This window comes from Pinus tabuliformis, chromosome X, assembly GCF_031772625.1.
Source record: "Pinus tabuliformis cultivar Carrire ecotype Pingquan chromosome X, CPIR1, whole genome shotgun sequence".
In the NCBI taxonomy this organism is placed as follows: domain Eukaryota; kingdom Viridiplantae; phylum Streptophyta; class Pinopsida; order Pinales; family Pinaceae; genus Pinus; species Pinus tabuliformis.
In genome coordinates, this window is record NC_142308.1 from 1,231,539,621 (window position 1) to 1,231,611,709 (window position 72,089).

The 72,089-nt window shown below is 37.9% G+C and overlaps 1 protein-coding gene across 3 annotated transcripts; it reads right to left on the minus strand.

Annotated features, from left to right (window-relative positions):
* Positions 1-23,173: 23,173 nt before the first annotated feature.
* LOC149144393 (rho GDP-dissociation inhibitor 1-like) lies at positions 23,174-58,508 on the minus strand. Of its 3 annotated transcripts, none has more exons than XM_089448932.1 (6): positions 58,269-58,508; positions 57,871-58,013; positions 24,305-24,371; positions 23,723-23,941; positions 23,432-23,556; positions 23,174-23,242 (listed from the first exon to the last, which is right to left on the minus strand). In XM_089448932.1, the coding sequence occupies exons 1-6, from the start codon at positions 58,270-58,272 to the stop codon at positions 23,174-23,176; spliced, it is 627 nt and encodes a 208-aa protein (XP_089305058.1). In that variant the 5' UTR covers positions 58,273-58,508. The 3 variants fall into 3 exon arrangements, with proteins under 3 accessions (XP_089305058.1, XP_089305057.1, XP_089305056.1); XM_089448931.1 differs by having other exon boundaries at positions 57,871-58,056; XM_089448930.1 differs by lacking the exon at positions 58,269-58,508 and having other exon boundaries at positions 57,871-58,253.
* Positions 58,509-72,089: the final 13,581 nt, after the last annotated feature.

Genomic DNA, 72,089 nt, shown 5'->3' on the forward strand with positions numbered 1-72,089 from the left:
CACAGATAAGCTTAAGATTACACTGAATTTGAGGTAAGCTTCAGTTGCTTCCTTAGGCCGAGATCTAAGGCAAAGATAGTCAAAGATATGCTTCAAATTGTGCTCCAAAAAGACCTGCAATTTCCTTTACTCAAGAACAAATATATAAACCAAAAATAGTACTCCTTTAATTCATCTTCAGGTTCATGAGTTATGAACCTATATCTACTTCCTCGGTCCTGAAAAATGCTTCTCTCTTCTTGACCAAACTTTTGTTACTATCTTCCACGAGCTCAATTCCAAAAAGAGGTTGAATAACCTCTTTTTATATATGTCAAACAAAACCGACTTATAAACGAACATGTCCATTTAAGGAGACGATTCGTGACTCGTATTTTTGTTGAAGCCAACTTGGAGAATGCCAAAGAGTAATGCAACACAATTTGATCATCATTTCTGGATTTGCTCAAGGTTCTCGGCCTTTTTGCCCAATCAATGCATTGGAACATTTTCCCATATATAACTTCCAACAAAATCGATCCTAAAAGATTATAATGTAATTGTAATGTAATTTCAACACTGATCTTAAAGGTTAGTTCAACTTCATATGGTGTCAATGATGGTGGGATGTTACAAATGTTGTGGAGTCTATGGTTACTTCTATCTTCAAGCTTGAGATCTTTTGTGTTTGCAATGCTCTATTCTCAAGAATCAATTGAATGACACACCCTTGAATTATTTCGTACAAAACTTTGTTCAAGGATTCAAATTCAATTGCTCCTTATTGTTTGGTATGATAGCCATAGGTAACATCCCACCAAACCTCTTAAGCAAAGTTAACCACAGTAATCCACATGACTACCTTTGAAAGAAATGAAGTAGCAGTGGAAAGGAAGCCTGAGCAAGCATTCTTCTGCACTTTGTTCTTAATCATAGCATAGTTGACTATTTGCTTTGCCATCAATGACAATATATCAACAGTAAATGTTATTAGAACAATAGCCCATACATTGTAAAAGTTTGCAACAATGATTAAGGTAAGGTTTGCACAAGTCGAACTTTTTATTTCTTTATTTATAGCTAAACATTAAGATGTTTATCGCTTATTGTTGAGTGTATGCAAAATTTGTAAGACCCTAACTTTGAATGGTTTTGGGTACTTCTGTAACATGATCATCTTGGCGACCATTAATTGGCATTGATGGACTTGACAAAATGTTGATGGCTAGGAGAGTCTATTTTGGAGTGTATTGACACATAGACAAGGCGCACCACAAACATATCAGGTGCCCTTACTCAAAATGAGTGCATCGCAGACCTTGGTAACATGCACTAGTTGGACGCACCATGACAAGCTTGGAAAGGAACTTGGCAAGAAAAGGCAAAGGAGGTTACCACAAGTAGCCTCATCTACAAGTAGGCATTGTGCATGGCGAACAAGGTTAGCATAGAGAGCTTGAATGACTTGGGTGCTTGGACTACATGTGGACCAAAGGAGTTGGGCAGCCCACACTTGGCATTGCAATGGACGACAAAAGTGCCTTCAAGTGTAACTACCTACAAAGTGCAATCTTAGGATGTACTCGTTGAGCACACATCCACCAGACACGCGTCTGTCGAGCACACATCCATCGGACGCACTTGGGCACATTGTCTGGCACACTTAGGCACATTGTCAGCCACAATTGGGTGGACTCAAATGAACTTGGCCGTAGTCAGGTGAACTCAAACAGACATTGGCACAATCAAGTTAACTCATACAAACTTGGGTCGAGTTGGACAAACTTGGATGTACCAAGATGGAATTGGACAAACTCAAACGAGTTAGGCGAACTTGGGCTAAGTTGGATAAACGTGGAAAGACTTGGGCTGAGTTGGACGAATGAACTGGGTGGCCTTGAGACGACTTGGGCAAACTTTGGCAGATTTGGGTGCATTGCCAATTGCACTCATTGGACATCGATGGTAGCCAAACAAGTCACCAAAGGGAAACAAGTTGACAAACATCACTTCGGTCCACCTTAGAATGAATGAGCTTGAAAGTGTAAAGCAAGTCTCATGTAAAAGGAGGATGCATCAAATGTTCTAAGGCAAGAAGAAGTGATTGCTCATTCACAAGGACTGTAAAGGAGCTTTTCCATTGCTAGGTTCAGGGTAAGGTACAAACAGGGCAATAGCACTAACTGAGTGAAAAGACAAAGGAGATGGGAACTATAAGTGGCAAACCTATAGTTGCCTTAGGGGTAGGATTTTGCAAGTCTATTGGAGAGTAAATAAAAGACTAGTGCCTTAGATAGATTGTTCATCTATAATAAAGTTGTAGGTAGGAAGTTGCGGCTCCCTTATTGTAAACCTATGGCATTCTTCAAATAATAAAGTTTAAGCACCTACCTTAGGTGCTACCTATACATGTTTGTTGTGGATTCTTTATGATTGTTAGATGTTAATGTTTGTTTCTTTGCTTTCCATTGCCTAAGTATAAAAGTAATGTTAGGATGGTTTAAAGGCCGTGATTATTTGAAAAAATTTGAGGTCAAAAATGGGCCTCCTAAGGAATATTATAAAAAATAGTGGAAATAATAAAATAATATTAGATTACATCATCAAATTTTGGAGTAAAAAACAAAAGGAAAAAAAATGCAACTCGTATTTCCAACTTATCTCCCACAATTTTACTAAAATTTCAAGTGGGAGCACTCGTTGAATGGAGAATTTAATTCCTCATCCAAGGAGTACCCATGTTGCATACCTTTGAGGGAGCCTTCTACACAAAAAATGAAAAATACATAATAATAATAAAAAGACGTGATTGCAATCACGTTTTTCATGTATTTCTCATTTTTCGTGTAGCAAAATCCATCGAAAGTATGCAACATGGGTACTCCTTGGATGAGAAATTAAATTTCGCATCCAACGAGTGATCCCGCTCAAATTTTGAGTAAAACTATAGGGAGATAAGTCGAAAATACGAGTTGAAAAAATTATTTTTTTTTATTTTTTAATCTTGTTACTCTTTTACTCCAAAAAAGGTAAATTATCCCCATGGTTGACATCATCTTGAATCCTCTTAGTTATTATAAAGTTGATTTTGGTTGTACATTTTTGTTTCGAGGCCTAATTTAGACCTCAAAATTTCTCTAATGTAGGTGTGTGCCTATTGTTGAATGAACTTGGTTGAGTAGGATTTATTTGCATTTGGTGGATTGTAACTTAAGGAAAAGTTATGGATAGACCTTCAATGAAGAGGGTTATACAAGTTGTAGGATGGTATCAAAGCGTACTCTTCACCAATTTCTAAAAGAAAGGTGGTTTTAGAGCCAAATTTTTGGTTGTCTTCACCACAAGAAGTGATATTAGAGCACTCTTCTTTGGAAGGAACGTGAGGCAAAGCAACATACTTTAAGACAAGTTTTTGGACAATCATAGGAGTGGATTGAAGACTAGAAAGTACAAACTTAGTACCTTGTTGCAATAGGCATTGAGACAATTCACCCACACAAAATGGTGAATTCTCTTGTCATTTCAAGAATGTTGCACATGGTCAGCAAGTTGAACGAAGTATTTGAGACTTGGGTGGGGATTTCAAATGTGCCTAGAGCATCAACACATTTATGGGATGCAACACGAAAAACACAAAGAAAGAGTTATGGAAAACCAAGATGGAAGCCATGGCCATGGACTTGGAATGATATGTTGAGATTTGTAGCTTGGGAGATATTCCAAATCCTAGGTTTGAGGGTTGTGGAGGAGTTGGCACACAAGTGTGGCTTATGGGCATGAAACACAAGCCTGTGGGCTTTGCACCCAAGCATATGGGTGTGAATCCATGAGGAGATTTCTACATGTGATGGATGGAGATGATAGAGGGCATTGAGGCAAACTCAATGCAATGAAAATCATCCAAATCCGAGGTGTAGAAGTCAAGATATTAATTTTTGAAGTTAAGTGTGGGAAAATTGTCTAGAGAAGTCAAGTTGACCTTGACATGAGGTGACCCTTTGTTGGGCTAGACGTTTCCCTAGAAGAAGATATAAATAGAGGGCTTGTGTGAGTCATTTGACATCTAATGGACATCTAATATCATAGATTGCCTCTTAAATAGGGCAGCAGACTTCTGGCCAGATCAGGACGCGAGAGAAGAGGTGAGTTTGGTTGTGTTTATGTCCTTCTTTTGTGGGTTGTTATCTCTATTCAGTGGGTCGTAGGGTAGTGCTTCTACAGCAGCATAGTTGGGGACTGTTGTGAGGGTCGAGAGGCCTAGTGAGGGCTCTCTCACCCAGTCGCATTCTCTAAGAAGCCAACGCAAGAGATCGGGGATACAACACAGGTAAAACAAGGGTATTTCCTTGCGTTTTTGGCAGGTCTCTCCTTGTTGTAAAAGACCATGGGCTATAGAAATCCTTGTGGAGGTCCCCAAGGCCTAAAACAATGCATGAAGAAGGTTGAAGGAGCAGTGAAGGGAGCAACCTAGTGGGACAAGGAATACAATGAGTTTGAGCAGTGGGTTAGGGCTAGTGGTGTGCCCTAACTAGTCTTCTAGAAGCACAGAAATCAAGGCAAGAGGGCGGCAGCAATATGGTTGCAGATGGTCTCTTGATGATGAGTGGGTGCTAGTGGATAAGTGTCCTAGAAGAGGATAGATTGGAGGAGTTTGTTAGCAGCCAAGAGGAAGGGTGATCCTAGTATGAGGATGCCCTAACCAGTGTGCAAATGCTATAGAAAGGATTGGTCACTTGTGGTTTGTTGGAGAGCAGCATGAGAGTGGACCAAGTGTGGACAGTGGATTGGGCACTTAAGGTCTGTTGGAGGGCAACGTGATAGTGCCCAAGTTGGAGCTCATTGTGCACCATCTTGATGGATTAAGGTGGTTGCTAGAGTGGCAGAAGAAGAGCTCAAGGGTCTAATCAACCAAGAGCAGTTTGATTAGCCCTAAAGTTGCATGTGGAGAAGGACATCTACAACAGAAGAAGGGTGGTCCTCCTAGCTCGTGTTCATTGTGGGAGAAGGACATCTTGCAGTGATAGGTGGTATCCCTCCATGCCCTATGTTAGTCTTCATTGGAGCAGCGAAGAAAGACTATAGTGCGCTGAAGTCCCTAAGTAGCTGAGGAGCAGCAGTGAGCAGTTGTAAGTTGTTCACAAACAGAGTTATGAACAACTAAACAGGAGTCTCGATGTGTTGATGCGTTGATGGACGAACGATCAATGAGAGCAAATTGTTGAGCTGAGATTCAGTGGCCAAATGGACTTGCAGCATTAATAGAGGCAGATGTTGCAGATCGAGAGCCAAAGGACCAAGCAGGTACAAGGTACGATCGAGAGAATGTGAGAAAGTGCGCTACATCAGCCAAATGGTCAAAGTATCTTGTTGACGGCAGATTGATTGTCGATGGACTGACACCAAGCCCCAGTGTTGTATCTTTGTATTAGAGGATGTATGAGGGCCACTATCCCTATTACGGGAACCCTAGATTGTTGTATTATTCACTTGGATTAATATAAAGCAGTTGGGTTATTGTACAAAATTGTGTAAAAAGTTGTCTATATTTTGCGCACTAGTAGATTTACTGGTGTTTATATTCCATTGTGCAAAGTAGTTTCGTTGTGATACTTGGTTTGGTAGCGTCAGCGATTTAAGATTCTATCCTAGAAACCAGTATCATGGAAAAACAACATGGTATCAGAGCTACTTTGAAGGGCCAGTGAATCAAAGTGTGCATGGCAAGGCAGCTCAAAGGGAATTGTGGGTGTCTAGATCATGGAGCAAAGGGTTCCACTAAAGACATGGAGATGTGGTCTTGACTGGCTTGGCAGCGAGATTGGTTGGGAGTTCTAGTGGATTTGTGGTGAACCTGGGGAACAACAGTTTGTTGTAGTACATGTTGCTCATCATGGACTTCCTATGACTTGTCATGGATCGTTGGGACAGCTCGAGGATTATTTTGGCATGGATGAGATTGGTTTGATCAAGATTGCTTCATGTGATGGACTACAAATTGGCAGGCTAGTTTCTTCATCAGATCATGATGTTGCATATCCAAGTTGGAGGGATTTACAAGAGTGGTATTTGATCTAGAAGGATGAGTGCTTGCAGGATTGAGCCAGTGGAGAGGTTGTAGGCTCAGAGGGAGTCTAGCCTCAGAGGGAGCAACCTCGTGGAGGTTTGGGAACTTCAGGTTCAAATGTGATGAGGAAGAGGCACTACTGAGATTGCAGGGTTCATTCTACAGAGTATGTTGCAGTGATGGACGCCAGATGGGCTAGTGTCGTCGGTGATATTGATGGATACTTCCTAGTGTTAGAAGTACCTCCCTCGCTAAGAGGGAGTGTTGATATTTGTAGCTTGGGAAGTACTCCAAACCCTAGGTTTGAGGGTTGTGGAGGAGTCGGCACACAAGTGTGGCTTATGGGTCTGAAACCCAAGTCTGTGGGCTTTTCACTCGAGCATATGTGTGTGAATCCATGAGGATGTTTCTACATGTGATGGATAGGGATGACAGAGGATGCCAAGACGAACCAAATGCAATGGAAATCATCCAAATCTGAGGTTTAGAAGTCAAGATATTAATTTTTGAAGTTAAGTGTGGGAAAATTGTCTACAAAAGTCAAGTCGGCCTTGACATGAGGTGACCCTTTTGTTGGGCTAGACGTTTCCCTAGAAGAAAATATAAATAGAGGACTTGTGTGAGTACATTTTACATCCAATGGGCATCTAATATCATAGATTACCTCTTAAATAGGGCAACAGACTCCTGGTCAGATCAGGACACAGGGGCAGAGGTGAGTTTGGGTGTGTTTGGGTGTGTTTTTGTGCTTGTTTTATAGGTTGTTATCTATGTTCAGTGGGTTGTAGGGTAGTGCTGCTATAGCAGCGTAGTTGGGGATTGTTTTGAGGGTTGAGAGGCCTAGTGAGGGCTCTCTCACCCAACCGCATTCTCTAAGAAGCCAACGCAAGAGATCAAGGATACAACGCAGGTACAACAAGGGTATTTCCTTGTGTTTTTAACAGGTCTCTCCTTGGTGTAGCAAATCGTGGGTTGTAGAAATCTTTGTGGAGGTATGAGGGCCATTATCCCTAGTACAAGAGCCCATGATATCAATATATAAAGGTCAATGGCTTTTAAAAGGCTTCATGAGCGATTCCTGCTTTGGATATCACATGAGTTCCAAGATACCCAAATGGCCTGGATTGGAAGTTCATGCATAATATGCCGCAATTTGAGGGTGATCCATCCACAACAGTTGACCACAATGCAAACTTATTAAGCATGCTTTTGAGGTTAATGTGGTTCATCTAGACAACCTCATGGAGTTGTTTATTTCCTTTATTTAATACAACCACCGAGGTTGGCTTGACTCGTGTGAGCTTGAAAACATTTCATCTTTTATCGAGTTAAACAACAAATTAGTGAGCTTGAAAGCATTTCATCTTTTATCGAGATAAACAACAAATTCGTGGAGTATAAGGGACCAAAATTCGAATCTAATGAAGTTGCTTGTGAGAGCCTAGAGGCAACCCTCCAAAGGGAAGGTCTCATTAGTCAAGATGAATAGGTTGGAGATAACCTTGAGGATCTAAGTGATGTGCAAGAAGATGAGTCCTCGTTGGGTCCACATGATGAAAAGGACGATTTTGAGAATATATGTGTTTGGAAGGATGAGTCTATGGAAAGTGAAGTTGAGACTAACCTTACCTTTCTCAAAGACATTATTCTCAATGATTCTCCTTTTGAGAACCTTAAGGAAGGTGATCCCATTAGCCCCTTGGAAGATGACACTGGAGATTACTTCTGCATTGAAAAGGAGAAATGGGAAATTGTTGCTCCTCAATTTGCTTGTGCTCCCTTTCTCTCAAGAATTATTTATGATGACATGTTCATTGATACCCTTGGGAAGGAGAATTATTATTTTCCCTTGCATGAAGAGGGGCAGTTGGAAGTAATCGATTCTCCTTTTAGGGGAGACTCAATATTTGATACTAATATTGATGAAATCGATAAGACTCCCACCTATCCTCCTTATGATTCTATATTCAAATTGCTTTAGCCTTTAGATTATGATTTTGAAGAGGAAACACCTGTTGAATATAATACTCCACTCTCCCCTTTTCCTTTTTCTCTTTTCCATCATCTTAAGTCTTCCACAAGTGATTCCCTTACCCCTTTTCGTAAGATCTCCAGTGACCATGATCCCTTTCCCCATTATGAGTATCGCGTCAAGGAAGAGCCCCTCATTGAATATACTGTATCTCGTTCAACACACCCTCGAGATTATGATCACTCCATAACCTCCCCTCTCCAATGTGACCATCACCTTGAGCAGCCTATTTGTTGCACTCCTTTCCCTCGCCATTGGTTCCCATCTCATCACAACCTTGTGGCATCTACAAAGCACAATATTATGAGCAATGATTGCAATAAGAAGTTCTTAAGGGCCACCATTGTATACTTAGAGGGAAGGCCCCACACTTCTAGATTGACTCATGTTCCTTTTCTTAGGGATTCCTCTTACCTTGCATGGAAACCATATTTTCCCACCTCCCACCAGTGAATGCAAAAGAGCCTTCATAAATGTATGTAAGTTTTCCCACCTATAAATGTATGTTGTGAACTCTTTATGATTATTGGATGTTATTGTTCCTTTATTTGCTTTTATATTGACTAAATATTAAAATATTTGCTAAGTGTTAAAGTATTGTTGGGATATTTTAAAGGTTATGTTCAACGAAATTCATTGATAGTAGGCACACATCCAACCACAAGGTGTAAGATCCCAAATTGTCAAAACTTTCAACAAATCTTCCACACTTTAGTGTTTTGATTAAAGTAAACTTTCAACAAGAACAAAAATATGAACAAGATCTAGAAATGCAACCCTTTATTTATATTATTAGCTAAAGAGAATAACACATGCCCATACAATAAGATTGGAACCCCTGCAAATGGCACGGTTGCTCAACAATGACAAATCTAAGACACTAAACCTCACTTGTGAAACTTGGATGGATCCACCACACAAATGTCATGACGGGGTTTTTGTCCCAGGATCAAAGTGGAACTGGCCATGCCAAGTTCTCGACAAACACAATAAGATAGACAACTCAGGATTATCCAAAGGTCTATCTCCTATCCCCTTTAATAGGCTTGATGGACTCTCTAGAAATCTTATTTTATTATTTTCCCTCGAAAAACAAAGGAAAATACCATGGGTAAATTCTATCCATTTTGACCATATCAAGAAAAGGGAATATTACAAATCCTCTCGCCCAAAGATTGCTTGCCCTCAAGCAATCCACTTCTATCCACAACAAAATCATTTGTACATTAATACTAGGATCCCATACAACCCAATGTGTTATTCCATGCCTCCATGCTAAATGATCTTGAATGTATTCTTCAATACCTGGATCCCAAACAATCCTTCGACCAATCCTTCCCTCAATAGATTCACCTGGATCCCAAACAATCCTCCGCCGAATCTTGCCCCCAATGGATTCTCCTAGATCCCAATGCCACCTAATTCCTCGGACCTATGGGCTATGATACCATCTCAGACCTCCATTACTTCCCATGCTTAAGGGCCCAAGCTATAATATGCCCTTGGCTAAGAGTATCCTCCTAGGAATCATCCCATCAATAGAGTTCCAACTCATAATCTCTCGCCAATCCATCTCGTGGGAAGGATATAATGCATGAATTCCTGCACATGGAATAAGTCTACCATGTTGATGTTGCCTAATGCTCAACTCATGTTGCTCCACCCGATCACCCAACATGATCCATTTGTAGAACTTTTCCCTGCTCTCCCTAATGTATAAAGATGGTTTGGTAGTGTCGCAAGCCCTATCTATGTACTCCTGTAGAGGGTTGCTCTGGAACTCCCAATTGTATTCCTCCTGTTGCCTTGTGAGGGACTTGAGACATTCCTCTACACTAGACAATTTGGTTGCTAACTCAGCACATACCCCTATGAGCTCCTCAATTTTTCTGTTCTCTTGTAAGATAGTGTCTCAGGCTGTCCGAACTCTCTGCTTCAACATCATAAGATCTGTCTTGAAATGTGTGATCTTTCCCCAAAAGTCCTCTACTGGCGATTATGGTGCCCTGTTGAATGTATTTTAATTGTTTTCACCAAATGCCCCACGACCACAGCTTCAACTTGAGCCTTTGACCAACTCTCTGGGAATGGTTCATCCTGCACATTATGTTTATCATGCTCCTCCTCATGATCATGCTCATCATGTCGGTTCACTATTGTTGGCTCCTCACTCAAGTTTTCTTGGCCTCCCACATCTGTGAAGACAATATGTTGTTCATCTTCTCCAATTGTCGAACATAGATGCACTAGTGGACTGCTATCTATACTTGACTGCTCATATTCTTTATGGGCATCCGCCTAGAAACATATGGACTCAGTTGTATAGCATCCTACCTCATCAATACCATTATGTAAAACTTCCTCATGCACTTCCCAATGCTTATTATCCTGGAATTCTCCCTGAATAATATCACATTGCTACTCACCATCCTAAAAATCAATAGACCCAACTATAGAAGACCCCCCATGATCTGAAGGAATCTCCTCTTGTTTTGTCCTTGTTGCCTCCTTCCTATCACCTGGACATGAATGGTTAGGTGCCCAAGATCCCTTGCAGATAAAGCATAGTCCTCTCCTTCTTAGTTCATTCTTGTTGTAGGTTTTACTACCTTTGTTCTTGCTTCCTCCATCAATCATTTTAAGCTCCTTAGTCAACACCCTTCTGAGCAATTTTATGTTTTGCATGACCAACTTCTCCACTAGATCATAGGCAGCTGGTGATACAATTAGTTCCTTCCTCCAAATGGTCAAAAGTTTGGATCTTAGTATCTTGCAAATGTCGACATCTCCTTCTAGGAACAAGGACACAATCTTTTGCATGCTTGTTTTGACACGATCTAGATGAGTTGATGTAATGCTTGTGTAAAATTTCTGGAACAATTGAAAGATTAAGTCATCACATTCCAGATTCAGCATGAATGTGCCAAAGTTAAACTCTGCCATGAGTTCTAAGATTTTGCGCTGCTTCTGAAAGGTAGGAAGCATGATGTTGTTCAACCCCTGAAGGGCTTCTACTATCAGCTGCAATATCTCTCTCATGATATCATTATTGTAAGGCAGTAGTGGCGATGTTAAAGTTATGATCCTGCTGAGACAAGAAGCAACTGTGAGCCTGACCTCTTCACAAGGATGCTCCCAGAGTTTGGGTTGTATTAATGTAAGCATGGATGGCTTGAGAGCCCAACTGAGTTTCTTCCATTTTGGTTGCCCCACCCTAGACAGACATGTGTCTAATTCCTCCAATTTATGAAGGTATATGTCTAACTTTGTTTGTTGCAATTCAAATCCAAGTGTGAAGAGCTTAGCCCCTCTTCCATGTCCTTCCTTCACTTTCCATGGGTGCTTCAGCTACAGAATGACATGGACTCTTTTCAAGAATGGTTTGCTGCTTTGACCATCATTTTGGTCTAAGGAGGTATTGTTGCATAAAGGACCATATATTCTCACTTGTTCATCAAGAAGTTTTTGGGTGTTTTCCAAGGTCTCTTCAAGACAATCCATCATCTCCCATACCAAAGCAAGAAAGGAATACACTAATTCTTCATAGTGAGATTATGTCAATCATGCCTTCGAAAATATTAAGTTTACCTTCAAACAAATTTGGCCAAGAGATGCCAATGAATAAAAACTTGTTGTAGCCACGAATACAATAATCCCCAATGACTTGAATCACATTACATACCTTTACTAATGGCTCCACACATCATCACATAATGACACATAATCCCATTTGGGCATGTGTTTTTGTGGACCAACCAATGATATTTCCACACATTTTCGTGTTATTCTACACACGGAGACCTTTCCAACGGCACAATAAGCGCGTCAATCGGAGTCCGTATGCAAAGGTTATGTCACTCATAAGTTGACCTTCTTGTTTTCACACCTATAGTTTGAGAGGATGCCGCATCAGCCCCCATTATTTATGGAAAAAGGGCTAGCCACGTGTTTGTGATGTAAAAGACTCTAGAAGAGTCTATATTGTAACTCTAGTTAAGAGTTGATGTAGTCAAACTTAACCACTAGTAGGCTATCGGGTTGTGTTATAACTGGGCCACTAGGAGGAAGAGGCATTCCATTCTTTCAAGAGCATTTTGTTCCATAGTTGAGAAAGGATAGCCAGGATAAATAGGAGGTAGAGCACAAAAAGAGAATTTGTGCACTGTAGCAGCCCACAGGCCACAAGCATTACTTCTTTGTACCTGCAGCCATATTTCAAACAAAGAAAGAGAGCAAAGCAGTCTCACCTTCCAGCTGGGTTTTCTCCCAAAAGGGTTTCCCAGAGAGCATATATTGTGTCTTGTGTGTGTGTTTATTTTGTCATTCTCTACTTTTCTACATAATTTCCATTCATATGCATGCACTAATTACAGTTAAATCCACGGATCTTTTAATAAACTATAGTAGTGTAGAATTTTCAAAGTTTTAATATGATATTATTAGATCTGTTGTTACGAACTATCCAATGGAATATCCACGGCAGTTTACGGATCAAGAAATGATGAAGGGATGAAGGAAATCAAGGTAATAAGGGAAATCAAGAGGAATAAAGGGTATTTGGAGTACAAATCAAGATATAAAAGGACACTCTCTTAATGGTTCCTCTTGTATTGTCTTATAAGCATTCTAAATTAGAATTGACTAGATCATGTTAGGCATCTACTATTGTAATACAAATCTCCTACATTTAATATGCGACAATTGACAATAATACAGAGTTCCTATGTATTATTCCAATGAATGGATTGTCTCATATTATGAAAGATTAATATGCTTAGACTTCGTTATATTTGGTTACAAATTATTCATTATTTGGCAGTACTTATTGCAATTATAACATAACTAACTTTGAGAAGATGAGTAAATTAATATTCTAATAGTAGCCCTACCTGGTTTTGACTATTTCCCCTAACAGGCTTTGAATGATGTTGTAGAGTGAACGTCATAACATTGGAGTAAGCATAATCAAAGTCTACAAAACACTGATGCAAAAAGTAGAGAAAAATTGCCATTATTATGTGCCAATGGCATATATGTCCCAAATGATGTGGGAAGCCAACCATGAATAGGACAAGATTGAATGGTTACTCAGGGATACAACCACATTACAAAGAACCGCAATAGACTAATATCAAGCATCAAGTAAAATAGACACAAAGAACCGCAATAAACTAATATCAAGCATCAAGTAAAATAGACACAATGGTAAAGTGGAGAAACACAATCCACTTGTAATTCAGAACATAGAAGAAATTTATGCAGAAATATATACTACAACACAATTAAAGAATAGATGAGTGAAAGAGCTTCAAGAAGATTACTAGGGATAAGCAAACAATTATACACTACACCACCGAATGAAATCAGAATAAGATGGTTAGCTTAAGGATATTCCCATGGCACAAAAATAAATTGAATATACTTTCACCATATGTGCATTGTATACACTGAAGCACTGAAAGGATGCCTAAACCTTGATATAAAGAACAAAACAAAAGAAAAAATTTATCATCCTCTAATGACAATGAGTATGATAAAAATGGAGTCACTAAATTTTTTGTGAAAATTGATGATGAAAAGACGAAGAAAATCAAGGTAGTAAGAGAAATCAAGAAAAAGAAAGGGTGTATGGAGTACAAAACAACATTTTAAGATAAATGCCTCATCCCATTTTGTGTTAGATATAACGTCAAAATACATAATACACAGGAGTGAAAATTTAATAAAAATGCCACGAACATAACTTAAGGGAAAGAGGATCAAAATGTATATCCAATGCAACCGACACTCCACCTAGTGGGGAATATAAAACCCAACAACAAAATCAAAACTTAAAACCCAATAATCAAAGTCAAAGAATTAGGACTAGAGCATTGAAATTTACAAGGGTCGATGGAGAAATTGACGCAACCAAATCTCACCCAAACTTTGAAATAGCATCCTCATAAGTGCACTAGAGAGATAGATCTAATGTATTAAAGAAAGTGTGAAATCCAAACACGTGTATTAAAAACAGAAAAACACAAGTGCACCTAAGAGAAAAATGTCAATCACAAGAGAAAAACATCAAAGCTAAGTGCCCTTGAGCTTATAAAACTTCGTGTTTCAAATAAAAAAAAACCACAAATACAAATGAGTGTTTGAGTTTTGCAAGCATACACAACTCAAGTGAGGTGCCCCTTCAACATGGTGAATTGTCCCTTCAAGGGGTTATGAATCCAAAATACAATGCACAGACCATAGACCTAATATTGAACCTGTGTATCAAGTTTGACTAGGTCAACCTTAACCATAAACCTAATATATAATAAATCAAATAAAATAAGACCTTATCCATAATTACGAGTACAAAACGATACATGAGAATGGGTCATGGCCCATTAAAACACGAAAGGAATCATCTAGAAGAGATTGCATGGTGATGAGAAGAGGCATGACCCATGAAAGCATGTTAAGGTCCATCTGAAGTATCCTTTAAAAGAAGTAATGGGAAAGATCTTGGTAGATCATGAGTTGGAACTTAATGGGAGAGATTTAGCGTATCATGAAAACCTTATTAAACATAGCCTCTCTATATTCAACCACTCCATGATTGGTGAGATCATAAAGGAGGTATCCTAGAAAATTTTCATTGTAGCCAGCTGCCAACCATAGTATAGGAGGAGACTAGAGATACTAATGTGTTTCACCTTTCATTAGAAGAATGGGCCCATGTACTAGATCGACAATTTCCGAAATGCAAAATAGAATATTTGAAGTTGTACACGTTGTTGCCACCCTCATATGCATAAGATCATAAGCACAAGTTTTGGAGGAGAATGTTTGTTCTTGGTGGATGGCATTGTTGATTGGATAGACATTTCTACACGTTTTCATGCATATTCTTCCACTAGGAACATCTTTTGGGGTGTTTTCACTCATCCCAAGGCAAGAGTTACATATTTGGAGGCATTAAAGAGGAAGCATTTTACATAAGTTTCGAAAACTATATTAAGCATCTTTATCTGAGGCATGCATCATCTTTTAGGGTAGCACACCACTTGGAAGGCTCTAGAACAACACGTGCCAAGAATAACTCACTCTTTGAAAAGTGCCTTTTATGGAAGGGTCTAGAAGACACTTGTAAGTGATCTAATTCAAGTAATAAAACATTGTTTAAGGAGCACTCCACTTGGAAGGCCTTAGATTAACATGTATCAAGAAAACATTGTTGTTTAGGTGGATGATAGGGGCATAGGACTGATACTTCTGCATATAGACCTGTGGAAGTTGTCGAAAGATCCCTTAACCTTGGAAAATTACATTGATAAAAGAATTATTGAAGTAATTTCCTTTTATGCGAAAAAAGTGAGTTAATCTAATTAAATATGAAGGTTATTTGCATTATTGAATTAAATGAATCTCAAACATTGATCTCAAATGAAGATCCCTTAACCTTAGCAAATTACATTGATAAAAGAATTATTGAAGTAATTTCCTTTTATGCGAAAAAGTGAGTTAATCTAATTAAATGTGAAGGTTATTTGCATTATTGAATTAAATGAATCTCAAACATTGATCTCAAATGTTGTTGATATCTAATATCAATCGTCAATCACTTTGGAGATTAGGGTTGTGGATTCAGTCAATAACTCAAACTTATAAAAGAAAGGCTAGGGTAAGGGAGTAGACACATCAAGTGAACACATGATAGTGAGTTAATGAGATCTCAGTGATTGGGTGGAGAAGGACATTTATCCAAGAATGGAGAGTCCAAGGAAGAACAGCAAGGGAGAAGCATCCAGATCAGCCAAGCAAAATAAAAGGACAAGTTTTGAGGGTTTGATCAACTGGATAGTTTCCAAGTTTTTGTTGTTTGTATTTTTTCTCAAAAGTCATTTTCCCAGGAAAGGAGCCCTTGTATGCTGAAGATTAAATTAATGAAACAGAAGATTTGAAGGGCAGAAATTCATGTATTAATATGTGAGATTGGTTTCATTTTGCTTCAACTGAAAGTTTAGTTTATTTACTGTTGAAATCCCAACAATGCTTTTTATTTCGTAAGCTGCAAGTTTAATTAAGCTACAGCAAGGAAATTACTAGAAAATAAATTTGTTAGTTTCTGGGGTTAAAGAAATTTAACAGCTTAGTTGTGCATCCTAGGGTTTTCTAGGAGGTTCTAATCAAGAAATAAATTGCACGGTGAACCTATAAGGATGAGGCCCCTTCACTTGCAGTGTGAGTTTTGATGGTGGAAAAATCCTTAGACTATCCAGTGGAAAGTGAAGATATCTTTTGCGGGTTTAGAGCTTCATTAAGAAAATACTCAGGACTGTAATCTTCATTTGTAAGGCTATCATTATACCATTTGCTTTCTCTTCTATGCTGGAAGATATCTTTTCTGTTTTAGGGTTGTTTGCCAGTATGTGAGGCCTGAAGAGTGACCTCAGACCTGTTGGCCTTCCCAAGGGTTTCTAGTTTCAGATCTGGGTTGTCATGTATTGCGACTCTTATTCTAACGGAAGCCTTATCTTTTGCTTCATATATTCAGATTTGATGTTATGTGACAAGGAAAATATATAACGAAAGTGTTGTAGCATCTTATTGAGTATAGTATGTTCAATGAAGTGAATTCTCCAAACTCATTATAAGAATACTGTTGTCCGTAACACATTTGGGGTTTAAATATCTTCTATGATTAAGTTCTCCAAATCATTGAAGTATTTTGACTTCATAGCCCAAGGATAAAGCATTCATTTACTTGAATTCACCATTAAGATACCTTGTTTGGTGAATCCATTGGGAAGGAAATTTGAAGAGAAAATAACATACAAGTAGTTCTTCGCTAATATTGGTTGCACTTTTGGTTGAACCAGGAAAATCTTATAGAAGGTGGTGAGAGAACAAATCCACCCAGGCATCATAATATTCAGGTACAGAGAATTTGAAATTCTCCAAGATATAAGGTACTTATTTATTAAAAATACAAGGCAACAAGCTACAACATGGTCCATGGGTTCATGGAAAGAAAACGTGTAGAAAGCCTTGGACATCACAACCTTTCAAGGAGCCCTGTTACCCCTCTTCCAGCAGGGGTACCTATATCAAATTTTCTCACAATTCAATGCTAGATATTAAAGAAGGGCAGACATAACAAGTCCATTGTTTCTATGCCTATAGGACAAGGGTCCAAAAAAACATTTAATGTTTTCCTACTCTTGCAATGAAGATGATCTGATTAAGGATCAGGAGAGTAAAGCTTTCAGAGACTTTGAATTGCTCTGAAGATATTGCCGATACTTCATCAAGAGGAACCCTTAATGTTAGAGACGAAAGTTCAAATTCAGATCCTCTTTTAACAGAGTTTAATCATTTGAATAATTTGAAAACTGGAAGGAAAGAGGTCCTCAACTCCAGCATAATTGCAGCCAGAGAAGTATATAAACAGCACTGTGCCATTCCAGTCCTAACAAAGGTCGATCGGACTTCTGTCAAAGGTGATGATAATCTCAGCCCATATCAATGGAACAAATCCATATTATTCTAGATGACCAACAAACTGCAAAAAGTAAATGGGGCTATTACAAGATCAATAAATATGCCAGCGTGTTTGATCAATAAATCTGTACGATGATGTTGGTCCAGATTTGAATGATGGCTTTGAATAGAGCGGGGACAGGTTTTTAGAGTTGCCTTTTCATGACTATCTAATGATCAGCCCTAGTAATAATTGTGTCGAATATGAGGACACCTGTTCTCACAAAAGGATGTAAATTGCAATCTGACGGATATTTTCCTTTGGCTGCCAATAGTTTGCACCCAGGCATTATAGGTGAACCTAGTAGTTTGCACCTGGGTAATCAAACCCTTGAAATTCAAACATAGCAGTTGTCTCCTAAGAATCTTGGGAGTGACAGAATTTTCAGTTACAATCTTGACGGTTCCTTCATGTACAAAGCTAAAAGTGACATTCATGATGATGAAGAAAGGGTATGCTATTATTACCCTAAGCCTGTGGAGAATTCTAAGAATCTTGGGAGTGACAGAATTTTCAGGTATAATCTTGACGGTTCCTTTATGTTCAAAGCTAAAAGTGACATTCATGGTGATGAATAAAGGGTATACTATTATTACCCTAAGCCTGTGCATAATTCTAATGAAGAATATGGCAGACAGAATACAACTTCGGAGTCCTCAGATGTCAACGATTGAGAAAGAAAACCCATTGTTGAGTTCAACATGAGCAGTTTGTGTCCTGTAAAAGAAGCATGTCTTGACTGTCCTGTTTGTGCAGATATCCAGTATGACAAAACCTTCAATTGCCATTCAATCTGTCATCTTGACCGACCTGTTCCACGAAACTGACGAATAAAAGGTTTCTCATTGATCACCTGAAAGATGGAGGGACTGATGAAACGTGCCTACACATCAAACCATCCAATATGTATTGACTGCTTTGAAAGTTCAAGATATGGCATGTATGTATGATGAAATTTTATAGGAAATGCAAATCCCTGCCTCACAATAGATTTCTGTACTGAGATAGAAGGTGTAAACAGGATGTCATCCCCGAGATATGCTTCTGAAAAAGACACGCCCAAACCTGTAGAATTAAGCCGTAGGGATGTTACTGTGTATCCCGAGTGCGGAGAAAAACCCATCCGTGGTCTGTTTCGGTGAAAAGCAGTGGTTTATTGCCTTCCGCGGGGAAAATTGTGAGAGCAGGCATAGTGAAATTGTTAACGCGGATGCCACTCTGGACAGCTGCAGCGTGAGAGATCAAACCCAAAGCCATACCTAAACTCCATTCGAAGGCGCTGAGCAGTTCGGGGACAGTGGTCGAAGCTTCCGGCAGTTGCGACCGCTGACGTGGTTTTCGGCACGATTTCGGCTGGCACCGAGGGCTGCGGTGCCAAACAAAAACACTCAAACCGAAGCGGTTTGTTATTAGCTGGTTACGTTTCCAGCTAGGGCGTCAGTAGCAAACGAAAAATCTCAGACCCGAGTCTAGGATCACGGTGTCAACGAAAGAACTCAGATTGAGTTGGGGGCGGAGGCCGTGGTGTCGACTATATAAAAATGTAAAAAAATGGATGAAGGAATAATATTTAAAAAAAAAATGAATGAATGATATTTTAATATCAATCCTGGAACAATAGTCTCCTCCATGTTTTTCATTTTTTATAATTTAATCACTTTCTTGTTATGTTAATTGAATACAGTTATAGCAATCTGTTAACATAGTTTCTTTGACATTGTCTTTTTAGTGAGGGGACAGTTAGAAGGTTGGGTCAGCGCATCATTAATTTAAATAATAAGAGGATTGAATTGCAAAAGGCAAATGGCAAGGATGCTAGTGGGTCCATAGACTATATCTCGCGTATATCTAGCCTAGTGGACATTCAAATTGATGATAAGCTGGCTAATCCTTATAACATTTCTCTGACACAAAAGGAGACTGGCAGTGGCTTTGTCATAACTGCCTTGATATCCTTAAAGGCTAAAAGCATCATATTCCAAAATGAAATGTTTTTATGATTCCAATACCCTCCAATTGCAAGAAATACACACATGTTCTTCCCAATCATTTTTAGATCTTTTCCACTATCCCGTTTCACACCAAAATTGATGTGAATTAGTTCTTAGTGAACCCCTCCACCAAGAAATCCATGCGAGTTAGTTCATAATTGACCCGCCACCGAACTGTTGCTTTGACTAAGGAACAAGACCCGTCTATAACCTGGGGCGTGAATTTAAAACTAGAAAATCGATCCACTCTGTGGATCTCTCAACTCATCAATATACATGTGCAAAGCCCCCTTAACCTTTTTAAATTATTTTATTCTCATTTGTAGTAGCTAGATTGGGCGGACTTATTTTAGACATTGCTCTTTATAAAAATGATATTATTTCAAAATGGAGGTTTCTGTGATTCATGATTAAAGCAAAACTCTTCCGAATAAATCACATCATTGTTTTAGGATGGATGCATTTCAAACCCTCACTGAGGTTCATCATCAAGAAAAAGATTATAATGAACCTCAATAAGGGTTCGAAACGCGTCGATCCTAAAACAATAATGTAATTTATCTAAAAGAGTTTTACTTTAAAAATGATATTATTTTATTTTACAAAAATTGAAGCCTCCTCTAAAGAGAGACAATTTCCTTCATTGGTAAGAACTTAAAACCTAGTGTGTGAATTTAAAACTAAAAAATCAATCCACTCTGTGGACTCTAGACTCATCATTATACATGTGCAAAGCCACTTTAACCTTTTTAAATTATTTTATCCTAATTTCTAGTAGCTAGATTGGACGGACTTATTTTAGACTAACCCTTCATAAAAATGTTATTATTTAGTTGTACAAGAGTTGAAGCCTCCTCTTATAAAGAGAGGCAATTTCCTCATTTGTAATCATGGTTGGTTGGAAAGTGCGAGTATTCCTCTCGCAGGGGATAACCTGAGGCGTGAATTTAAAACTAGAAAATCAATCCACTCTGCAGACCTCTCGACTCGTCATTATACATGTGCAAAGCCACTTTAACCTTAATATATATATATATATATATATATATATATATATATTTCTAGTAGCTAGATTAGGTGGACTTATTTTAGACATCGCTCTTTATAAAAATGATATTATTTCAGAATGGACACTTCTGTGATTCATGATTAAAACAAAACTCTTTCGAATAAATCACAGCGTTGTTTTAGGATGGACGCGTTTCGAACCCTCACTGAGATTCATCATCAAGAAAAAAATTATAATAAACCTAAGTAAAGATTCGAAACATGTCATCCTAAAACAATGATGTAATTTATCTGGAAAAATTTCACTTTAAAAATGATATTATTTTATTTTACAGAACTTGGAGCCTCCTCTAAAAAGACATAATTTCTTTCATTAGTAAAAACTTAAAATGTGGGACATGAATTTAAAACTAAAAAATCAATCCACTCTGCGGACCTCTAAACTCATCATTATACATGTGCAAAGCCACTTTAAATTTTTTAAATTATTCCTCTAAACTCATCATTATACAAAGCCACTTTAATTTTTTAAATTATTTTATTCTAATCTCTAGTAGCTTGATCGGACGGACTTATTTTAGACCAACTCTTCATAAAAATGATATTATTTTGCTGTACAAGAGTTGAAACCTTCTCTTATAAAGAGAGGCAAATTCCTCATTTCTAATCATAGTTGGTTGGAAACTCGGAGTATTCTTTGGTTCATGGGCATCAGTTTTTTGGGGTTGATTTTTTTCTATGCCTCTTCCTCTTAGTTATTGTTTATAATTGCTTGTAATTTGTGCTTTGATTTGGTTAATTCTGCAAGGATAGATTGGAGATCACAAAATCGCTTTATTCATCCAATGAGTTGCATAGTCACAGGGAAGGGGAGTTCTAGGCTGCTAGGGTTTTCATCTTAGCCTTAGCTCTCATCAAAATACACATTTTCAAGTGTTGACAATCCCTTTTAGAGGGAATCTTGAACCGAATATGTGGAATATTAATGACAGCTGTTGGTAAAATAGTTGAGACATGTCAAATGAGCAGGTCAATGAGGCCATGTTCCCTATGGGTTATCCTAGGATAGTTTCACCCCAACTGCAGTCATTTGGTTGAACTGCTGACTTCCTACCACGACCCAGCAAACCCAAACACAAACAACTGTTTTATACTTCACTGGACAGGGTGTAACCCCCTGGAACAGCAGAAATTGGGAACAAATTCCTCTAAATAGAATGACGAGAATTAGTAGGCGGAAGTGGATAACGTATCACACTTGTATATTGTCTACTTGTAACTCTTAATTTAAGGAGACAAATTGCAGTCATGCCAGTGATCACTCCACCATCCAGTTGTAATCACTCCACATACTAATTTCTGTACTAAGTACTTATATAAATTTACCCTATAATGGAATATAGACTGTATAGTGTGTACAGTTGCGGTGATCTCTCTTCTTGCATGCGTGAATGAGTTATTTTGCTGCTTTTACCCTGCATATGACAGTAACAAGAACTGCTGCAGTAATTTAGGAGACTACTATAGAAGACCCATAACCGCTCATCTACTACATCACTTGGTCATTGATGCCATATGTCGTTTTGTTTGACATGCTCCACTCTTGCATGGGATTGCTTTGGTATATCACTAGTTATTTTTCACTCTGTTGCATATTTGGAAGTTTGGTTTTTTGAAGATCCAAATGCTTCATTGTCTTTACACTGGAATCTTTATCATACTTTTTAAGCTTCAGCCAATAATTTTCGGTGTTTTCATCAGCTTCAATTTACTGTATATATAGGTAAATAGTAACATTGATTACAGAGAACATAACAGCTTATGGAAGGGGTTAGCTCTAGATAATATAGATTAGTTACTTGTTTTTCAGACTGATGTAACATACACTTTTGAAACACCCTGTTTACAATGTAAATATAGAAGGATATATTGGAAGTTTAAATTATATCTTGCCTTCTTTGTCGTCATATTAACATGGAATGAAATCCTTAAAAACGGATAAAGTTGCCAGCCTAATGCTATCCGATGGTGAACAGCATACTTACAATGTACAGATAGAAGGATTTATTGGAAGTTTAAACTGCAACACACCTTCTTAGTAGTCATTATGGCATGGGATAAAATCATTAACAAGTATTAAAGTGTCTAGCCTATTGCTACCCTGACTATAACGCCATGACTTCAATGAATCATCAGTCTTAGATGATGTTTTTTAATCAACAATATACAACCTCAGGAACAATAACTTGTATTCATAAAATATGGCACGCTGCTAGGAAGAGCTTTTCTAAATGATATCAACAGGGTGCAACTTACACAGGTACATAACATCCATAGAATTGATGCAACGGGTTATTGACAAAAACATTGTCAAAAACATATTGGTAAAAGACACACTCTAACTCTTACATCTATTAAACATGTGTAAACCATAAAATATCAAACAATATAAGGTGCATGGTCAAATCTTGCCTATATTAGACAATATAACCTTAACACCTAAATCATACTCAAAACCAAACCAGTGAATTTAGAACAATTAAATGTCCTTTGGAAGTATTTAAAAATTGAGGAAAGATATTCTACCAGTCTTTCTGGATCTCAAATGGGTAATGCACTTCAAGGTGGCATCTCCCATCATCATCTGAAAACTGCAAATAGCATATGCATTAGAATAGCAAGCTCCACCAACCATGTTGGAAAGCAAACACAGCATTCTACATTTGATCTTTAAACTCAAAATGGGCATTGTTAAAATCAGCAACTCTGATCTGCTTGAAAGATGCGAGAAAGATGCAAAGGAAGCTGCAAATAGTCCGTAATATCCCACACCAGTATACCTTGGTTTTTGCTGTGTAAATCCCACGAGCAAGAACTCCAGTTGGAGCAGTTTCTTCCTCCATGATATGTATATAAGGCTCCCGTCGTGGGCTAAAAGTTCCCAACATAACATGTGTATGGTCAACTGCTTGATACCACAGAAAAGATCAAAATGTCAAATTCAAATTACCAAAATATCATATTAAAGGAAGCGACATACTTCACACAGAGACCTGGAGTAAAGATTTACATCAGTTCGTTTATGAAGAGACCTGCTTTAAAATGATCAGAAATAGAGATGAAGTGCCCACCTTGAATTCTACCTTTCCAAACCGTGTTTGCATAGGCTAAACCAGAAACTATATTGTGCCGAACAACAAATGTAATCTTCAGACAGTAGTTGGAACCTTCCTTCAGAGTAAAGCATACATCATTTGAATTTTTTTCAAGAGGCAACGGTAAAGTTATTTCTGGACGGCCTTTAGACATGATTCCCAGAGAAAGTACCGTAACATCTGGTTCCACGTTATCTGTAAAAGACAAGAAACTAAGGAATCATGACTAAGTTGAAGCAAGTAATGGGTCTAGCAGAGAGATCTCTGAACATGGCTTGCTGCATTTTGCAAATATTATAGATATATAGCTCAAGGGGTTAGCTCAACCGGTTGTTGGCAATATTGTTGTGCATCGACTAGTTCTGTTCCAGCAAGTGTCCAGTTTGAATCTTCTCAGGTGAGGCAGACTAGTCTAAGCCCATGGGTTTACTAGGGAATCGGGATGCCATCCACAAATGTGGAAGCATCTCTTGGATTTTCCAACAACATTTTCTTTGGAAAGGGAAAAACAAGTTATATATATATATATAGGCATGAGCAAAAGGATAATATGCTAACCTTCATTTAACTCATGATCAACACACCCAAGCAGTTTCACCTTCCACCTTTGAAGACTGTCATCTTCCTGTCAGAAAATATAAAAAGTCAATGACCTGTCATTCAAGAAAACAACAGACTTGAAGAGTAGATTACAACTAAACGAGTTGTAAGAAAGTACTAGCAAGTTACATGGCCAAAGAAAGCATTCAATAAGAATGGTAATGTAAATCAGTTTAGCAAACATGATGAAATAAACTACATATGTTTTGTTCAGAGATCAACCTACACATAACTTCTAAATAACAAAAATCTCAAAACTCCATCAAAGATAAACAGGTGCACACTAGAACTATGATACAACCACCAAACCCTGCAGTGAGAAGTCATATAAAAAATGACTTGGCATATGATGACATCCCAACAAAAATGGAAGCAAGTGTAAGGAGTGACATACAGCTGCCAATGCAACGTAAAGAAATACGGTAATACCAACTAATTAAAGGTGAGTATAAACTCACAAAGCTTTGAAGGTTGGAGGCCACAATTCGTTTGCAGGGGTAGGCTGCCTAGAGCCATAATAAATCACTTTACAGATAAATTGCAGATGTCCTTATCCAACAGTCAGCAGGTATAGAATAGTTGGAAACATGAGAGACATCAAAAACATTTCGGGTATGAAGAAGGTATGGAAAAATATACTTGTGTTTATATAAGAATTTTGTTTTTGATCACTTAAGGATGAATGACAAACAGCATTTCAGTAACATTTCTCTTAAAATTGGAAGCATAGTAACCAAACTCAACTTGGCAAGTAACTTATTTTGACTGAAGAGTTAAACTCATCTCAGGACTCACGAGTCAACTAAGCACCATGAGGAAAACAAAAAAATATGGATTTTCAAAAAAACAATTGCATTAAATTTAGATTAGACATGAGAAATTACGCTGAATAAAATGCAAAAATAGCATATCCAAACATATACATGTAAATGATATGATTACAATCAATCATTATATCATCATTCATCAGGATACAAAATCGCCATGGACCACAGCATGAAATGTGATTAATGAACCAAGATGAACAAAGGTTCTCAAACTATCCAAGGTCAAGAGCCAAGATTCAAAGAGTCAAAAATGAAATCATATGACAAAATCTGAAAATACTTAATAAATATAACAGCCACTCATTAAGTTGAACCCTGTTGACTAAAGGGGTGCCCGTCTCATTACCAGCACATGTTCCCTGTTGCCACAAAATCTAGTAGGCCTTGTGATGGAGTTCACAAGGCAAGGGCTAGACCGTCTAGCAACAATCAGGGGAGGGAAATTGCCACTATAACCTCAGCAATCCACCTCCTACTCTTTATTGGAGTTTCACCTCAAGGGAGGCTTCCCTGCATCCCTGTATTCACCTATAAGGACACTCTAGTTATAGGGCTCTAGGTGATGCAAAATTGCAAATAGACTAGGCAAAGATACCCTATTGTTGGACAAGGCTCAATTCTTCTTGATAAAGGAATAATGTATCATACACCTAGACTATATAAAGACCTCTACACACTCACTCCTTACAAGTAGAAGATTGGCTAGGAATAATGGTTTCCAAAGCATAAAATTGGTCAAGGAAGGATGACATCAGCTCTCTTGAGGCTTTACCACCACCCTAGGTTTCCTATCCACTAACATGCATCCACATTAACCCTACAATCAATTCATCCCTAGAAAAAGCCCTAGCAGCTTGCCTTAAAAAGCCTAGGAGATACAAAAAGGGAGAAAAGATTCAGTTTTTGAAGATTTTTTATCAACACAAATTTTACTAGTGCCTAATCCTATGTGGGGGTTCAAATGCAGAGAGCAAATCAGAAGGGGGATCAGGCGATTGGGATGAAACAGAGAACGAACCGAAGAAAGAACCTGGAAAAGATCAACCCAGTTCGAGTGTCGTGAATCAATCACAGCCACTATTTAAAATGGAAGCAAAGGATGATATCAAGTTGTACCACGACGAGATCAACGCTCTTAAGTTGAATCACTAGTTGCAGCAACTGGAAGTGTATTTCAACATCCATAAAATTGAACAAAGACAGAAGATCTCATTTGTGCAGTTGAAATTAGAGGGCCATGCCCTGACTTGGTGAGAGAGCCACACGAAGACCCTCAGGTTGGAGGGAGAGCCTCCAATGACTTAACTGGGATGACTTCAAAACCCTCACTAAGTCACAGTTTTACCCTATTGGGTACATAGAGGACCAATGGATTCGATGGCACTACTTCAGGCAAGAGTCTGGGCAAAGCATGCAAGAGTTCAAAAAGATGGCCATAATGTTGGGTATCTCCCCAAAGAACCCAGATGTACTCCTCAAGTATTTAAGGGCTCTACACCGCCATCTGCAAAAGCAAATGATGTTGTTCAAGCCCAAATCAGTGGATGAGGCTTGCGTGCAGGCGTAATACCTGGAGAACATAGACTTGAAGAGAGTGGAATCAAGTGGATCGAAGCAAAATGAGCCACAAGATGCTTCTAAGGAGGGGAAGAAGAAGCAAAAAGGGGGAAAACATAAAAGGACAGTAGCCACAGCACACTAGTGCAAAGATCCCAGCAACCACTGCAACATTGACAGCCATACATAGGAGAAGTGTTGGAAGTTGCATCTAGAGCTAAACCCAATGAACAAAAAGAAAGATAATGAGAAGAAGAATCTCATGGCCACTAACTTGAGCAACCAAGTTGAAAGTAGCTCAGACATGGATGAGAAGATCGTTTGTACGTTAGTGCAAAAGGAGTTGAATCTGAGTAGCCTTCAACATCAAGAAGAGAAAGAAATGACCAAACTCTTCCATATAAAGATATAGATCAAGAAGACAAAGATTGATGCTCTATTTGACTCAGGATCACAGGCAAATCCCATTGCAATAGAGCTGGTCAAGAATTTGGGGCTAGAAGTTCATGGTCATCCAAACCCGTATCCACCAAAATGGGTAAATAAGGATGCAGAGCTGAAGGTAACAAAACAATGCAAAATTAGATTTGCTCTCAGTGTTGATTTTATTGATGAAGTAGAACTATATGTAGTTCCCCTTGATGTATGTGGAGTCATGTTTGGGAGTCCATGTACATGTGAGATGCAATATTCATGCGAAGAGCCAACTAGTATCAACTCATCAAGGATGGAAAATCATTCACCATCAATGCGCACAGAGGCAAGTCAAAAATTTCGCTAGTAAGTGCCAACCAAGCAAAGATATTGATCGGTTCCAGCAAGTAGTATGTTTTACTGTTTTTAAAAGAAAATCAATCTATAGATGAGTGAGTAAGAGACAAGGCATCCCTGGAGGGGTGTACTAAGAAATAGAAATAACAACTAGAGGAGTTGCTACAGGCATACAAGGATGTGTTCCAAGAGCCTAAAGGGTTACCTCCTAAAAGGGAAGTGGAGCACGAGATCGATCTATTGTCGGACTCCCCATTGCCAAACATTAAGTTGTACATGTAATCTGTTATAGAAGCAAGTGAGGTGAAGAAACAATTGCAACAGCTACTAGAACAAGGTGTCATTCAACCGATTACTAGAACGGGACTTGGCAGATGTATATAGATTACAGGGCATTGAACAAAATCACACTCAAGAACAGATACCCCTGCCCAGGATAGATGGTCTGTTGGATTAGTTGCAACAAGAAAAATACTTCAGCAAGCTAGACTTAAAGTTTGGACATCACCGAGTTCAAGTCAAAGAAGAAGATACATGGAAGACCGCCTTCAAAACTAAGCAAGGTTTGTATGAGTGGTTAGTCATGGCACCATCTACGTTCATGAGATTAATGAATGATGTGCTACACCCTTTTATAGATTCATTATTTATTGTCTATCTGGATGATATATTGGTATATAGTGCCACCTGGGAGGAGCACATATCTCATCTGACGCAAGTGTTGGAGACATTAAAGCACCAGTTGCTAGCGAATCTCAAGAAGTGTGAGTTTGCACAACAGTCTTTGGTGTATCTAGGGTATGTGATAGGTGGAGGAGAGTTGAAGATAGATCCTGCCAAGATGGAGACCATCATGAAATCGATCGTGCCTACTAATGTTTATGAGGTCAGGGGTTTCATTGGGGCAGCACGATACCTAAGGATATTCGTAGCCTTGTTTTCAGCGGTAGCAACACCGCTCCATGCCATACTAGCAAGTGGCAAGAGTTTCGAGTGGGGAAAGAGTTAGTAGAGAGCTTTCGAGGGGCTAAAGACAAAAATCAATCAAGCACCAATCCTGACATTACCAAACTTGCAGCAACCCTTTGAAGTGGAGACAGATGTGAGAGGGTATGCTATGGAAGTGGTCTTGATGTAGGGAGGAAGGCCTGTATGCTACTATTCAGAAGTATTTCATGGGGCAGTTCCTAACTACCCTACTTATGATAAGGAGCTCTATGGCCTGGTGCAAGCCGTGAAAAAGTGGAAGCACCATCTAATGGGAAAGGAGACAATAATCCACACAGCTCACTAGCCACTACAGTACTTGCAGGCCCAAAGTAAGCTATAGCAGGCCAGGAATTACAAGTGGATGGGGTTTCTATAGCAGTTTCATTTGGTGATCAAGTACAAGAAGGGCAACACAAACAAGTTGGTTGACATGCTTTCAAGGCCACCCACATCAAAGATCACAACTTTGGGAACCCTTATGTACATGGAGCCATTCACTCATGATGCATACAGAGAGGCATATTCAGAGGATGAGGACTTCAAGGAGGTGTTTCAGCAGTTGCAGAGTCAGAGTCATGTGCACAATGGCAATAGCATTGTTAACTACCATCTCCAGGACAAATTACTCTACTGGCTGAATAAGCTATGTGTTCCTAAAGGTGAGCAATTGCAGTTGATTAGAGAGTCTCATCTCCAAGGTTGTGGGACACTTTGGTGTAGGGAAGATTGTGGCCAACTTGCAGAGGTATGTGTATTGGCCCAAGATGCAAGAGCAAGTAACTAGGTTCATAAGAGGATACATGCTTTGTTGTACCAGCAAGCCTAGCAACAGGAAACAGGGTCTATATCATCCCTTACCTGTACCTACTCATCCTTGGGAAAGAATTTCCATGGACTTTGTGGGAGGTTTACCAACAACCAGGAAGAGACATGACTACCTTGTGTTAATTGACAGGTTCAACAAGATGTGTGTTCTGATTCCCTGTAAAAAGACCACCAGTGCGCAAGAAGCAACGAACTTGTTCTTTGGACAGGTTTGGGCGCAATTGGGATACCAAAGAGCATCATTCCAGACAGGGATACAAGATTTCTCAGTGCATTCTGGACTACATTGTGGGAGAAGATGGACACAAAATTGAAGAGATCTATAGCATTCCATCCACAAACAGATGGACGCACAGAAGTAGTCAACAAGACTTTGGTGCACTTTCGGAGGGGATACAACCATAAGCATCCAAAGACCTAGGATGAAAATCTAGTATATATATAGCATTCTTACAACACAGCAGTCCACGCTTATATAGGAAAGTCCCCATTTGAAACTTGTTTTGGATAGCTGCCACCTTCACCTTTGGACATTGCATATGGGCAACAAGGAGGAGTGAGGGAAGATCATACAAGAGACACCTTGAGGGCTGAAAACTTTATAGAAAGATCAGGCAGATCCATATACAAGTACAAGAGACACTGTAGAAGTCACAGGAGAAATATAAAGCTAGGCATGATAAGCATAGGATAGAGAAATCATTCCAGGTGGGAGACAGAGTATGGCTATAGTTGAACAAGGAGAGGCTACATGGGCTTGGTAAGAAAATCAAGGCTCTGAGGTATGGTCCCTTTGAGACACTAGAAAAGGTGGGTGATATTGCCCATCAACTCAGTTTACCACCATTGTGTGTGTTTACGCAGTTATGAATGTAGATAATTTGAAACTCTATGAGCCCTTCCATGCTAGAACAGGAAGGAGAACAGGTCCTACCTTCTATGGAGGATTTGGCACCAAATGCTCAGGAAAAGTTGACAAAAGATACAGTTTTGTAGAAGAGGCCCAGAACTACGAGACAGGGGCAGCATGACCTTTGGTAGATTGGGTTGAAAGGACAACTTCTAGGCAAAGCTAAATGGTACACTAGAGAGAAGGTGGAGGAAAAATTTCCTCACCTCATTCAGTAGAGGCTTCTGTGGAACAAAAGCCTCCCAAAATGGGGAGACGTGATCTAGATTGGATCATTATAATGTTTATCATCCATCTCGATGATTTCAAAGTGGAAAAGGTGGAGGAATCAACTCACGGGACCATTTTTACCAGCGGGACCCAGTTTGGCAAAACAGGGTTTGCAACCTTCCGGGAGTGTTTCGAGGCATTAAACGACATTTTTTTGGGGGTAAAACTTTGTCGTGTTAGCAACACATCTTTTCAAGTTATTCTACACATAAAGATCTTTCCAACGGTGCAAGTACCACGTCAATCAGAGGAATCAATATGCGAAATTTTTGCCACTCAAAAGTTGACCTTTCTATTTTCACCACCATAATTCGAGAGGATGCCACATCAGCCCCCATTATCCATGGAAAAAGGGCTAGCCATGTTATTATGATGTATAAGACTCTAAAAGAGTCTATGTTGTAACCTTGGTTAAGAGTTGAGGTAGTCAAACCTAACCACTAGCAAGCTATCAGGTTGTGTTATAATCGGACCACTAGGAGGAATAGGGGTTCAATTCTTTAGAGTGCATTTGTTCCATAGTTGAGCAAAAATAGCCAAGAGGGATAGGAGGTAGAGCACATAGAGAAGATTTGTGCATTGTACAAGCCCACGAGCCACATGCCATACTTCTTTGTACTTGTAGCCATATTTCCATTCAGAGAAAAAGAGCGGGCAGCCTCACCTTCCAGTTGGATTTTTCTCCTGAAAGGGTTTCCCAAAGCATAGTTTGTGTCAAATGTGTGTGTGGGCTTTTATTTTTGTTGTTCTCTATTTTCTGTATAATTTTCATTCGCATGCATGCATTATTAACAGTGAAATCTACGAATCTATGAATCAAAGAAAATTGTAATAGTGTAGAATTTCAGATTTTAAATATGATTTTATTAGATTTGTTGTTACGAACTGTGTAGCGGAATATCCACCGCAGTTTATAGTTCACTACAAGCCCTAAACAAGTTTGATTTTGAGTGTTTGAAAAGACAAGGGGTTACAAGCCAACTGTTGAAATATATTGTAGCTTCGGTCAGCATTTTTCATCAAATAAACAAAGAAGAAATTAATTATTGGTCACCTCAAGTTGGGTCAAACAAGCCCTACAATTCGGCTCCTTGAAAGATCATCGAGTCGGCCCCATTAGGGCTAATTAGACCTCTCATGTCACCTATTAATAAGAGGTCATTGGCATTCATTTTGTCCACCATCAACTCAAGAAATTTGGCTTGCAATTTCCATCTAATTCGGGTTTCTATTTCAAATATATCCACTCATACGAAGACGATTACAAGGGCTCCTTTTGACTGTGGTTTGATCTCCTTATAGGGCTCATTGATACAGTGACTTGGATCATCTACACTTTTGTTTTGTTACTTCTCTTGTGGCCAAAAATTGCAAAGAGGCTCACCCTCCTTTTGTGACATTTTTCTTAAGTTGACCGAGTGCCTTTTGAGTATATATTATGGGCAGTTTGTAGGTGATTATAGTAGTAACTTCAGCCTCCCATCACAGTGACTTCAGGTCTACGATTCGGCCTCCTTGTGCAAACCCTCTCATTGGACAAAAGTGGAATCTCTCTCTTTATTTGTGCAGACTTTGATTGGGTATCTCGTTGTTGATTATTTTGGATTTGTTGAAACATTCAAATGTACTATTGATGGACAAAATCTCTCTCTCGTAAGGAAAGAATTTTGGGTTTTCCCCTTGTGGTTTTACCCTGGCTGTGAGCCTAATTTTGGTGTCTCTTGTCTTTTGCTTATTGCCTATTGTTCATTGTCTACTGTGATCTCTATTTACTGCTCTTGTTGAAGAATTATTGGTTGAATTTTTTCATGTATAGCTACTTGTTGACTAAAGTATAAAGAAGGAACAATTTGTATCAATAGAAGTAGTTATCAATTGTGAAAAACTATTCTAGTCATTGCAACACTAGAGTTTCAACATGGTATCGGAGCTTTAGTGAAGAAAAAGAGCAGAAAGATCAGCTTAAGAGCACTTGAAGAACACTTGAAAAGTATCTTGAAGATAATTTGAAAGGTTTTTTGGGATCTGTCCTATATTTTCACCATGAATTCTTCATTCATGAAGATTGAAAGCAAGCTTGAAGGAGCCACTAACTACGGGGCAAGGAATGCAAGAGTTGAGATCATTCTTAAAAGGAACAAAGTCTTGGGAATTGTCACAGGTAAATTTACTGAACCATTTGATCAAGTAAGAAAAGAGAAGTTTCATGAAGATGATACTTTGACAAGAAGCATTTAATTGGATTTTGTTAGGGATCGTTTGATTCCCTATACTGTTGAACATAAGATTGCTAAAGAAATGTACAATGCCATCATTGGATTGTATACTATTAATAATGTAAATCAATCCATCAATTTGAGGGGACAACTTCGTAATATCAACATGACAAAGAGTGACACAGTGGTGGCATCAGATTTTGTCAAGAAATCTCAAATTAGAGACCAACTCAAAGCCATTGATGAAGAAGTATCTGATAAGGAATTGGTAGTTGTTGCTTTGGGTGGTACTGGACTCATTTGCTTCAGGTATTAGGGCAAGAGAGAATGCTCCAACCTTTGACAAGTTATGGGAAGCATGCACTCAAGAAGAGTCAAGACTCTATTCTAAAGGAGAAATTGATGATCCAAGTATAAAAGCTTTTGCAACTCATGCAAAGGGAAACAATAAGAAGAAACCAAATTTTGGCAAATTCCAAAGAAGTGCAAGTAAAAGACAAGGGCCTAGATCTACTTCAAGGAAGGACTCTACTTCTCATAGAAGGCCTCCTCCTCCCTCTCCAAGTAGAAGATATAGAAGAGAGATAGAAATGATCTAACCAATGTTCAATGCTTTTGTTGTCAAGCTTATGGTCACTATCAAGCTCAATGTCCTCAAAAGAATCGAAGAGATGACTATGAAAGGGATGATGATCGTAAAAGAAGAAGAGGACACCATGCATCTGTTGTTGATCTAAATGAGCCATCATCAAAAAGAAGGCATAGGAGAAATGATTATGAATCTGAACACTCATTCTAGCTATCTAAATTACTTGAAAAGAAGTTCTAAGGTTGGATTCAAGAGGGAGTTGTCCTGATCAAAAAAAGATAAGTATCTTGTATCTCATTCATTGTTTTAATTATTACTGACATTGGATTGTTTTGTAAACCCTGGGTAGGGTTTGGAGAAGAAAGCTTAGGGCTTATGAATCAAACCCTGGACTTGATTGCTTCTGCTTAAGAAGATTTGACATCTTGTTGTTAAAGTTGATTTGTAGGGTGAATGTAAAAGGACTAAAGATTAAGAGGGAGCTCAAAAGATAAGTATCTTGTGTTTTTTTTGTTGTTTCAATTAATACTGGCATTGGACTATCTATGATTTGTAAAACCCTAGGTTGGGTTTCGAGAAGAAAATCTAAGTCTAATAAACCTAACCCTTATTCCTTGTTAATGATATGGACTCATTGATAATGACGTGGATTTGTTGATGATGCGGACTCGTTATTGGTATAGACTTCTTGATGATATGGATGTGATCTCTTTATTGATGCTGATGAAAACTCCTTGATGATGTGAACTCTTTAATGTTGATGATGTGGATGGCGATATGGACTCCTTGAGGATGTTGATGTTGACTCTTTGTTGACGATGTGTACTCCTTATTAATGATGATAAGTACTCCTTGTTGACTATGATGTATGACTCATTGATAGCGTGTATGATGTGATTGGACTCCTTGATGGTGATCTGAACTCCTTGATGTTTACTCTTTGATGATGATGATGATCTGGATGAAGATGATGTGACTCGTTGATGATGTTGATGATGATAATGTGGACTCATTAACGATATGGCTCACTTGTTGATGATGATAATGCGAACTTGATAACATCGACTCGTTGATGATGTTGATGATGATAATTCGTTGATGACATGGACTCATTGATGAGATTGATGATGATGATGTATTAGACTAGACTCCTTGATGATGATATTAATGTGGATAATATAAGAAGATATGCACTACTTGTGTGGACTCTTTGGTCATATGAACAAGACTACTTGATGATGATGAAGATATGGACTCGATGATAATGTTGACTCCATGTTCGTTGACTCCTTGATGATGATGATTCGTTAACTCCTTAATGATGATGATGTATACTCCTTGATGATGATAATCATGATGATGTAGACTCCTTGATGATGATGATGATATAAACTCCCTAATGACTTGGACTTTGTAAACACTTTGTTGATGATAAGAACTCCTTAATGATGTTGTGGATTCCTTGATGACGTGAACTTTTTAATAATAGTATGGAGTGTTGTGAAAATCGCGATTTTTTCCTTCTGCCGATCAAATCGCGATTTTTATACGAAAAAATCGCCGGTATTTTTTTTTGCCGATTTTTACTGAAAAAAATCGCGATTTTATGAAAAAATTGCGATAAAAACGAAAAAATTGCGATTAAAACTTAAAAAATCGCCGGGGGTCACGACAGCATAGTTTTATAATGTTTTTTTGGGTTTTTTCATGCAATTGTTTTTGAAAGAAACAAATAATTTTTGAGTGGGGCAGCTTAATGATCAAGTCTAGGCCCTAGTATGGATATGCTATTCATGGTAATGTTAAATTCTTAAAGTAAAAGTGACATTCTCCTTAATCTTCATTTTCATCCTTTTACTTAAATTTGTAACATTACCATGAAATGACTCAGGATGTTTGAGAGTGGTTCCAGCCTCATTGGATTTCATATGGAGAAAGTAGAATTTTAGAGTTCATTTAAAATCCAGCAGACTTATCAGTTTTTCAGGATTTCAGGATTGGGAGATTGTAATGTTTCCAGGTGACACCACCTGCCCAGGCTACCCTTGCCACTAGTAGAGGACGTGGTCTACCTCCTATAGCTCCTACTTCTAGTTCTTCAGCTTCGAGAGCACATCAGACTCCACTGCCATCTCCACCAGCACAGACACTAGCATCTACATCTAGAGGGAAAGGGAAAGCTGTGGCATTTTCTCGCAAGAGGGGCAGAGGAAATCAATAGGATTAGACTTTCATTTTATTGTATATGACATTATGACATGATGAGATACATTATCATATTTTTTGTTGATATTTTGAGGCTGAGTTGGGACTCAGGAGTCAGGACTTACTATTCAGGACATGATTCAATGTTATGTGTGATTTTAGCGCTAGAAATGATATTAAACATCTTATATATTAGTTTTTTTATCATATTTATGTGTCAATGTATTTATTTTATGTTGTAGATGGTTTAGATATTAAAAAAATTGAAAAAAAATGAAAAAAAAATGAATATTTTTGTACCAAACGATTTTTTTCCCGATTTTTCCGATTTGTTCCCCGCGCCGATTTAATCCCGATCGCGATTTTCACAACATTGGTATGGACTCCTTGATGATGTGATGAAATTGACTCGATCTGAGAAGGCTAAGATCAAGAGGGAGCTGACACACTCTCAAAAGATAAGTATTATCTTGATTGTTTCTATTGATTATTTCATTATGAGTCTCTTGGCTTGCTTGGTTGTTCTTGTTCTTCCATAGCCTCCTAGTGAGGTTTGCAGGTACATAATGAAGACTGCCAAGATGTGGCAATCGTTGAAAATGATGGAAGAACAATGTGACAAGAAGACTCGTGATAAGATCTGTACTCAGAGGGAGCAAACAAGATCAGCCTGATTGAAGCATGTTTCCATGAAGGTGGCTAGAAGTTTTGAAGACCGATGTTGATCTAGATATGCTAAAGATGAGCCCGTGATTTTTCCATTAGATGACTTTTGTGTAAGAGGGAGTTGCTTTTGAAGCATGAGCCTGCTAATATCTTTGGCACAATGGACTACATCTGATTTGAAGATGTTGCAAGACTATGATATTGACTTCGCTGATTCATTGATTGGTTCGTTGATCTATTTGCTTAAGTCTATTGTTATTTGCTAAATTTAATTATGGTCTGTTGGATTCTACTAAGGTTGTTGATGCCTACTTCTGTGAGAAGCCATTTATTTTCTACTGGATTATACTATGGTTGCCAATGATTGCTCCTGTGAGAAGCCACTGCTAAGGTTTACTATTGTCTGTTGATAGTTGTTGATGTTTGATTTCGACAAAAGCCCTAGCTAAAGTTGAATGAACAATTGAATGAGATCCACCATGGCTACATTTCTAATGTTGAACTAGTTGTTGATGTTTATGAATAAACTGGAATGACCAAGAATTCCCTTAAATAGGGAGCACTAATTACATAGCATCATGGATAGACCATCTCCCGTAGGTTGTGTGCTAAGAGACATTGTGGTCCGAGAGATGGATTCCTCCCATATAGGTTGTGTGCCAAGAGACATTGTTGTCCGGGAGATGTATTGATGGATTCCTCCTATAGGTTGTGTGCCGAGAGACATTGTTGTCTGGGAGATGTATTGATGGATTCCTCCCGTAGGCTGTGTCGAGAGACATTGTTGTCCGGGAGATGTATTGATGGATTCCTCCTGTAGGCTGTGTGTTGAGATACATTGTTGTCTGAGAGATGTATTGATGGATTCCTCCTGTAGGCTGTGTGTCGAGAGACATTGTTGTCTGAGAGATGTATTGATAGATTCCTCCTATAGGCTATGTGTCGAGAGACATTGTTGTCTGAGAGATGCATTGATGGATTTCCTCCTGTAGGCTATGCGTCGAGAGACATTGTGGTCCGAGATGCTTTGTTGATTCCTCCCTTAGGTTGTGTGCCATGAGACCTTGTAGTTGGGGAGATGCTTTGAGATGGATGCTATGTATGTTTCCTTATGTTGAGTTCGAGAGAGAGAAAATTTGATTGTGTTCTCTTCCTTAGGTTGTGTGTCATGAGACCTATATATTGGTCGCGAAGATTGATTGTGAGAGAGAATGAAAAACTACCTCCCTAACTAAGAGGGATTTTTGATATATATTATAGCTTCAATCGGCATTTTTGATCAAATACACAAAGAAGAAATTAATTATTGGTCACGTCAAGTCAGCGCAAACAAGCCCTACAAGTCGGCTCCTTGAAAAGCCATCAAGTCGGCCCCATTAGGGGGTTGATTTGGGGTAGCATCGGGTGTGCTCTAAACCTCAAATTTTGCAGGGAAGCTTGAGCACATCCATTCCAAAGAACCCAAAAACCGTTTTGGGAAATTCCACCCAGAGACGATTTTATTAAAATAATTAATATTTTTAATGGGTCCTTAAGTCTAAACTTAGAAAATTAAAATATTAATGGGTATTAATCTAATTGTGGGTGAATCTTCTAGAAAAAGACGGATATCAAGTCAAAACAATCTAAGCCTTTGATTAGGAGTTAATCTAGGCCATTGGTTTTCCAACAAAAAGATATAAGAAGGGGCTTGAGGGTCATTTGGAAAACACACCAAGAGAGATCAAGAAATCGATTTTCTGAAGTCAGTTCTCAGGAGGAAAATTCGCTTGAGGAGATTTCTTGCAACAGAGGGGCAAGGATAGCTTCCAGAGAGACAGTGATTTTCTCAGCTGGAGAATCATCAGCAGAGAGAGGCAGAGAGTAATCTAGCAGTGGCAGCACTAAGCCAGAGAGGCTAACGTAGAGCCACACAAAGGCAATGCAGAACCCAGTGAGGAGTCCGAAATTTGTAGAGGGAATTCAAATTTCAGAAGCCGAGAGCCGAGGTGTGAGACCGGGAGGCAGAATACGAATCTCCTGGGCAGCAAATCAACCAACCAGAGGAGTGACATAGTCCCCAGAGAGCTTGATGATGGGCTAACGCAGATATTGCGCCGAGGCAGCTAGAAAAGACGGGGGCAATCAGTCTGGGGTTGGATCAACCAGGATTTCCAGTGATAGTGTGAGGTAACCTCACAATTCCTTTTGCCAGTATTTCTCTATGTAACTGAATAACCTATGAGGTATTCAAAGATGTATTCAGAATTTGCTACTGCTTAATAATAATAAACCCTAAGAGCTGTTGCACCGATTTTCCCACATTGCATTTTTCCGGGGACATTTGTCCAAAAATAACAGTGTCCTATGTGTTTGTATTTCCTTGCTCAATTTCTTGTTTCAGAATCATATTTAATTTGGTGTAGGTTGCCTCAGTAATTTACTTGAATATTTCAAGAAGAAATCTGAAATAAGTTTGTAATGTAATTTACGATCTAGATGAAGTAGATTCAGCTGGTTGCAGTAGAATTCCAGAGATTGTTAGATCTAGTAATTTTTACATGGTATCAAAGTTGTTGATGTGAAATAGGAAGAGAAGATCTAGCACTAAAGCAAGGGCCAACTTGCTGCAGCAAGCAGTAGTTCGAATCACCTGAGGGATTGCACAGTTCTAGCAAGGAGGGCTATATTTTTTGAGGTTGTCTCTCTGAGTGAGTCGACAGAGAGGTAAGACTGCCGATCGAGAATTTGCCAAGCAAAAGGAGCCATGCAAAGTCTCAGTGCAAAGCTAGAGGGACACAGTTTTCTGCAAGCTGAGTGTCGGGCAGAAAAGTCATCAGAAGAAGGAAGCAGATCACATAGTGAGGGAATACTTCCTTAGTGGTTTCCTGCCGAGGACATCAGTGTTTCTCATTTGTTGGGCATCAAAGGAGCAGCAAACTTACCAGCTCCATCAGGGAGTACGTAAGCCAGCCTAGAAGCTACGCAATAGGGAGTTGTTCGACAATTTTAGGAGGATATGGCAACCAGTGGCTTGAGGGATCAGGACAGGTTGGACGGAGTATCCAACAATGTCATCTAGAAGGCTAGAATGTCTTTCCCTCTAAATGAGCATGCCCTCAAGACATACGTCGACAGTGCGGTGGCTGAACCTGCGGATGCAGATCCGCTAAAGAAGTACAAGGCTGAGATGGAAAAGGCCAAGAGGATGATCCTGGATGGATTCAAGGATCATGTGTTGTGCCACGTTGTTAGCAGAGAAACTGCTAAGGAGATATGGGATGCCTTGGCCACGTTATATCAAGGATCTTTCGAGCAGCAGAAGATGTATTTGGAGCAGAATCTAAGATCTGCTTAGATGCAGAAGGGAGAACGTGTGGATCCTTTCCTCACGAAGTTGAAGGAGACCCGTGATGAGTCGTCTGCTACGGGCATACACCTCAAGATTCAGAGTTAGTGAGACAAGCCCTAAATTCTATCTCGAATGAGTGGCAAGTCTTTGTCGAGAGTATCCTAGGCAGAGCAGCATTGCCTAATTGGGATGAGATGTGGGCAGCTCTAAAACAAGAGGAGTTGAGGAGAGACCTAGTCAAGGTCAAACTTGACGGAAGCAGCAGCAGCAGTGGGTCGAAGCCCAAGGAGGAGGAGGAGAATGCAGCCCTTGCATCGAAGGGGCAGCAAGGACAACAGAGACGAAAGAAAGACGTCTCCAAGGTGAAGTGTTTCAAATGTGGCGAGATGGGCCACTATGCATCCGAGTGTCCTTTGAAGAAAAAGGACAAGGATGAGAAGCACGATCCTAAGGTTGCAACCACTAAGATCGAACAAGAGGATGAGTTCGCCATTATAGCCAAGATACCTCCAGTAGGGAGGTGGGCTAATTTAGAATTGTAGTTCGATAAAGCTACAGATGGAAGGATCCTTGAGGAATCCACCTCTTGGACCAATACCTTGCTACGAGAGCCCAGTTTTACAATAGCAGGATGGACTAGTGTCGGATGGTGTCGAGAAGTGTCGGGGAGATAGTTGCAGTGGCTAAAAGCGCCAAAGATTGAATAGCGCAGAGCAGATTTGGCAGCAGTGCAAATGGCACAAAGCAGAGGTCAGCAGTAGCACAATAGATTCAGAGGGTCAATGCAGAGACTAGCAGCAGTCAGTTCCAGCATTCATGTGGTATCATATTGAACACATTTAGTTCAGTAATTTTGGATGTTTTTCAGTTGCTTCTCTCAGCGACTGAGTTGCAGTACGGATGCAGTGTTAGCAGTGTGCCAGTGGTAGTGCTAGTAGCATAGCAGATGCAGCATTTGAGAGGAATCCATAGTACAGATGTAGCATTGGCAGTGGCAGTGTCAAAGGCAGCGGTATAGTTGCAGCAAGAGCGCAGTAGTTGGTGGACAGTATGTCAAACATCAACAGCGCAGAGGACAATGCTTTAGAGTCAGAGCAGTATGCAACAACAGTATATTGCTAGAGCACATTCCTTGCTAAGAGGAAGTGTTGATTGGGGTAGCAACGAATGTGCTCTAAGCTTCAAATTTTGCAAGCAGACTTGGGCACATGCATTCTAAAGAGCCCAAAAACCGTTTTGGGAAATTCCACCCAAAGACGATTTTATTAAAATAATTAATATTTTTAATGGGTCCCTAAGTCTAAACTTAGGAAAATTAAAATATTAATGGGTATTAATCTAATTGTGGGTAAATCTTCTAGAAAAAGACAGAGATCAAGTCAAAATGATCTGAGCCTTTGATTAGGAGTTAATCTAGGTCGCTGGTTGTCCAACGGGAAGATATAAGAAGCGGCTTGAGGGTCATTTGGAAAACACACCAAGAGAGATCAAGAAATCGATTTTCTAAAGTGAGAAGTTCTCAAGATGAAAATTCAATTAAGGAGATTCCTTGCAGAAGAGGGGTAGGGATAACTTACGGAGAGATTGATTTTCTCAGCGGGAGAATCATCGGCAAAGAGAGGCAAAGAGTAATCCAGCAGTGGCAGCGCTGAGTCAAAGGGGCTAACGTAGAGGCAGCACAGAGCCAGAGGGGCTGACACAGAGGCAACATAGAACCAAAGGGGTTGACACAGAGGCAACGCAGAACAAGAGGGGCTGACGCAGAGGCAACGCAAAAGCCAATGAGGAGTCCAAATTTGCAGAGGGAATTTAATTTCAAAAGTCGAGAGTCGAGGTGTGAGACCAGGAGGTAGGATTCGAATCTCCTAGGCAGCAAATCGACCAGCCAGAGGAGTGACACAGTCCCCAGAGAGCTTGACGTTGGGCTAATGCAGATACTGCGCAAAGGCAACCAGAAAAGTCAGGGGCAATCAATCTGGGGATGTATCAGCCAGGATTTCCAGTGATAGTGTGAGGTAACCTCACAATTCTTTCTGCCCATATTTCTCTCTATAACTGAATAAATTATGAGGTATTCAGAGATGTATTCAGAATTTGCTACTACTTAATAATAATAAACCCTCAAAGTTGTTGCACCGGTTTTCCCGCATTGGGTTTTTCCAGGGACATTTGTCCAAAAATAACAATGTTCTATGTGTTTGTATTTCCTTGCTCAGTTTCTATGTTTCAGAATCATATTTAATTTGGTGTACGCTGCTTCAATAATTTACTTCAATATTTCAAGAAGTTTGAAATAAGTTTGTAATGTAATTTATGATCTAGGTGAAGTAGATTCAGCTAGTTGCAATAGGATTCTAGAGATTGTTAGGTCTAGGAATTTTCACATAAGGCTAATTAGCCCTCTCATGTCACCTATTAATTAGAGGTTGTTGGCATTCATTCTTTCCACCATCAACTCAAGCAATTCAATTTGCAATTTACATCTAATTTTGGCTTCTATTTCAGATATATCCACTCATACGAAGAAGATTACAAGGACTCCTTTTGACTGCAGTTTGATCTCCTTATAGGGCTCATTGATACAGTGACTTGGATCATCTAAACTTTTGTTTTGTTTCTTCTCTTGTGGACGGAAATTGCAGAGAGGCTCGCTCTCCTTTTGTGACATATTTCTTAAGTTGACTGAGGGCTTTTTGGGTATATATTTTAGGCAGTTCATTGGTGATTACCGTGGTAACTTCGACCTCCTATCACAGTGACTTCAGCCCTACAATCCGGCCTCCTTGTGCAAATCCTCTCATTGGACAGAAGTGGAATCTCACTCTTTATTTTTGTAGACTTTGATTGCGTATCTCATTGTTGATTATTTTGGATTTGTTGAAACATTCAGATGTACTATTGATGGACAAAATCTCTCTCTCATAAGGAAAGAATTATCGATTTTCACCTTGTGGGTTTCGCCCTGGCCGTGAGCCTAATTTTAATGTCTCTTGTCTTTTGCTTATTGTCTATTGTTCATTGTCTACTGTGATCTCCATTTACTGCTCTTGTTGAAGAATTATTGGTTTCATAATTGATATCTACTTCTCCCATGATTTCTCCCTCCTACACATTACATACCCAAGTGCAGGCTTCCCCTTATCTAGCTACCCCTATGCCCCAATATGTGGCCCAGGATTGCCCCTCTCATTCCCTACTCCATTCCACTTATTTATCACTTGCTACCCCATTAGAGGGATGTACCTTGGACATACTATCCCCTTTAAGGGTTGAAACCACCTAATAAGGTACTTGGTTAACCCCCTTTGGAGCTTGGAGACACTAGCACATGCCAAAGCCCACTACAGAAGGGCATGCCATTATGAAGTGCCCACTTTGTTATCCATGATTTGTAAACTCTTTTACCCGATTATTTTAATGATTGGTTGTACTGGAAGCCTAGGGGACGCATTGGATCTTATGCAGGATTATAGGTGGTTTCCATTTGGGTTTGGTCTCCCTATACGGGATCCTAACCCCTAGAGGTCTACATTGGCACATATAGGGTGTGCATCAAGAGCCATTTGCCTCCACAGCAATAGACAGCACTCCACGGATCTTCATCAATGCTCAGAAACTACTAGCGATCAACTTTTGGGATGATGGTGATATGCTTGGTACATTATGCCCAGCAGGCCCCCACAAGAGCCCCACACACTTGGCAGGCGTTCCAGAACTTGTACAATGCCATGACAACATTCAATCCACCACTCAGACCCTTGCAAAGAATCTACAAGCATCTCTGATTCCTATGTAGACCCATGGGGTCATTTATGTGCCCTAAGATCCACTGGGAGCACCACAAGTCTACTACTTGGAGAACAAGGGGACACCCCCTTGTCCATCATATTCCGAGGAATTTATTCCTCCTTATGGCACTTCAAGACATTATTAGGCCTTTGGTGGGCCCCACGGCATGTACATATTATTATTTGGCCCCTTGTGAGGCTTATTTTCACACTTGTGAGCTAGTTTGGTGAGCTTGTCACCAGTAGGGGTTTTTTTGCACATTATTTTATCATTTGGGGCTAATATAGGCCCATAGGCTAATTCAAGCTCCTTAGGAGACTATATACTAACATTAGATACATTCATTTGGATCATCACTTGACATGGGATCTCTCTAATCATAAAGAACTTCACATTTTTTCCTTGGAGGATATTTTTTGGAGATGGCTGAATTTTGACGTATGGATTTGGGCTATTTTTCTTGTCTCGGAGCTTTGTCTTGCAAATGAAATGCTGGTTGGATATATTCTATAACATTGTAAGTAAATTTTGACGTTGTTATTCTTGTTGCTGCATACTGCTAAAATTAGGGTAGTTTTTGCATAATTGAAATGTGGAATTAAGCATGTTTTAGCTAATTTAATGTATGGGCCAATGTTATATGAATGAAACATCCTAGAGATTAACTATCTCGATAAGCTTGCATCATTTTCTTTGAAGTATAAATGCTTGAAGGTCACTTTTCTTTTCTTTCTCTCAACATTGGATGAAGCTGACTTTTCGAGCCTCCTTGATCAAGAAACCAAGTTCTTACTCATCATCATCCTTGAATCCATATCCCCAAGTGAATTACACATTAACCCCTAAAAAGGGGGGTCATATCCTTCACCTTTGTTACCTTTTACCATTTTTTCCCAAGTCTAGCCCTCAAAGGTCACCTAGGGCATCAATTTCCTAGGAATTGACCCAAGGAAAAACTTTGATCTCCTACAGGCTACTGCGTTGGTGGGTCCCCTCCCTCTCCTCCAAGTTTGAGGCAATTCTAACAGTGGAATCTCTGAGAATCCCAAGCCCTATCCCTAGCCCTAGGATCGAATTTTACCTAGGCATCCCCAAGGCTAGACCTCAACAAGATCAATTCAACCCTTTGAAGTAAATATTCTTGTTTAGTCCTTTCCTTTCAGCTTGTCTAAGATAGAAACATCATTGGTTGCTACATTCCATCGCCGAGCCAGGGTTGGGTCCACTTGGCCCCATGTGCTCCCACTTCTCAATAAAGATTATTTGTCAAAGAACATTAGGGAATCCAAGTTTCCCAAGGAATATATGGATTGAAGACCTCGTCGATAAGCCTATTCCTTCTCCCTCAACCCTCCAATCCTCACCCCTTACCCTTGGACAATCAAGTCCCTTGCTTAAAGAGCAAGAAAGTTCCATTCTTCACTCCATCCTTGGGAAAGGGTTTCTAGGGTCACTTCCCACCTATCCATTGACATATACTTTACAAGTGATCCCTACACTACCGGGACTGCTCCCATTGGTGAAAGTCCGTAAAGAGCGGGGAGACTTAGCTGTGGTGACAGTGGGCTAAGCCTCCACCATTCCCGTTAACCTAGCAATTGCGCTCTTAGGAACCCCTTTAGGTCCCCTGTTGGTTTGAGTGGTAACAGTGACTAAAAGGCTTCTAAGGGAGAACTCAACTTAAGGACAAGGCTCAAGCGATGAAGAAGAGGCAATGCGCTTCCCTTAGACAAGCGAAAAAAAAATAAGGCATGTTATACCTAGGGTTTGAGTAATAACGTGGAAAATGGAATGTCCCAAGGTCAAGGTGTAAAGAAAAGGTTTCCAATAATGAGTATCAACAAGAGAAAGGTACATGAAAGAGTCAACAAGCCCTCAAGTTGAAGCTTTAACCAAACTAGGGTTTTATCCTAGGGAAAACGACTAGGGCAAGAAAAATTATGTATGGAAATGGAAAGTATGGCCACCAATAGGAATGATTTTGAGGCAACCACTGCAAGCCTTGATCTTGATACTTTCCAAGACCAAAAATTCATTTTCCTAGCCAATTCGTATTAAGCCCTAGTTGGGTTGCTTGGCCTTAAGAGAGTTGCATTAAAAGAAAATGAGAGATAAATTCAATTTGTGGATAAAAGATGACTTGATCACCAACAAGACATGGCCAATGCCTAGTCCTAGGGTTGATGGAGTCTATGGATTCTTAAGAATGGATAAAACTTGCAAAGGAGTAGAAATATTTTGATGCCCTAGCAACAAAACCCTAACTATTACCTTTGTGAGGGATCAAAATTCACTTGGGAGAGCTAATGTAAGATCACCAAGGGGATTTTCATTCACATATCATACAATGAGTAATGCATGCAATAATGAGACCTAGCTTCCATACAATTGATATTCAATAAATTAGGGCACAATAGAAAAACCCTAGATCATCAATTTATTCCATACATTAGACATAAAATCAGAAATTTTCAATAATAAAGCACTTACAAGACAATATGCATGTACAATCCAATCATTGATCCAAGGCAACTTCTCCAAAGACCAAAACATAGCTCCAATACAAAAAATACTCCATAGGTCACATCTCTCCAAAGGAACAATAAGGCAAAAATTCTTCAAGAGAGACCGAATTATCACAAGTAATGATGATGAATAACAATGATCCTCTCCTTTATGTATATGAGGATGAGTTCTAATTTAACCCAACATTCCCTACTAACAAGTAAAATCACAATGAAACCCTTGGATTACAAGCCAACCCAACATGATTTGTCATAAATGCAAGTAAAACCCCACACATGTGAGTCGTGAGGCCTCTAGGGTTGATGGCATCCATAAAGGAAACTCCAAATGCTAAGCGTTGATGCCACAAGGTGCCAACAGTGATGTAGTAGCATCTAAATCATCATTTGAGGGTTGGCCTTCAAATCTCCATCAATGGCTCTCTATGGTCCTCAAAATCCAACTGAGGCACCACAACGAGGTCTCCTGGGTCTCCAATCATAGAAAAATGTCCATCTCTACTCCAACATTGAGGGCTTTTCAAGTGCTACTAGCCCTCCCAAGTCTCTTAAGGTGATACAATCCTCATTTGGGCCCTAAATTAGTTGTCATCCTTCATGTGGTGTTAAGGTTGGCCTAGGGGCATGTTGGTTCCAAGTGTATCATCATAAAGAATCATCAAATGTAGTGCAAAGTGGCAGAATGGGTTGGGTACAGGAGGTGCCCAGGGTCATATGTGATGTGCTACTGTTGTTCGGAGACCCTAGGCTCTCAACGCTTCACCTATGGGTGGCAATAGACTTCTCTAATGGTATAGGTACCTATGGGTAAGGCGCCCAAGACATGGGTTGTTGAACCACCTAACAATCACAACATAAAGTATAGTGAAAGCAACAAGTCATTAGGGACAATTATCATTATTGCATCTAAGTGAAACAAGCTTGAATGTAATGGCCTATTTAAAACTTCAAATGGGGATTCCCTTCCAAAATCAAGACCTTGAGCTCACAATAGTGTTTCCTCCCTACGTAGGAGTGGCTAAAGCACAACCCTATTATGTGTTTCCAACCCCTAAGGGGAAGTAACATTTCCTCAGTCCACCCTTCAATTGATAGGTGTTAGTGAATAATAATGATGGTACAAAGGGGAGAAGACTTCATGGCCAAGTACCATGGTCAAAGGGACCAGCATGATGGGGATCCACATCCTAAGTGTATAGATGTGAGGAGGGAGAAATAATAGATGCATGAGATACTAGCTCAGCCTTTGTTTTCCACCCCTCTCGTGCACCTTTTACTTTTTCTTGATTTTTCTTTGCATTACTACTTGTAGCTGAAAGGGTTAGAGCTTGCTTTAAATGATGTATCGCAGTTGTATTACCCCTTAAAGATGAGTCATTTCATTGTTCATCGAGCTTGGGACATGCAAGGGTTTCTTTTATGATGTAATGGAGCAACATTTGCTCAAGAACTTGGTAGAGCTCATGCTAGGATTTTTCCCACATGCTAATGTGTATGTCTCAACCATCTTTCTTTTTATTTTATTTTGTGGCCATGATATGCTCTTTATTTTTCTTTTAGCTACATCAACCTCCCAGGGCAAAGTTTCGAGCCCTACCCAGGCATGAGGATGTATGGGTGCCAAATCCTAGAGAACCAATGGCCAGTTGAACACGAAGAACAGATGTGAGATAAGGGCTTGTAATATATGATGGAAAGTGGTAAGTATGGAATAGGGATAGATGGAACTACGCTATCTCTATTATGGCTTCCCAAGTAATGCCCCTCATATACCCATTGGGCCATTAGGGGAGGTCTCACTGGACTAGGATCGAAGATTAACCCCCCATTTAAGGTGAGGGAACAAGATCACAATGAAAACCCCTCCTTCCAATTCACCCCATAATCCATACCAAATGCCCAAAAACAAACAAGCATAAGCACTCGATTACAAAATGAATAAAGTAAATTTTGATCGGAAGCCCACCTTCGTCCATGTGCTCTTGCTAGATGGGTGAGAAGCATATGGCTGAAGCAGGTGGCAAAGATATAATGACAAGTCATTGACTAGTAGTGGTTGTCAAGGGCTGCATGTCTAGCTAGATGGATGTGAAGAACGGGAGAAAAGTTTTCTCCTATAGGGTTACCCATTTTGGTGGGTAACAAAAACCACAAGTGTGGGTCAATATCCTCTAAAAGCATGACATCATGCCCTTTTTGGGCCATAAATGATATCAAAGTTCATGGGATGGGCAAATGATATGTCCATGATGATACTCCCATCATCATAATCAACTCTGAGCCTTTAAGGAAAACCTCAAGAAATGCCTCAAAATGCCTCCATGTGTCAAAACCACACTCTCGGTGCCTTATGTCACCCTTACAAGGGCTGGATGGTTGACATGGCATCATCTCTATCTCTCTCTCTCTCCCCCCCCCAACGTTGGGGCTCCAAGTGTAAGTACAAGCCCTCCCTTGCCACCCCACAGATGACCATCATCATTGGGACACCGGATCATGAAACACCCATGAAACAATGTCAAGGTCAACCTGGGGGCATGTTGGGTCCGCTTTGTACAACATCAAGTAAATTCAACACCAAGCAATAGGAGATCAACATTTCAACATCTGGCGATGCTCTGAGATTTCAATCATCAATTGGAATCATCAAAGTACCCAACGCTCTGCTATGGAGGGGCAACGCAACACCTGTAAGGTCATCACTACTCTCTAGAAAGTGTAAAACAACATGGGAATGTTGTGTGGTGGAGAGATATAATGTGCCCTCAACGGCCTTTGTTTCTGTGTGACGAACTACCTAGCAAAAACCATCTCAACATTAAGTGAAAGCCTCCGAACATTAGGGAAAATGACCACAGATGCATCAAAGTGGACCATACGTAATTGTTAATGGCATAATAACACTTCAAACTAAGATCACCTTCAAAAATATAACCAGACCAAGTCCCGTAAAATTGTTCCCTAATTGCATTGCGAATGGCTAGATGGTTAACCCTATTAGGTGCTTCCAACCCCTAAGTGAAGATGACATGTCCTAGATCAACCCTTCAATCTATAGGTGTTTGTGATAATAATGGCAATGGAGGGAAAGACTTCATGACAAGTTGCCATAGCTATGGCCATGGGACCAACTGATGGACATCCATCATCCTGAGTGTATAGATGTAAAAAGGGAGCAATCGTGGAGGCATGAGATACCACTTCCCTCGACTTGCCTTTTCCACCCCTCCAAAGCGCCTTTTACTTATTTTTTATAATGCTTTCATAGGAAGCATAGCTCAGTTCCCAAGCTTGCTTTTAATGATTTACCACTTATTACCCCTTAATGATGAGTTAGTTTCATGCTCATCAAGGTTGGGATTGTTGCCTCAATATCTAACAAGCCTTGTGAGAAGCCTCATTTTTTATAATGCTTTCATAGGAAGCATAGCTCAATTCCCAAGCTTGCTTTTAATGATTTAGCACTTATTACCCCTTAATGATGAGTTAGTTTCATGCTCATCAAGGTTGGGACTGTTGCCTCAATATCTAACAAGCCTTGTGAGAAGCCTCACAAGGCAAAGGTCAGACCATGTTGCAACAATGAGGGACATTGACATTGTCATCATAGCAGTTTGATTCTTGCTCTTTAATGAAATTGCACCACAAGGGAGGCTTCCCAGTTATCATCTAAAAGGTATTCTATGTTATATGGCTCAAAATGATGTACATGTAGACTAGATAGAGATACTCTTTAATGAACAAAGACAATTATTTTTGTATAGGAGCTGTGTATCATATACCAAGCCCTAAAAGAGGCATGTGTGACCTAGGGTTTCAAGATATAGATCAATAAAGGAATAGGCATACAAGTACCAAGGAAAGGGTTTGCAAATGATGTAATCAACAAGAAAGGAGGTAAACCTTCAAATTAAGCCCTAAGTTGAAGCACTAGCTAGGGTTATGGTTATTCTAAGGCACAAATGCTTAGGGAGGATGAAGTCAACCCTACTAGGGCAAATTCATTATTCGACCATGCAAAACGCTAGATTGAGTGAAAAGGATCAACCAGGTAAAATCCAAGCCAATTAAGCTCCAACGTCTACCCAAGAATTGCCCTAATTGAATTCGACCCTACTAACTAACCCTAGTGGCTTGCCTTGAAGGACTTAGAAAAATAAAAGAGAGGAAAATATAGAATTTTTTGGTAATTTTTGACCAACACAAAGATTCCTAGTGCCTACCCCCAATTGGGCAATGGAGTCTTTAGGGCTACATTTAAGAGAGTGAATTAATGATTGGAGTAAGGAGGAACCCTAGTTTTCGCCTGATAAACCCTAACTATCTTTTTTTTGAAGGGAGAAATTAAGTAGGGGAAGCTCTCTAGGAGGTCCCCATGGATTTCTTGGAAGATAAATTTAACATGCAACAATCAAGCAAAATTTTCCATAATAACATGCATTTAGACATGGAATAAGAAAAACCCTAGCATTAATTAATCACATGAAAAACAAGAAAAATTGCAATTAACTTACAATTCTTCCGAGAAATAACCTCCTTTCAATTCAAAAAGACATCTCCAAGACAAAAATCAATCTCCAATGTAGTAGCTCTGACAAGATCAAATCTCCCCAAGTAGCAAGTTACACTAGGCTAAGTCAATCTCTCTAAAGGAGGCCAAAATCCAAGAGATAATGATAAACAAGAATGGAGTGATCCTCTATTTATATGAGGTCAATCAATTCCATTAATTTGCCTAAAAGCCCTATGATAAGTTCAATTTTGAGTGTACATGAAGAAAATGGGTTACAAGCCAACCCAATAGCTCAATACAATAAAATAAACCACTAAAATCCCACACGTGTGACTCAAAACTCCTCTATAGCATGACATCATACCCTTTTAGGGCTAATAAAGCTCCAAAAATGCATGGAATGGGCAAGATGCATCCCCAACCATCATAATCAACCAAGTGATTAAGGGAAAGCCCTAAAATCAAGCCTCAAAGAGTCTCCATGTGTCAAAAGCCAGTTTTGAGTGCCTTGTGTCATCTCGAAGGGTGCCATCAAGACATCGTGGTGCAATCTCTCTCAAGCGTTGGGGCTCCATGAGGTGGTACAAGGCCTCCCTAGTCATCTTGGGGATGACCATCATCATCTGGACTTTGAATCAAGCCATGCCCAACAAACAGTTTCAAGGCCACAGCCTAGGGGCATGTTGTGTTTGTTGGGTACATCATCAAGAATCTCAAACACTAAGCAAAGTGAGTTCAACGTTTTAGAATCTGGGGTGCTCTAAGGTGTCAATCAACTATTGGATTCATCAAAATTCTCACTGCTCTGCTGTGGAGGGAAATGTTGCATCTGCAAAGTCATCACTTCTCTCTAGATGTGTGGTACAACCTGGGAATCATCTGGAGTAGGCATTGAGTGAATTTTCCCTCAAGGCTTCTACCACTCTGTGAAGGACCATCTAGAAAAACCATCTCAAACTCATAAAGCAAGCACTCATTAGAGACAATGACCATAGATGCATCATACTAGACCATACTTAATTGTTAAAGGCATAGTAAGACCTCAAATCAGAATTACCTTCAAATATATAACTAGACCATACCAAGTCCTATAAAAGTGTTGCCTACCTTCTTAGGGGTGGCTAGATGGTCAACCCTATTAGGTGCTTCCAACCCCTAAGGGGAGGTGAAATGTCCAAAGTCAACCCTCCAATTCATAGGTGTTTGTAACAGTGGTGGCAACAGAGGGGAAAGGCTTCATGGTTAGGTGCCATGGCCATCGAACCAGCTGATGGAGGTCCATCATCCTAAGTATTTAGAAGTGTGGTGGGAGAAATCATGGAGGCATGAATTACCCTTTTCCTCGACCTACTTTTTCCACCCCTCTAGTGTGCCTTTTATTTCTTTTTTATCATACTTCGGTAAATAGCATAGCTTAGGTGTCCAAGCTTGCTTTTAATGATGTAGCATTTATTTACCCCTTCAGGATGAGTTGATTTTTCACTCGTCAAGTTTGGGACATGCAAGGGTTCCTTTATTATGTGATGGAGAATCCAGTGGTGAGGAACTAGGTGATGTCTAACGAGGGGGACTAGATCTCATGCTACGCTTTTTCCCACTCGCTAATCAATGTCCTAGCCATCTTTTGCATTTTAAACTTTTATTTTTCTTTTGTTGTGGCCATCTTATGATTTTATCTTTCTTTTGGTTGCATCAACCTCCAGGACAAAGTTTTCCAGCCCTGAATCAAGGATATGGATATGAGGATGCCAAATCAAATGAACCAATGATAGCAAACCCAAAGGATAGATGTGACATCAAGGGAATGATGAAAGGTGTTAAGTATGGAATGGTTATGGATATGCTACTTCAATCCAGGTTTCCCAAGTAGTCCCCCTACTAAAACCTTAAGGACCCATTGGAGGTCCCACTGAAGTAGGGTCAAGACTAATTCCCCTGGTAAGGTGAGAGAACAAGTTTACAATCAAGATCAATCAATCATCCAAATTACCCCTTTATCCATGCTAGAATGCCCAAAACATTAAGTAAAAGCACTTGATTGCAAAATGGTTAAAGTGGTAACCCACCTTCCTTCAAGAGGAGTGTCAAATGGTGAGAGGTATATTTCCAATGCAAGTGGTGGAGGACCGTGGCATATGATCATAACTGAGCAATGTATAGGGTTGTTGGTTAGTTGGTTGTCCAAAACAAGAGAAAACAATTCTCCTATGGGTTACCCACTTTTGGTGGGTAACAAGGACATGCAAAGGTTCATCTATATGATGGAGCATCAAGCACTCGGAAACTAGGTGATGGTTAATTGGGGGTAGAGCTCCTACTAGGATTTTACCTACGCGTTAATTAATGTCCTGGCCATCTTTTGCATTTTAACTTTCTTTTTCTTTCATTGTAGCCATTTTATGTTTTTATCACTCTTTTAGCTACATCAATCTCTAGGGAAAAGTTTATGGCCTAGACTCAAGGATGGAGATAAGAGAGTGACAATTCCAATGAGCCAATGACCACAAGCCCGAAGAATGAAGATGCAATCTAGGGAATAGTGGAGAGTGATAAGTATAGAATAATTATGGATACGCTACTTCAATCTAAGTTTCCCAAGTAGTTTGCCAAGGCCCTTGACTGCATAGTTATTGTTGTCTCTAAGCTCCACTGCATGTGATGATGATCCTTTTGAAAGAATGTGAAGTTGTTCACTTTCTCATGTCATGTGTCTTGAGGCTCCACTATTAATGATCCACGGATTATCATCGTCAAGTGTACCTGTAAGGTCAACCAGGAATCCTCCACTTTTGACTCTTCTAGATAGATTGTAGATGATCCTTCCAACCAAGCTTCTTGCAATTTTCATGAGATTGAGTCCCATCTTCAAATAACTTGCCATTGAGAGAGTGATCTTTTCTTCCAAGATTATTTTCCTTCCTTCAAATGATAGCCAACAAAGTGATCTTCAAATAGTCCTTCCTTCACCTTAGCTCTGATACCATGTTGAGAAATTAACGCATGTAGATATTAGGGTTTGATTCCTCGTTTCTTGATAATTACTTGTGATGTATGTTGGCTTCTTTTTACTTCTTTATTATGTTATCTTTGATCAAGCAATTACCAAATTAAAATTGTATGAAGATCAAAAGAACAAGGAACACTAGATATAGGCACTCAGCGGGGGAAAAACCCCTGTCCAAGGGAAAACCCAGTGCAACTCTTCAACTAGTAGATTCAAATCAAATTGAGACAATCCAAGACCTTTGACCCTGACAAAGACCTCCTCCAATCACCAAGTCAGCCCATCCTTTTGGTAGATGAACTCTGCAAAACCCTCCAAGTGTCTACTCCTCAAATACTGCTTCAATCCAGAATTTCGGCCTCCCAGCGTCAAAAATTCGAACTTACAATTACTGTAAAACTTTCGGCCCCTGCAACTAGCCCAAAAACCCTAGAAAAAATCGCATGTGTGAGAGAGATAAATGCTACAAACTTCGATCTTTTTCTTCCTTGGATTAGGTCTTCTTTTCCTATACTTTGCCCTCTTTCTTCATCCTCTTTCTCTTGCAGATCGAACTTGTTGAGTGTGTGCTTCAAATGAGTTGAGCTGCTTCTATTTATATTGCTTCCACAGGATCAAATTCCCTCTTTCTGGGTTGACTTCTACAGGACAAGGCCGACTTGGTGAGGAGGAGGAAAATGATTGTTTTGACTCAAAAGAAAGTTTATTTACATGATACAAAAGCCCAAGAAGGGTCTAATAAATGTGACAAACTCTTTTGACTCATTACAAAACCTTAAAGCCTTCAATGGAAGCTTTGACCTAGAAAATAAATAAAAGAGCATGAAACCCATGCTTCAAAATAATTTTTCTTTTACAATAAAAATTATTTTTCTTTCTTTTCATCAAATACAATTATGAAGACCAACACTAGTTACATTCTTCAACACTTTTTAGGAAAGCCTTCCTTGAGTTGAATGTAAATAGAGAGGAAGAGCTACTAACGTGATAGTGGGTAGCCTTCCTACGTTGCACAAACTAACCCCTTGATGGTTGTGACTTGACATCATGTGGGAGTGCTAGATTTCGTTGCAACATCATCTTTGATAAAATGGCACCTGTTATGGCAAAATCTAGTGCCTTAGTGCAAGGCTGCTTTAAGCAAATCTATATTGAGAGCAGCAATGCGAGAGTTACCACTGTCACCTCAACAACTACTCACCTGCTTTCTGTGGTTAGGTACAATCCCCACAAGGAAGGCCTCCCCAACAGATTTTAGGCATTAAGTGACCAAAATGGTCTTAGAGTAAATACCCCCAAGGGGTCTACTATAAGATTCACCCAAGGACAAGTATTCATGGTTAGAGTTTTTGGGTGATTTAAAGTATAATTTCAAAAGAACAAGTTGAAAGGTCTTATGGCTAAATCTAGATGGCTTAGTTAGAACAAACTCAAATTGGTACCCAAACATATGCAATCAAGAAAGTATACTTTGTTGTTATAAAATAGAGTGAAGAGCTAGGCAAATGACTCTTCATAATTAAAGATTCAATGTCACCACTAACTGAAATTCTATATCTGATAATCCTTCATCATTGCTTCGATTTCATATTATTCTACAAATTATCAGTATAACTTATTACTAGTTTATCTTCTTCTTCATTCAATTCACGATTGGTTTATAAGTTCCTCCACAAGCATCACTTCCCAATCATTTGCAAAAATAATCCTCTTTTGAATACAATTTAATACCTATTAAATACTTAAACCTACCACTAGCATCCACCTGTGAGAAAGGTGTGCACCATTTTAAATCATTGAGTATTGCTGCTACATTATTTAAATAAATTCTAAATAACCTTGGAGAAATGTGCCTTGACACCATTGCCTACAAAAGATTAAGCAAAGATGATGAAAATGTGAAGGGAATTCGTTGAAAAAAAATAGGGTACTACCTTGGAATTTATTGTATTTTTTTGAGCTCCAAAGTATTGTCCCGTTGTTCATTAACATGACAACACAACTCCGTTTCCAACATTTTATACAGTGAATAAAAAAGGGAGGGTCGAGGTTGTAATATCAAAAACTTAAATATGGTTGCTATCTCTTACCATGTCCTATCAAATGAAGAGTGAATTTCACGGGAGGAGGTCTTTGGAGGATTCTAACATCAAAGATGGTTATCGAAAATTAGGGAATGGCATTATTTATCATTTGCATTGATTAAATGACACATTTTATCTATGGGAAATTGTGCATATGTGACTCTACTCTCGTGGAAAATAAGATTGTGACCAACAATATAGCCACCTGGAACTATCCAAGCTCAAGGAACACCAAGTTAAACTTTGATAGGGCTTCCAAAGGAAATATGGGTTCTTTCGGAATCTTTAGAAATGATAAGGGTATTGGGCTCATATGCTACACAAATTATCTAGGCCAACAGAATAATAACAGGGTGAAGTTTATGCCCTTTGTATGGGTATTATGATCCGAAATGGATCACTAAATATTTTTTCATCATTTCAGGTACTCTCTAGGGTGGAAAAATAAAGCTATGGCCTTATTGGTCTATTTTAAGGGTTGATGCTAATATGGTTATTTGGGGTCCTACAACATCCGAATCTTGTTTCAAACATTAAAAATGTTTTTGCCCACAAACAGAATACCAAGTGGATGTCACATCAGCTCCCATCACAAACACAAGTGAAGATAGTTGTGTGTAGACTTTCAAGAAGATTATAGAGGGCCCTAGGGCCCAAACCCTAACCCTAATCAGGAGTTGGGGCATTCAAAAACCCTAACCTTAACAGCAATGAGAAATGAGTTACTAGGAAAGAATGGGATTTCGTTCCTATTTGAAGAATTTTGGTTCCATTGATAAGCAATGCTAAGGAGTACGATAACAGAGCATAGAAGAGGAAGAGGGCAATCTTGTAGCAGCCTATTCAGGCCACAATGTCCAGCTACTCCATCATGAGTGGTTATTTCTTTATAATTTGCATTATAGATCCAGAATGAAGGAGCAAGGCACAATCCTTATTTCTTGTTGTAGTTTTCAACCTCACGAGTTTCTCCATGGTATACATACTGTGTTGAATATGTTAATGGTGTGCACTTTTTACTTCTGTAGTTTTCTCCTATCTTCCCTATTTCCATATCCATATTCGAAGGGACATGTTTCTAATATTATAATTTGATCATAAATACTCACTGCACAGTAGATTATAATCTCACATGGTTTGCAATAGCATTCTAAAATCTATTGTGACAAGCTGTCTTATATTGTTAGCTTGATACTAGATAGCCACAGTTCCCAGCAAAATCCCTCCTTTGGTAGAGGCCTCCATAACCATTTTTGTTTTGACTTAGCTTCAAGGTTTAAACTGTATCGGGATTCAAAAATCTCTCAATTCTAGCTCTGAAGATGATTTGAACAACTTTTCTGCAGTTGCACAGTCCAAAGTCAGCCTTTGGTGTAATTCGAGCCAATCTGGAAACAGTGGGCAAAAGCTTTGTGTAACATGTATTCCCTTTTTGTATAATCTGTTAATGTAATCTATTTTCTTTTTTCTCTTTTTAGTAAAACTATGCGACTGCGACCAAAATATAGCTGATAAGACATCGATGAAACCATAAAAGGAAAAATTGACTGACAGGACAACACATAGAACAATCTCATTTATAATAACATTAGATCTGAAATATAACCACACGAAGCTCTTGCATTGATAACCTTGTGGTAAAAATAAAGCTGAAGCAATAATATCAACCATGATGCATGATCAGTTGTCTCATTCGCACAAGAAGATAGATTGAAATCAGTTCTAAATGATTTCCTTGCATTTCACACAGCATTTTCTTAAAGATTTCTGTTAAGGTTAATGTCAGCTAACAATGACTAGAAGTTGTGGTGTTTGGCATGTTTTAAAACACCTCACAATACCTAAATGTTGGCTTTTTTAAAGAATCGCACAATTTTTTGCCAGGGAGAGTACGAAGCTCTTGGGACGTGTTGCTTCAGGCACAAATACACAGAGTCAAAACCTGGGTTAGTTGTGGTAAACTCTCATCAGTCTAACCAGCTTTAAGATGGCAGGCCTTAAGGAAAACATGGAATGAGCATGGGTTTGTAATGTGTGCCGCACAAGTCATGACCTCCCCTGCCTCTAGGTGCCCCATGGCTAACTCAATTTTCAAAGTACCAAAGCTGCCCATGGGAACGACACCCTGCTATAATAAAATGTTTTGGCTGTTTTACAATAAGCACAGAGTAACAGCATAGATTTCATACATTATAAGAAGACACATAGAAAAGAGCATTATTTGAAATTAACCTGAACAAAGCAGATTTAACATAATCTTCTTCAAAGAGAAAACAATTGCATCCAAACTTTTTTGGATTTATCTTTACGATTGAAGAGAATCCGCTTAAGTCTCTTATTATCTTTACTCGTGTATTTTATGTTATATGAAAATAAATTGTATTCAATTTGTCTTTGCTTTCAGGGACGCAAAATCGGCTAATTTAGTGCAGTAATTGTTATAAGTATATACCTTGTCTCGCTCCAGTTGATCCTTCAAAGGGAAAAGAGGACCGGGGACAAACTCTTCGTCCTCACCGGGACTGGAATCCTCGTGTTCTTCTACATCAACATCGTTCAATGAGACCATCGAAAGCTTTTCTTCAAGCTCTCCTTCTGAAACATCGGACGCTGGATCAAATCCCTGGCCGCTCATTTTCTATAACGAATTGTCAATTTGATCAATAAACTAAGTTACAACTTGTTGTTGAAGCCTAGAGATCTTTTGCAAGCTTTCAAGGCCATGAATGCGCAGAAAATTCTTTGATTTTCGAGAAAGTAAGAATGCAACCCCGCGTAATAATGATATTATGATGCATTCATTGCTATTCAATTGTGGTGTCTGTGAAAAGATCCAAGAAAAATGAATACCCATTGCTTAATTCTCGAGCAAAAATAGCGGGAGATTTCCAAAGAATGATGGACAGTTAAGAGAGTTTGGTGGAGTGGACCACGGCAGCACTTGTACACTCCAACAATTTGCACCAGTGTTTCAAGTTTTTCGCCGAAGAGATCGAAACTCCCGAGTATTCAGATAAAAGCGATGAAAGAACTCTCCTAGGGGAGAACTGAACCCACGTCCATAGACAAAATCCCTATATGTTCTCTTTCCTCCCCTTTAATCCGCAAGGTGGTTTTTAAGAGATGGGTGGCGGGATATGCGCATCTGTATTTTTTTTAAATTAACGTTTCAAATGAATAGGCATATGCATTTTGCAATTAAATTTATTATTTATTTATTACTGGGGATGCATTTTGGAATTAAATTTTTTATTTATTTTTAAGTTATTTTTAAAATAAATCAGTTGTTTATGCATTTTTGGAATTAAATGAATTTTTTATTTTAAGTTTAGATTGAGTTTATAAATATATTTATTTAATTTTTTTTTTAAATTGAATATCGTTTAGTACGTTAAATTAAAAAAGTAAATTGGTTACCTGTTAAATATTATGTAAAAGATTGTGTGAGTTTTGAGAAAAAATCGGTTACATAATTTATTCTATTTTCAATGTTTTCCTTTTATATTTTAAAATATTTAAAATTATAACTAAATTATTTAAATAATTTTAAAATTAAAATTAAATTATTTAAAATATATTTTATTTTATTTTAATTAAATTATAATTATATTATATAAATATATAAAAATTAAATTTAAATTATTTATTTAAATATATTATTTATTATAATTATTAAAAAAATTTTTTATAATTTTTATTATAAATTGTATAATTATATTTAAAATTATAACGAAATTATTTTAAAAGTAAAATTAAATTACTTAAACAATAAAATTGTTTTAATAGATATATTTTATTGTTGAATTGAGGCTTTTGTAATCCATATCAAGTTTATCAGAAAAAGTTTTTCGACGTAAATCACATGATATGTGATATTCCATTTGTCGACCTGACAAATAATATAATATTAATTATTAGATTACATTATTATAATAATAATAATATATTAGTTATTATTAAATCCTTTCGCTTCCTAACAATTACTTTCCCTAGATATATTATTATATATTAACATTTCTAACAATTTTATAATAAATATTCACTAGTTAACTCAAATATAGTTAACTTTCACTTAAATAACATATGGGAGATATTAAAATAATGTTTGTTTTAGCATAATAGTATTATATAATTATACAACTTGAATAGTCAAATCTAGCCGTTATTGGTCAATCTTAGCCGTTTTTCAGTATGATCTAATATAGTTGTTAGCTGTTTTTTAGTATGACCGTTTTTCAATCAAACCTAGCCGTTTGATGATCTGCTCTCCCTGTTTAATATGCAGCCATGATCTGATTCTTCAACTTGTCCTGACGAGTATGATCTACACGATTGGAATTCCTATCTTAAAAAGCTTTATGAATCCCTAAACGTCATGGATAACTTTGAAACCCTGCTCACAACAAAAGAAGTTTTCTCATTAGAAGACATTGATTTTGGGGTTAAACACCTGGCAAATGGGAAAGCTAAGGACATCGAAGGTTACCAGGCAGAAATCTTAAAAATTGGAGGTCCTGTCCTCATCCCCCACATCCACAAGCTTTTCAATCAAGCAGTCAAGCAAGGGTTCCCTAAACCATGGACTGAGAGCCTCATTATCCCTATTTTTAAAAGTGGGGATACAAATAACCCCTCTAATTATCAAACCATTATGATCAGCCCTCTCTTAGCCAAGCTATATGGTATTATTTTGGAAAAGAAGTTGAGCATATGGCTTGAAAGTGAAGGTAAGCGGGGTAAAGTCCAAGCGGGTTTTAGAAGGCATCACTCAACAACAGACCACCTCGTTATGCTTAGGATCATTGTCGAGGAATGTCGTAATGATAAATCCAATCTCTTTGGTTGCTTTATGGACTTTAGAAAGGCTTTCGATACAGTTCCTAGAAACAACCTTTGGAATAGATTAGAAGAGCTAAAGGTTCCTTTTGAGTTGAGAGCTACCGCTATAAGATTATACGAGAATGTAATTGCCAAGCTAAAAAGAAATGAGGGGTGGTCGAAAGATATTAAATGTAATATTAGAGTTAAACAAGGTTGCCCCTCTCCCCTACTCTGTTTGGCATTTACATCGACAAGCTTGAAGGCTATTTAGAGGAAGCAGGTTGTGCTGGCACGATCTTAGCTGGGATAGTCATCATCCTTCTTCTCTATGCTAACGATATTGTTCTTCTCGCAAGGTGCCCATCTGATCTTGATAAGCAACTTAGGCTTCTTAAGGATTTCTGCTCTACCATGGGTATGACTGTTAACACTGACAAAACAAAAGTTATGATTATCAAATCCAAGAAGGACACTTATGCTAATTTTATGTATGACAATAATAACTTGGAGGAAGTGTATTCTTACAAGTACCTAGGAATTGATATTCATCACAAGCTCAACTAGAACTATAGCATTGAGAAAAGGATTAATGGGGGATGGAAAGCTTATTTTGGTCTTGAAAATAATTGTAAAACGACAAACCTCGTAATGTGGGATAAAAAGAAGTTCCTCTTTGAAACTTTAGTCATTTTTGTTATCTTATATGGATGTGAGGTCTGGGGTTGCAGCATCTCTAGAGAATCCTGGAGAAAGATTGAGCAAATCCATAAGCGTTTTATAACGTATAACCTGAAAATTAAAAGCAATACACCCTATCCTATTCTCCTTATAGAAGTAGGTCTTTCCCCTATCGAGAGCCTAGCTATGACTAGGCTTCTGTTGTACAAGCACAAACTCAATAACATAGGAGATCATAGACTTCCTAAGCTAGCTTTAAATTCCAGCCAAAACCACCTAAGGCTCAAGCGGGGGTGGTATAAAGACACGAAGGCCTGGTTAAACCTTTGGGAGATCAATGAGAATGATGCTTTGCAAAACATTAATAACATTAAAAATATTGTTACTTCTAAGTTCAAAGAAAAAATGTGGTGTGAGAAAGATTTAGCAGCTAAAAGAAAATTAAGTTATTATAAGAAGGTCATCAACCCCACCCTAGAAGATCAAAAGTATCTCTCTATATTAACTAGCTCAAAGAAGAAAATTAATATAGCTAGGATTAGAACGAAGTCTCATGAGCTCCATAGTGAAACGAGTCGTTGGGCAGTTCCTAAAACACCATGGATGGAAAGGATCTGCCATCTTTGTGAGAATAGGAACATCGAGGATGAAAACCACTTCCTCTTAGAGTGCCCCGCGTACAACCACACTAGATCTCAGTTTCATAATCTTTGTCGCAACACTGACCTTCCTAGCCTTTTACAATGTCAAAAATATAGTGAGCTCAAGAGGCTTCTCTCCAAGCTTTTTGAGCATAGGAATAAAATCTTAAATCAAACTAAATAATTTGTTTTTTAAGGTTCGATAGACCAAATATTGGTCTCAGTGGACGTTAACCATCATCATCATCATAATCAATATAGTATTTTTTCAGTATAACCATTTTTCAGTCAAACCTAGCCGTTTGATGATCTGCGCTCCCTATTTAATATGCAGCCAGGATCTGATTCTTCAACTTGTCCTGACGATGAACCACACTCGTTGGTTCGAAACACATGGACAAAAGATATATTTTATTTTATTTTAATTAAATTATAATTGTATTAAATAAATATATTTAAAATTAATTTTAAATTATTTTTTATTATAATTATTAAATTAAAATTATTCATAATTTTTCTTATAAATGGTATAATTATATTATTAATATTTATTGTATTATTTTAATAACATGATAAATTTTATATATATTTTTTTTTATTTATAAAATAGATGAATGACTTACTTAACGCAGTTGAATTCCAAAATGATATCTAACATTTAAAATTATTAAAATATATATTTATCTAAAAAAATTTAACTTTTTTTATTTTAATTATATAAATTTCATTTTCTTCATGAAAAGTATTCATTTTTTGTTTAATGATATTATTTATTATAATTTAATTTTAAGTAAATTTCAATTTTCCTCATAAAAATATCAAATTTTTAATGTTATTATTTATTATATTTATATTTAAATTTGAATTGAAGATAAACTCTTTTTATTACAATTATAAATACAATTTTACTCATTATCATTATGTCATTTAAATAATTGCATTGTTTAATAAGGACATAGATCTTGAGTCATTTTTAGTAAGTATGGTTGGATTTTGTATATCTTTTTTTATAAGATGATTAAAGGTTTGAATTCGTAATAGTTGGGAGGAAACACCCAAAAACTTTATCCGTATTAAGGGTCGATTTAGCCCAATCCCAAGCTAGATGTGATTCTCTGGTGATTTTAATAGCTTAAATATCCCTAGGTTGCAATTTCTAAAACCACAAGTTTGTGACTCAAAAACACAAGCACTTATAAGAAAAAGTGGAGTGTTAACTATCACTTATTCCAACTACCTCTAGGTTTTAAGCTATTAACTTATTTCCTTATGATAGAGGAAGACCAATTCTTAATCAACCAAAATCTCTTAAGAATTTTAAGACTTAACCCTAAACTGAAAAGATAGTTTCACCCACTATAGTATTCCCAAAATACCTAAGATCTCCTTTACTAAATCACTCTTACTAAATCACAACACATTAGGCCAATATCATGTAATATTAAGTATCCACCTTCATTTAACTCTATATATAAAACTAGATGTCATACCCAATAAAAATTTTACTTAGTGCTTATCATAGAATTACAAATAATACATATTACCATAAATATGTAAAAAAATATTTATCGCCCTAAAATCTAAATAATAATTGTTTTTATTTTCATATAAATTTTAAAAAGTTTAAATTTGTATATTTTTAATATAATTATATATTTTTATTAAGTTTTAATAAATAGCTTAATTAATTTTATATCATCATACAAGATACTAATATGCAAAGGTGAGGATATCATAGCTTCAACTGTCTTGCTCTTTGGGATTATGATTCCTTTAAAAAGGGGAGGTTTAGCCCACTTACCATTCATGAAAAGGAAAGTATTCTTAATTTTGTTTTTCAAAAAATAGTATATATTACTTTCTTTACTAAATTATAAATAAATAAACTATATATAGTTTATTTTTTTATTCATATATGATATATTTATTATATTTTTAAATGTGAGAAAGTACTATCTAAAGAGTGTATTTTATAGAGTGTGTATATATATATATAATTCTTTTTACTAAATTATAAATAAGTAAATTATATGTTAAGAAATATATATAATGTCTTGTCAAAAGACTGGAAGTTAAGAAATATAATTGAAAGAACAAGGGTTGTCATTCAAATCTTTTTTTCAGTTCAGTTTTTTCATATTCTTATAAGCAACAACAATGAAGTTGACAAGATGGCTAATGAAGCAACGAAGCTAAAGATGGGTGTCTTCATTGTGAATGGGATATTTGACATTAGCCCAATTCCCTAATTGCTTGTATGGAAATCATGGTTTTAATTGTTACAAAACAGTGGCAAAGGAGGTGGTTCACATTATATGTGGCCCCTCCTTAGCATTTAAGTCATGCACTTAATAAATCGACAAAGTATCCTCCCAAGATTAGGGTTCAGCTCTTTGTGGGAAGTTATATCTCTTGTATGGTATGGGAGGAATAAATTATTTAAGACATCATTTAGTAAGGATTGAGTTAAATGGCCCACGGGGCTTTGGATTGACGGTGAATGGGTGTACTGTTAAGGCACTCCTTACGATAGGTCACCGCTTCAAAACCCTCGTGGGTGCTTAGGTAGTATTAATTAGAAAAAAAAAAAAAAAAAGGATTGAGTTACATGTTGGATTTTGACAGTCATCCACCTTGGCAAGTCGAGGGTGGAATAGACAGTTTGGAAGAGATGTAACAGATCTCTAACTACAATCGAAATTAATTGGTGAGGAGACAAGCAAATGTTGTTTCCATGGAGATAATTACATTTAGTTCTTTACATGTTGTTATAGGCATATATGTTGTGGGAAACATAGCATACTTTGTTTTTTCTTTCGCTAGGGGTAAGAGTCTCCATTTGTATTCAGGAAGGGCCTAACTTAAGGCAAGAACTTTCATAAAGCGCTTCCTCTAAGTGGAATGGTTGGTCAACAAATATCCAGGCTGGAAGCTTTACATGTAAATGTTTATACTTTGCATATTAAGTTCAACCAATTGGTAGCTATAACCACACTTGATTGGAGATTTTATGGCATAACAAAGGGAACACTCACAATACAATGATGATGAGTTATGTAGCATATGTCAACAAGCGGAAGAAATTGCAGATTCTTTGCACAGTAACTCTCTAATCATCTTCTATAGCAAGCACATAAAGCCATGAGAGCAACCCAATCCTGAATCTGAATGCATTTCTATTGGAAGAGGGCAAGAATTTAGTCAATGCAAAGATACCTCTATGACCTATAAGGTGACAACGTATTCCAAATTTTGCATGATTTTGCAAGCCTTTTGGAAAGTTTACACTTCCAAAGCCTTGGTTTCTATAAGGCAAGTTTGTCGTCAATTAAGCATTATTTATGATAGGAACAAGGGGTCTCTAGACATAACCAGGCTTTGAATGAAAGCATATATTCTTCCCTGACATAAAGACGACATCCTAATCACAAAAATTGCTTATAAACAAATTTTCATTATTATTAAAAAAAACATCAAGCAAAATATCAACATCAAAATATTCAATCAAAAATATTTTATTACTTATATATAAATAAAAAAAACTTAAATAAAAATTCTCTTTTATCTATATAAAAATATAAAATTTTATAAAATAAATTATTTTAATATTGAGATTTTTAGTTTTAAATTTATACATTTTTATAAAATTATAAATAAATTGTATTTTAATTTTCTTTATAAAATATTAAATTAAAATTAAATTTCAAATTATATCGTTACATTTGTTAATATATATTATTTTAAAAACCATATATTCTTAATTATTATTATTTTTAAATAATTCCATATAATTTAATATACTTTAATTTATTTTTCAAATTTAACACAATTTTATATTATTCCTATTATATTTATACATGCCAATGATCCATATGCAAATATTCCAAATCCAATTTAACATAATTAGAGAGTTATTAAATCATATTGAGTAATAATAAATGTAACAAAGTTGATTAAAAAGCCATCCATACCAATGCCTTTTTACTTATTACCAACATTCATATAATGTAATTTTACTTCTTAAAAACTTTCCTATAATGTAGCCCATGTGTGTCTCCTCTTAGTTAGAATTGATTGCAATATTTAGTAGGTATAGTGGGTCCCATTTCAACACATGCAGTTATAAATGGTCCATTACTTTTGATGAAAGATTAACAATTACTTTTTGCTTACTTATAGAAGGGGACCAGTGAAACACATAAATTAATAATAAATTGCCTAAACACATATTACTCATTATCATTATATAAACTCAAGGATATTATTACAATGCAAATTATTATGTGGGTACCTTATATATAATGTTTTCATTACTAAGGTCTTAATTATCCTGGATGGATGTCAACATGTAGTGATTTAAAAGTTCATGCCCAAATATTTTTCTATGTCATTAAATGTTGCACCACATTCTAAGCAACGAATAATCCGACAAGGATTATGACATGTGAGACCTTTAAGTGATCATGGTCCTCACTCACTCTAGTTGCCTCTACCAAGATCCTATGGCCTACCAAAATCTATATTGCTTATACTTTAAGATATGTTGATGTAATAATCTAAATATTATCAAGTGGGTTATTTTGATTATAATAATAATGTAAGTACAAAGTATTCCTATTTGCTAGGGAAAAGTTTATTGATTTATAATAATCAATGGCATTATTTTTTGAAAAGCCTTGAATTTAACCAATAAACATGGCCATCGCACCAATGTTTAATGCACTATTAGCTATGATCGTTAAACTTTAAAAATTAATTTGCGAAAAAATGATAAGTTTGTGACTTAAGAATGCCTCGTGGATTGAAGTCGACATTGAATTAGAGCAAGTATATAACCTATTATTTGTTAATGAAATTTGATGGTGTTGAGAGAAGTTTGTGTTTAGAGAAGCGTTACATCATAATGTTGAGGTAGATATCAAGTGTAAATATTTAATAATTTTAATCTAATGATAATGTTGTTCAATATAGAGGTAGATGTGGAGGTGTAAATGTTTAACATTTTAACATGAACATTTAGATGTAAAGGGTAAATGTTTAACATTTAATATTTAACAAATTTAATGTAATGATAATGTCGTCTAGTATACGAGTAGATGTGGAGGTGTAAATGTTTAACATTTTAACATGAACATTTAATATTTAAAAATAATAATAATAATAAGGTACAAGTAATATAAAGTCATGAAAAATTTAAATGTTGACTCAATTAATAATAAAAAGGTCAAGTTAAAGTCAATTTGCAATATTTTGATTTTGTCATTAATTTGTGAATAGGCTTTGTTACAATACCATGGCTTATCAATACCACATGCCCAAAAACCATAACTTATTTCACAATCAAAATGTTTTATAACATTATGACACGATTCTTAACCATTGATATTCATCCCCACTTTACCGTAGATATTATTAACATGTAAATATGCTATGTTACAACACTGCTTATTAATACTACATGCCCAAAAAACATAACGTATTTCACAATAAATATATATATATATATATATATATATATATATAAATATTTTATTTTAATTTAATTTTATAACATTTTTTGATTAAATATAAAATGAAAAAGGTTATCATTACTGATTAGAATGTGTGGATCTTCCTCCACTAATCAATAATTCCAACCACAGAAATATATATGCTATCATTACTTTTGATATATATCTAAATCGTCTATCCTCGGGACTACTAAAAATATTCTCATAGAAATTAAATCAAGGTTTTAATAAAATTAAAAATGAGAACACGTTTATATATAAATATGTAAATTTTATATAATATAAATAATATTATAAAGAACCAGCATAGATCCATCTTAATTAAGGATCCAAGCTATGAGATTGATCAAATTGACTAACAATAATAGAGGAAAGATAGTGCATGATTGTTTTAAGTTTTTCATTATTGTATCTTAGTTGACATGATTGATCCAAAATAGAGGTTTAATATTTTACAAACAATTGAGTTTTTTTTTTTTAGATACTTTCTTAAACACAATATCATGGAATCAAATTTAAGAGAGAGGGAGGGAGGAGACAGTGACAAAGTTGGAGGAAGAAGAGAGAGAGGGGGGTTGTGGAGAGAGAGAGAGAGAGGGATGCGGGGAGAGAGGGGGGGGAGGAGAGAGAGAGAGAGAGAGAGAGAGAGAGAGAGAGAGAGAGAGAAATATGGAGTTGAAGGGGGAGAGAGAGAGGGAGGAAATAAGAAAGGCATAGAGAGATAGAGGTGGAGAGGGGGAGGGAAGAAATAAGAAAGACATGGAGAGATGGAGGTGGAGAGAGAGAGGGAGAGATAGGGAGAGAGTGAGAGAGAGGAGAGGAGGGAAAAGAGAGAAGAAGAGAGTAGAAAGATAGGGAGAGAAGATGAAGAGAGAGAGACACACACACAAAGATGGAGGGGAGAGACAGAAGAGAGGGAGGGAGATAGTGACAGAGTTAGAGGGAAGAGAGAGAGAGAGTGATGGGGGGGAGATAGAGGGAGGTGAGAAAATGATAGAGAGAGGAAGGAAGAAAGAGAGGACTCAATAAAGAGAATGAGAGAGAGATGGAGTTGGAGGGGGGAGAGAAGGAAGGAGGAGAAAGACATAGAGGGAGAAAGGTGGAGAGAGACAGGGAGTGAAAAGGGAGAGGTGGAGAGAGAGCGAGGGGGAGAGGAGAGTGGGAGGGAAGAGGGGAAGGAGAGAGAAGGGAGAAAAGGGCTATAGAGAGAGAGAGAGGGAGAGGGAGAGGGAGATAGATATATATGGAGAGAGAGGGTGTGTGTATGTTTGGGAGGTGACATAGAGAGAGAGAATAAGAAAGAGACACACATATATACAGATATATATATCATATAACCAACCTAGATCCATCTTAACCCCAGATCTATCAAGCCCCGAGAGGGATCAAATATTTCCAGGTGCAAACCTTTCCTTAAGTTTTGCACTCAAAAAGATTAACCTCTTAACCTCTTTTTTTAGTGCAAAACTTGAGGAAAGGTTTGCACCTAGAGAGATTTGATTCCTCTCGATGCTTGATAGATCCAGGGTTAAGATGGATCAAGGCTAGTCTCTAGGAAAGTATGGTAAAGATGTTGTAATTTAATATCTTGTTTAACATTTTGACTTGGTCATATTACATAAAAATAAAATAAAAACATGAAATTAATAATTAAACTAGCCTAGATCAATCTTGACTCTTGATCTACCAAGTGTTAAGAGGGATCAATTTCTTAAGATGCAAACCACTTTTAGAGTGAAAAGAGATTTGTTCCCTCTCGATGCTTAGTAGATCTGAAGTTAAGATGGATCGAGGTTAGTCTATTAATACAATGAGATATTCTTTTTCTCTATAGAACCAGTTTTAATGAACTCAGTTGTTTTTCATAAGTTAAATTTATATTGCCTCTGAAATGCAAATTACATCATTGATATATCATGATAAGCATGATGCCCGCAATACAAAAATTGTCTTGGTCAGTTCCATGACGCTACTCACCAGATCCATAATCAAGAAACAAACTACACTGAGATTACATATGAAATAAAAGATTTGAAATGATCAATCTCTAACAAAACCAACCAAAACCAAACCCCAAAGACTAAAACCTTACAGAGTAATATAACCCATACATTTACATCTATGATCGATAATGAACCCTAGAATAATCATGGATCTTTTTGAAGATCCTTTTTTCTTGCAGATAACTATCCACCTTGAGGAGTTGTCATGAACAGATGAAGAGGATACAATGATTGTGTTTCCTTGAGTCAATTCCATTTTTTTTTTTTTTTGGGGGGGGGGTTCCTACAATTATAGTTGCTTCCTTATCACTATCTAAGTGATATGATTCATGGAAAAATTTGTGCCCACCCATTGATGAAGCTAATACCATAGTTTTGTTTCTTGTGGTTTCATTTGAGGGGTGAACCCCAACGTTTGTAGATTGATATAGAACTTTTTGTGGCTGAGTTAAGGCTAAATGACTCAATTTATCCAAAGAATGGTTCACCGTAAATTTCTTAGATTCCATTTAAACTTTTGGGTCTTTCCATCCTCGGGTCTTATTCTTGGTAACTGGAGGAGGAAAACATCTTTGAGATGAAGGGAAAAAATTCTAAAGATGACCAAGTTGTTGACAAATTTTGCAATGGAAAATTGTATTTTCATAGTCCATAAACTATAAAAAATCGTGTTAGAAGAGGATCTTGTCTAGTAACACTCTAATGAGATTTATTTCAACACATATGTGGGAAAATGTAACAATTCCCTTCTCTAGTTTCTTTGTGTCTACCTTGATCAAGAGGTTGAGAGAGTTACCCACTTGAGCTAAGATTTCTAGATGTAGCTAATGAAGGGGCATATTTGATTGTCTAGACCAAATAGGCATGGGCATAGAAATAGGGTTAAAACCATTAAACTATGTCTTCATGCAAAGCCCAACACGACCCCAAAACTAGGGCCCTTTGTAACAGTCCTAGTGAAAATTCCATGTAATAAAAGTTAATAAAGGCAAAATAATAACCACAGCCATTGGGACACTTATTCCAAGATAAATGTTGGCCAAAACATCCTAGTGTGGGTGTTCATTGGTTTATTATGACTAAGGATATTGGCAAAGGAAATGGCAAAGACTTTGGAAAGGAAAAATTGCATTTTTGGTATTTTGTTTATGAAAATAATGGAAATTAGGAGAAAAGGAAGATGAAAGGTCACAGGTTTCATGTGATGAGGAAAATGAAGGAAAATAATGGAAATTTTAAGAAAATAGAGGCCTCATTAAGAAAAAGGCTTATGAGGATCAACTGGTACTTTTTTTGTTAGTTCAGTTTTGGAGCTCTCTCTCTATTCTCTCTCTCACACACTCTTGGATAGTTTTCTTGGAGAACTTCAGCATTGGATCAAGAAAAGCAAAGAAGGAAAGAGGAAGCAAAGATCAAGTAAGAAAGAGAAAGATCAAACGGCTACAACAGGATTCTTTGCAAGTATCGAGTTGCGTGTATGATTTCCTTGCTAGTTTTGGCATGCATGGTTATGCATGTGTAATCTTGGTTCTCTTGTTATCATTGGCATGGGTTTTCCCAGGTGTGGCAATGTTCTTCAGACTTGCCTTTCCACTTTCAGGTAGCCATGGGTGATGGGTTCTCTTGTATTTGGTTGATCTGGATTGTTGGATGGATTTGAAACTAAGTGAGACGGTCTCTAAAAGAAAGAACACATGGCCTAGTGATCCCTAAATTAGACTGTGGATTGCGGTAAAGCCATTGGCCTTGTGATCCCAGAACTAGACTGTGGGTTGCAGTAAAGCCAGGTATTGTTTGCCTTGGTGGGCCTAGGAATCCTTGATAGGTGAATGGCAGGATATACAGTGAAGCCTAGAGTTGTGCGTCCTTAATTAGGCCTAGGGATCCTTGACCGTTGTATGGCGGGATGTACGGTAAAACCTAGAGACTAGGAGATAGGGAAATTCCTCACGGTGTAGGTGGAGAAATCTGGTGGCATCCATGCTATTTTAGGGCCTAGTGATCCAGTGTTGATTGTGGTAAAGCATGGTTTTATTGATGAGGGTGAGGTGGTTTAGCCTTAGGAAGCCCTCATTGATTCCGGTTACGAGTCCCACATTCATGCTTGGAATATGGCATGGGGGTGATTGGCTGAAAGAAAGATTTGGTTCAGCCAATCTATGGTCGGGTGGTTCGTGGAAGTCCCGAACCTGGTTGGATCTTGGCTAAAGTTCAGAGATTTCTCAGTGGATTTCCATTAGCTTTTTCAGACCGGATTGAGTATGATGAGCCTCAATCACTTGAGGAAGTTATTGGGAAACTGAAGCACTATTATGAGTAGTCAAAGTGTAAGAATGAATCTCAACAAGGATGGAAAGGGAAAGATAAAGGCAAAGGTAAATGGCAGCCAAAAATAACAAGGCCTCAAAATGTAGAAGAGAAAGAGAATGTTGCACCATACGAGAAGTTCAACATAGCTAAAGAGGGACATCGGTCACAACAACGGAATAGAGATGATGGTACAAGACGGTTAGAGTGTTGGACATGTGGTAAGGAACAACTTAAGAGAGATTGTCCACAGAATCAGGGTGGTAGGCCTAAGATCTATAGTGCACATGAGGTGCAAATTGTTGGGGATGTTGGAAAAAACATTCCTCGTATCTAGGTAGCGTTGGATAACAAGCAGGCAGATCACGAGGCATCTATAATTGAGATGGATGGTAAGATTTGTGATCAAGTTGTTTCTATTGTGTTTGAACCTTGATCTAATTATAGTTATGTTAGTCCTGACTTGGTGGATAAGTTTGGTTTGAATAAAGAAGTGCATGCAGAACCTTGGTTAGTGCAGTTGGCTACAGGTATAAGAAAAGAGTTCATCATTGGATAAGAGCTTTTGCATTTGAGTTGAATGGCATTACTACATCAACACATTTGAATGTATTTCCATTGGGTTCGTATAGTATGCTCTTGGGTATGGACTGATTGTATCTTCATAGGACTAAGGTGGATTGTTATGAAAAATACATTGAGTGATTGGAT

Coding starts and splice junctions, on each gene's coding strand:
- LOC149144393 (XM_089448931.1), bottom strand. CDS start 58,053: ATGAGCGGCCAGGGATTTGATCCAGCGTCCGATGTTTCAGAAGGAGAG. Junction 23,942..24,304: donor TGATCATGAGTTAAATGAAG/GTTAGCATATTA, acceptor TGTCTTTTACAG/ATAACGTGGAACCAGATGTT. Junction 23,557..23,722: donor TTGGAAAGGTAGAATTCAAG/GTGGGCACTTCA, acceptor GGTATCAAGCAG/TTGACCATACACATGTTATG.